The sequence below is a fragment of the Apium graveolens genome, chromosome 8, assembly GCF_009905375.1.
Source record: "Apium graveolens cultivar Ventura chromosome 8, ASM990537v1, whole genome shotgun sequence".
NCBI classification, from domain to species: domain Eukaryota; kingdom Viridiplantae; phylum Streptophyta; class Magnoliopsida; order Apiales; family Apiaceae; genus Apium; species Apium graveolens.
Genome location: NC_133654.1, coordinates 22,130,313 through 22,202,143, shown reverse-complemented (window position 1 = coordinate 22,202,143; position 71,831 = coordinate 22,130,313). Strand labels below are relative to the sequence as shown.

General features: G+C 37.0%; 5 protein-coding genes and 2 non-coding genes across 12 annotated transcripts; 4 read left to right on the top strand and 3 right to left on the bottom strand.

Moving 5' to 3' along the window:
* The first annotated feature begins 15,949 nt into the window (after nt 1-15,949).
* On the top strand, nt 15,950-23,818 carry LOC141676532 (pumilio homolog 2-like). The gene is made up of 9 exons (XM_074482199.1): nt 15,950-16,869; nt 17,786-19,293; nt 19,386-19,527; nt 19,687-19,794; nt 20,464-20,676; nt 20,798-20,908; nt 21,764-21,958; nt 22,643-22,817; nt 23,303-23,818. Exons 1-9 carry the CDS (start codon nt 16,369-16,371, stop codon nt 23,368-23,370), a joined length of 3,021 nt encoding a protein of 1,006 aa, XP_074338300.1. The 5' UTR covers nt 15,950-16,368; the 3' UTR covers nt 23,371-23,818.
* A 742-nt stretch (nt 23,819-24,560) lies between these two features.
* On the bottom strand, nt 24,561-26,219 carry LOC141677010 (protein LATERAL BRANCHING OXIDOREDUCTASE 1-like). Its single transcript, XM_074482741.1, has 4 exons — nt 25,787-26,219; nt 25,476-25,723; nt 25,064-25,388; nt 24,561-24,925 (listed from the first exon to the last, which is right to left on the bottom strand). The coding sequence occupies exons 1-4, from the start codon at nt 26,060-26,062 to the stop codon at nt 24,671-24,673; spliced, it is 1,104 nt and encodes a 367-aa protein (XP_074338842.1). The 5' UTR covers nt 26,063-26,219; the 3' UTR covers nt 24,561-24,670.
* A 99-nt stretch (nt 26,220-26,318) lies between these two features.
* On the bottom strand, nt 26,319-30,610 carry LOC141677011 (thaumatin-like protein). 6 transcript variants are annotated; one of them, XM_074482743.1, is made up of 4 exons: nt 30,416-30,485; nt 29,000-29,503; nt 27,383-28,487; nt 26,319-27,288 (listed from the first exon to the last, which is right to left on the bottom strand). In XM_074482743.1, exons 3-4 carry the CDS (start codon nt 27,438-27,440, stop codon nt 26,615-26,617), a joined length of 732 nt encoding a protein of 243 aa, XP_074338844.1. In that variant the 5' UTR covers nt 27,441-28,487; nt 29,000-29,503; nt 30,416-30,485; the 3' UTR covers nt 26,319-26,614. The 6 variants fall into 6 exon arrangements, 5 of the variants coding, with proteins under 5 accessions (XP_074338844.1, XP_074338843.1, XP_074338846.1 ...); XM_074482742.1 differs by having other exon boundaries at nt 30,403-30,482; XM_074482745.1 differs by lacking the exon at nt 29,000-29,503 and having other exon boundaries at nt 30,416-30,500.
* A 224-nt stretch (nt 30,611-30,834) lies between these two features.
* On the top strand, nt 30,835-34,592 carry LOC141677009 (uncharacterized). Its single transcript, XM_074482740.1, has 4 exons — nt 30,835-32,816; nt 33,674-33,875; nt 33,959-34,155; nt 34,231-34,592. The coding sequence occupies exons 1-4, from the start codon at nt 31,046-31,048 to the stop codon at nt 34,302-34,304; spliced, it is 2,244 nt and encodes a 747-aa protein (XP_074338841.1). The 5' UTR covers nt 30,835-31,045; the 3' UTR covers nt 34,305-34,592.
* Nucleotides 34,593-45,584: 10,992 nt separating this feature from the next.
* TRNAK-CUU (transfer RNA lysine (anticodon CUU)) lies at nt 45,585-45,657 on the top strand. The gene has a single exon. It is a non-coding gene; the product is annotated as a tRNA-Lys (tRNA).
* Nucleotides 45,658-48,011: 2,354 nt separating this feature from the next.
* On the top strand, nt 48,012-48,972 carry LOC141676559 (LOB domain-containing protein 29-like). The gene is made up of 2 exons (XM_074482230.1): nt 48,012-48,298; nt 48,397-48,972. Exons 1-2 carry the CDS (start codon nt 48,020-48,022, stop codon nt 48,781-48,783), a joined length of 666 nt encoding a protein of 221 aa, XP_074338331.1. The 5' UTR covers nt 48,012-48,019; the 3' UTR covers nt 48,784-48,972.
* Nucleotides 48,973-55,944: 6,972 nt separating this feature from the next.
* On the bottom strand, nt 55,945-56,051 carry LOC141682283 (small nucleolar RNA R71). Its single transcript, XR_012559684.1, has one exon. It is a non-coding gene; the product is annotated as a small nucleolar RNA R71 (small nucleolar RNA).
* Between the last annotated feature and the right edge of the window lie 15,780 nt (nt 56,052-71,831).

Genomic DNA, 71,831 nt, shown 5'->3' with positions numbered 1-71,831 from the left:
TAGAGATACCGACAAGCCAAATTGAAGACATGAAATTTGGAGATATCGACAAGTCATTTCTTCACTGGAGAATTCAGAGTTATCAACAAGTCAAATATCATTAGAGAACTCTGAGATATCGACAAGTCAAATATCATTAGAGAACTCTGAGATATTGATAAGTCAACTATCACTAGAGAACTCTGAGATATCGACAAGTCAAATATCACTAGAGAACTCTGAGTTATCGACAAGTCAATTAGTCACTAGAGAACTCAGAGATGTCTATAAGCCAAAGTGAAGACATGAAGTGGAGAGATCTCGACAAGCTAAATTCTCTTATAGGGAACTCAGAGACCTCTACAAGTCAAATCAACTATAGAGTAATAAGATATCTCGATAATCCAATATACTTATCGAGATGTCAAGTTCTATATATACCAAACTGGAGATCTTGGGGTAAAACTCAAAGTACAAAGTTCAGACCAGTTCAATATCCAAGATTAACAATCAACAAACAATCCAACCTGTTGGATTGACAAGTCTACAAAAAGCAGTTTGAAGAGTGTGCAAGATCAAGGGTGAAGATTAACTGACAAAGGAAGATCAAAGTTAACACAGTAAACAAAGATATGCTAAGCCAGAAATGGAAGATATACTTTTCCTAAAATGGAATGATAAGTGACAGTTTACTAAAGTGAATAACATCTCTTATTGTACACTGTGTAAATCAGTAGTTAACTATCGTATAAAGTTAACACTAGTCCTTTGTTAGTAGTAACAATTTAGATAAGAAAAATCTTGTATTCTCTCAAGGAAGAAGTTAAGCTCTTTATCAACAAAGAGCCTAGAAATTTTGTAGCAAAACATTCTTAATTTTAATATAAAATTAAGTGAGTTGTGAAAGATCTGTGTTCTTTACTGTTATTGTTTAATTTTAGTCTTAACATATTTCACTATAAGATTTGATTTACTTTGTTCACAACCTTAAACACTTCAAGACAAGCAAAAAAACACAAAAACACATTCACCCCCCCTCTGTGTAATTCATTACTAACAACTAGCAACATGTTATGAGAAAGTTCAGAAATATTTGCAATATATCTCGAAGAAGGTTCAGATGTACTTGCCTTATCACAAATGATTTCCAACTTTACTTGCACTCATCTAACAGTTCTATTCATCATTCACTTTCCTTTTTTTCCAATGCTTCGCTTCTACTCACTTATCACTTGCTTTCTTTTTCTATGCTTTGATTCTATTCACTGATCACTTGCTTTTCTTTCATATACCTTGCTTTTCTCTGTTTGTTATCACGAGTATATATCAATACTCAATCTCATATTATTTTAATCGTCACATAGACGTCAAAAGCTTTTATCTACACTTCATTTTACCCAAATCCGATTAACGGATTGAAAGTTACAGTAAAAACAGTAAAACAACGCACATAAAGTCATATTATACATCAATCAGATCATATATAGCATGTAGCACGTAAGATATTCGATCAAAATAATTATTTAAAGAAGATTTGGGGTTAAACTGATTTTTCATGTATTTAATACGAATTTTTGAACATTTTTCGGAATTAAAACAGGTCTCCGACTCATTTTATAATTAAATAACAGGGTTCGAACACCCGGATCTGACTTTAAAATCATTTAATTATCGAGCCTTGAAAATAATTGAAAATAATATTTTTAAGCTCGAAACTATTTTTCAGAATTTTTAAATCCAAATAAATAATTAAATCGAATTAAATAATCAATTAAAATTATTTAATAATTAATTAAATCAATTAATTAATTAATATATAAATTAATTGACTAATTAAATAATTAATTATCAACTAAAATCAATTTATTAAATAATTTAGATTTAATTTCGAATTAATTTTTTTTAAGAATTATAAAATATTGATTTTTGGAATTGAAAATAATTAAAAATAACTTCTGAAAATAATTATAAAAAGAATATCATTTTTATAACTTTTATAAACAGAAATCCATTTTTTATAAGTTTTTAAAACAACAGTACAATTTTTGCAGACTTTGGAAACGAGGGGGTGCAAACGATAATTTTACCGTCTTCCCCGTTGTCCCGCCGTCACCGCCGGCCCGTCGCCATTAACGGCGACTGGAGCTTTCCGTCCAGCTCGAAAACAACCCATAAAGGCAGAAACGAGCCAAAATAACAACAATCATTCCCCACGCTTCCAGAAACACAAATATGTTATTAATTAGAGCAAACGATCTTTGAGTCTCCAGGAAAATTCGATCAATATCTCGACGCAGGTGTGCGACATTTTACTGGCGAGTACGAATCCTCCGTCCAATCCATTTATACCATTCGATTTGTTTTTAAACGATCTACAACATGGTGTAATCAATTTCAACCAATAACCCACGAATTAAAAACACCAAATTTCAATTAAGAACATTCATACCCCTTATAAACTCTAATTCTAATAATTCGAGAATCAAACCCCTTTTTCTATATGAAGTGCAGCTCAAAATCCAACATATGATATACCAAAATGATCAGAATAAAATTATCTACAAGATGCAATCATCAAAACACATAAACAACTTCAAAATCAAAAAGCCTTAATTTAATCATAATTAAATTCGAATTTAATAAAATAAATTGGAAAATAACCTTGATTTCTGCACTGAAATTGATGGTGGATTCTGAAAGAACTTTTTGAGAGCTTCGATTCGGTATATAGCACGTTTGATTCCGAGTTCGATAACGCTTTCGTTTTTTGTTTTGATCCTCAATAATGCGACGATTTTACGGGTTTTTCTCTGTAAATTATCGATTTTAACTAGTTGATTATGATTATACAAATAAAATGAAATAAGAAAGAGGCTATTTATATATATAGAATATTAATACCCATTGGATCGTATTGGATCGAAAAATAAGTTATTTAGCCGCTAAGTAAATGCAAAAACGATCCGATTTGATACATGTTTTGGATAATTATCAAAATCGGACTTCTTATAAAACACTTAATACGGAAATATTGTAATAATATCCCGTCTTTCGAGAATACGGGTTTTATTAATCTATAAAAATGATTATTATATCGGAAATTTTGCGCCGGAACGTGTACGGGTCAAACCGTACTCCAGATCGGAAAAGGCAAAACACGGAAAATGTCCGAAATAATCAGATTGGGTTAGGAAGGAGTTTTCTGAAGAGTTTCGGGTTATAAAAACGTAAAAACGGTTGAACTTGGACGATGCTCGGTTTTATAAAATAGTTTTGTATTTATAAAGAAAATAATTAATAAATTAATAAATCTTTTTAAAATGATATAACGATCTAAAAATTATGAGAAAAATATCACAATTATCTATATTTTATTATGGACGTATTAAAATTAACATACTATCATTTTATTATGGACGTATTAAAATTAACATACTCTCATTCTATCACATATAAAATCTAAATTTTAATACCAACCATCAGATAATTCACCAAAATTCACATAATAATCATTTATTGATAAAAATAATTACACGCTATATCCCGGATATTACATTGATCATTACTTGAAAAGCATTATATACAAATTATTATAAATAATTGTAATGAACACCATAATAGAGAAATGAATAATATTTTATATAAAACCACAAAAATTCATTACATGCCTAGAAGGAGCGTTAGTTCAACATCACAACCAAACGAGATATACACAATGAATACATGGTATCAAGGTTATAATGAAGAAAATTAAGAAAAAGAAGATAAAACTCTATATTTTGATCTTGCTCCCCGAATTTTGTTCTTGAATGTTTTCATGTGTTCTTCACCCATTATTTCTCTCTGTGTTTTTCTTTGTAACTATCGTCCACCTAGACATGTACGTGTCTAATGTTCTTAGAATATATTAATATCAAATAATTGCCTTATATATAAATATTATTGTATTCTAACTAGTTACTAACAATAAAAACAAGTATCGTACATAAAGTATAATTTTTAAGTAAGAAATTCGAACTGTTTGTTTCTGACCTTTTTCTGAGCGGTTTGGAATGTCAATAAAATATGAAATCATACTTGAATTAAAGGTATTCTCGTAAGTTTTCTAACGGCGCTCGAATCGCCTCAGTTCGACACCCGAAACTCCCATAATAGTCAAAATAGTGAATATTGAGCAAACCGTCTCGAGAATCCAAATTTTGCTAAAATTTACTTCAAATTTTGTAATTCCAGCTATAAAAATTCACTTTTTTCCTACTATAAGACATGAAAACAAATTAAATAACAATCTGATTTCTAAACTCAAAATACATAGAAAATATAAGTATAAAGATCATACAGTAAAAATCCCTATACTTGAGTTTTTAATAATTTTTTTAATAAAATCGAATTAATTTTTTTTATACAATCGATCTATTATTAATTAAACCAACCAAACATATATACAAACCGATGGTACCTCCATTAACATTTAGGTTTATATATTTCAACATTGGGTTGTTCACGAACCGAGCTGTTCGTGAACAAACTCGAGCTCGACTAGTTAAGAGCTCGTTCGGCTCGGCTCGTTAACGAACTCGAGCTCGATCTCGAACATACAAATGTGTTCGTTAAGCAAAACGAGCTCGAGCCGAGCTTTGGGTTGTTCAGCTCGAACTCGCTCGTTAAAACTCGAAAAAATTATAAACTATCCTGAATATTTTTATATAAGTATGTTTTTTTTAAATCCGACTTCACTATATTTATTTTCATCTACATATGCGCGATATTTTGACATGATTTAGAAATTTTTATTTTTTAGTTTCTAAATTTAAAATTTGGCTTCATAATTATATTTTAGTTAAGAATTTTTAAAAAAATATTTTTCAACGATTCAACCGTATGAATTTCATAAAATATATATTCTAATGATATAACCAAAGTTTCAAATTAAAACAATTTTATTTGATTTTCTATTTTAACAATCAAGCATTAGTTTGACTAGTAACGCTAACTAGTGTTTAGTCCGAATTTGTTGTTTCGATTATTTTAAAAATACTTTATATTGATCCAACCGTATGGATGTCATAAAATATATATTTTCTTGATATAATCAAAGTTTCAGATCAAAATAATTTTATTTAATTTGCTATTTTAACAGTCAAACATTAATTTGACTAATACTAATAACTAGTGTCTAGTCCTGTATTGGTGTCTCGACTTATTTAAAATTATTTCTAATTGATCCAACCACATGGATGTCAAAATAAATATTTTAATGATATAATCAAAGTTTTAAATCAAGATAATTTTATTTGATTTTTTATTTTAAGAGTCAAGCAATAGTTTGACTATTACCGTTAACTAGTGTTTAAAAATACTTTATATCGATCCAACCGTATGGATGTCATAAAATATATATTTTATTGATATAACCAAAGTTTGAGATCGAAATAATTTTATTTGGTTTCCTATTTCAATAGTCAAAGATTAGTTTGACTAGTACTCGTAACCAGTGTTTAGTCCTGTATTTGTGTCTCGACTTATTTAAAATTATTTCTAATTGATCTAACTGTATGGATGTCAAAATAAATATATTTTAATGATACAAACGAAGTTTTAAATCAAGATAATATTATTTGGTTTGTTATTTTAGCAGTCAAACATTAGTTTGACTATTACCGCTAACTAGTGTTTAGTTTAGATTTGTTATTTTTATTATTTAAAAATACTTTATATCAATCCAACCGTATGGATGTCATAATATATCTATTTAATTGATATAACCAAAGTTACATACCAAAATAATTTTATTTGATTTGTTATTTTAACAGTCAAACATTATTTTGACATGTACTAGTAACTAGTGTTTAGTCCTTTATTGGTGTCTCGACTTATTTAAAATTATTTCTAATTGATCCAAGCGTATGGATGTCAAAATAAATATATTTTAATGATATAACCAAAGTTTCAAATCAAGATAATTTTATTTAGTTTATTATTTTAACAGTCAAGCATTAATTTGACTATTATCGCTGACTAATGTTTAATCATGAATTGGTGTTTTGATTTTTTTAAAAATATTTTTCATCGATTCAACCGTATGAATGTCAAGATATATATATATATATATATATTAGTGATATAACTAAAGTTTCAAAAAAATATAATTATTTGATAAGTTATTTTCACAGTCAAATAGCGGTTGACCTGAATTTTTTCTGACTCGGCTCGGATCGGCTCGTTTATGTTCCTGAACAAGCTTGTGTTCGGCTTGTTAGTTAACGAGCTCGAGCTCGAACACGATTTTTGTTCGATAAGAAAGCTCTGTTTGACTCGGTTCGTTAGAAAAAAGTTAAAGTCCGGCTCTGTTCGGTCAAAACTCGGTTCGGCTCGGTTCGTGACAACCCTATTTCACAAGGCTCATCTATCTATCTGACTTAAAATACTTGAATTCAAATTGAGTTACAAAGTTTGATTTTTTTTTTGTAAATTCGGCAAGAAAACTACAAATTCTAAATATTTTATAATTATAAAAAATATTTGAATCTAGTTACCAAAAGTTATGTTTGATACATTTCTATCCAATATTAAAGTATCTTTTATTTATAATAATTAATTACGCAATTCCTAACCATATGATAATAAACTAAACAAAAATATTTTAATAATTTAAAATCTGTAATCACAAAATTGATGAAACAATGTAGATCATAATAAATGACCAAAAATTTATTTTGAAAATATAATTTTAAAACCGTAATCTATAAAAAAAGACTTAATTACACGAATATGGCATGAGTTTTAATTATTTTGCACAAAAATAACCAACATATAATAATAGGTACCCGTATGACTCATGTATAATTCTTCTGCCACCCGATTGCATTTCGTTAGTTATATTTAACGGACGTTAGGATTTTTTTAAATTAAAGATGTAATTACACAAAGATGGTCTGAATTATAATTTTTTTGCACAAAAATGATCTATCAAAGAATTAAAAATCAAAGAGTATTTACAAATTAAATCAATCACAGAATTAAAAAATAAAGAGCAACTATAAATCTTCCTATAGTTCTGTCCAGGCCCTGTTAAAAAGAACGGTTTTGCCGATTTCTTATGTGAAGTCGAGTGCAAGACTTTGTGTGTATTTCTTGGTTTTTTCTGTATAACCTGAAGGTCTCACTTTAGTTTATTCTATCTGTGTTGGTTTTATACTGAAATATTTTGGTGTTTCTTTACATCATGCTCATTAGCTTATAGTGCTTATTGAAAATGTACTAATTTTGTATGATTTGTCTCGTTCCTAAGATGTAAAACTTTAATGTTCTCTAACTATCACTTATAGATGTTGCCTATCATAAAATTTTGAATCCTACATTTCGATATGAAGTTTGGATTCATGATATGTTGGTACATGAGTATTCTTTATTGGTATCCTTAATTATTTTTTCCATGTTTTCAGACTGTACATGAAAATAAGAAATTACATTATTCGAAGTAAGACAAGGTTGATATGCATGTTTTTAACACCTATTTTATGTGGATACTATAGTTTTGAAAGGTAGGTGATGAATGTTCCCTCGTCTCGTTCACGGTGAAAGTATATTACCATAAGCATATTGACTTCTCACATACGAATCCCTTTGCTGCGGGTCGACCTGGTAGAGTTAAGCGAATAAACCATAAAGTTGCTTTAAAAAAAACTAATGGTGGAGATGGAGACGATAAAGATGAAGATTAAGGCGTTAAGGTTAATATACTTCTGAATGCTTATGTTTGAAATACGGTTTACTATTTTCCGTTTTGGCTCTGGCCCAAAAATATAGATTAAGGTGTTGGAAAATATGGGTATAAGTCCCATATTGGTAAGTCATATTTTTGAGCATTATGACTAAAAGATGTGTGAGATATGATGATATTCTCTTAATAATGGAAATTATTATTTTCCATTAGAATTTGGCTCAAATATTATGGCATAAATTAATTTGATTTTGTTTCAGATTAATTGATATGGTGTATGTCTTGATATATTCAATCTGATTCCGTTTCAGATTATTTATGGAATAGAGTAGCTTGCAAGTATTACACCGATTCCATAATTAATGATATTTAATTATGGAAAAGAGTAGCGCACAAGTCTATCTACACCTATATAAACACCTCTAAGGCGTTAGGGTTAGACACACCAAAAACATATTCGTCTCTAAACACAAATCTCTCTCTCTCGGTGATAGTTTCGTGCCCGTTCAAGCTCGCTGAAGGTGCTCGTTATCCGTAACGCCGCCGCTACCTCGTTTTATCCTGGGAGGCTATCGACTCGCACATACGGTGAGAGGCGAAATAGCTTTAAGGAGACAGTTTCAACTGGACTCGAGGATCTCTCTTCTGTTTATATCTTTTCTTCCTCCGTTTGATTTCGTTTACTCACGCACACACTTGTTTGATTATTTGTATTAATCGCAGATTGTTTTCACAATCTTAAAGCTATTTATTTTATATACATCTGTGACTGATACATCTGTATCTGCTTATTTTGTTGAGTAACAGATCGATGGAGAACCAAACTATGAATGATTCGATGAACATGACGGCTGATCCCAACGCACAGATCACTGGATCTGATGGGGTTCACCAGCAACCGATTAACCCTAACGCACGGATCGTACGATCTGATGGGGGTCAAACGCCTGTTGGACATGTGCCTTCGGGACATGTGCCTTCGGGACATGTGCCTGTGGGACACACTGTCATTGGACAGTTTAGTGTTCCTCTTGGACAGATATCGGCAGGATTCACTCCTCCGATCATACCTGCGGTGCCTACTGGTGTGCATACACCTGTAGTACAGACGCACGTACCATCTGTTCCACCCGTGGTGCCTGCTGCACCTGTTATGCCAACTGTGCCTGCTGCACATGCTGAAAAACCTGAGAAGTTCAACGGAACGAACTTCAAACGTTGGCAACAAAAGATGCACTTTTATTTGACCACGTTGCATATGAATCGCTTCCTTAAGGAAGAACCACCATTGCTCACTGCTGAGAGTAACATGCAGACTGTGTATGCTGCTGATGCTTGGAAGCACTCCGACTACATCTGTCGGAACTATGTGTTAAATTGTTTGTCTGACTCGTTGTATAACGTATACAGCGCAAAGCCAACAGCTAAGGTCTTATGGGAGTCACTTGACCATAAGTATAAAACCGAGGACGCTGGGGCAAAGAAGTGGATTGTTGGCCGCTTTCTTGATTATAAGATGGCAGACTCTAAGACTGTGGTCAGTCAGGTGCAGGAACTGCAGGTGATCATTCATGACATTCATGCTGAGGGAATGGTCATAAGTGAGTCTTTCCAAGTTGCTGCTGTTATTGAAAAGCTTCCACCTGGATGGAAAGATTTCAAGAACTACCTTAAGCACAAGCGAAAGGAGATGTCTATGGAGGATCTTATTGTTAGACTTCGTATTGAAGAAGACAACAGAGGGTCCGAGAAGAAAGTTAACGTTGCCACTGAGAAGGCAAACATGGTGGAGCATGCTCAAAGCTCCAAGCCCAAGAAGGCTAATTCTGGTAAAGGGGCAAAGCTGGCACCCAAGGGAGGGATTTCGAAGTCGAAATTTCAAGGGAAGTGCTACAACTGTGATAAAGTTGGTCATAGGTCTTCTGACTGCAAGAAGCCCAAGAAGCCCAACAAGAAGAAAGAAGCAAACATGGTAGAGAATATCTCCAAGGAGATGGGTGACATAGACCTCTGTGCTACGGTCTCTGAAGTGAACCTGGTCGGTTCTAATCCACGTGAATGGTGGATTGATACTGGTGCTACTAGGCATGTTTGCTCAGACAAGGCGGTTTTCTCTAGCCTCAAAGCTTCCGATGCTGGTGAGAAACTCTACATGGGGAATTCAGCAACTTCTACCATTGAGGGTGAAGGCACGGTGATCCTGAAGATGACCTCTGGGAAGAATCTGACTTTGAAGAATGTACTTTATGTGCCTGATATTCGCAAGAACCTTGTGTCTGGTTCTCTGTTGAATAAGCATGGCTTTCGCATTGTAATAGAGTCAGATAAAGTTATTTTGTCTAAGAGTGGTATGTTTGTAGGCAAGGGTTATTTAACTGATGGGCTTTTTAAGCTCAATGTAATGTCCGTTAAGGACGATAATGAAATGAAGAATTCTTCTGCTTACTTGCTTGAGTCTCCTAATTTATGGCATGCTAGATTAGGACATGTAAATTATGACACTTTACGACGTTTAAGTGCAAAAGAATACATACCTAAACTTACTATCGATCCAAAACATAAGTGTGAGACTTGTGTTGAGGCAAAATTAACGAGATCATCATTTAAACGTGTGGAAAGGAACACCAAAGTGCTAGACCTAATACATAGCGACATATGTGATTTAAAATTCGCTCCAACAAGAGGAGGAAACAAGTATTTTATTACATTCATTGATGATTGTACAAAATACTGCTATGTATATTTGTTGAAAAGCAAAGACGAAGCTATAGATAAATTTAAAATCTATAAGGAAGAAGTTGAGACACAACAAACTGAGAAAATCAAAACGATACGAAGTGATCGTGGAGGTGAATATGTTGAACCGTTTGGGGAATTCTGTTCACAACATGGTATAATCCATGAGGTCACTGCACCATACTCCCCTCAGTCAAATGGTGTGGCTGAAAGGAAGAATCGCACTCTGAAAGAGATGATGAATGCGATGTTGTTAAGCTCTGGGCTCCCACAATCGATGTGGGGAGAAGCCACTTAAGCGCAAATAATATTTTAAATATTACGATGCGCAAGAATAAGGATGTAAGTCCTTATGAAATGTGGAAGAAAAAGAAACAAAGTTACCAACACCTGAAAGTGTGGGGGTGCCTTGCAAAGGTACTGATCCCTACACCGAAGAAGGTGAAGATAGGTCCTAAGACTGTGAATTGTGTCTTCATCGGATATCCTCCACACAGCACTGCATATCGGTTTCTTGTTCATGAATCCAAGATTCCTGATATTCAAAAGAATACCATTATGGAATCAAGAAATGCCTCATTTTTTGAGACGATGTTTCCCTGTAATCCAGGAAACCAACAACCTACGACGTCTAAACGATCTCATGAGTCTGTAGATGACGATAATGAGAGTGACGAAAGTGAAGACGAAAATGTGGGGGTAGTGAGAAGGAGCAAAAGACAACGAACGGAGAAATCCTATGGGTCTGATTTTATGACCTATTTGCTCGAAGAAGGTGACCCAAAAACTTATAAGGAGGCGGTTACCTCACCTGATGGACCTATGTGGAAAGAGGCCATCAAGAATGAAGTTGATTCAATTATGCAAAATCATACTTGGGAATTAGTGGACTTGCCAACTGGTTGCAAACCATTAGGTAGCAAGTGGGTTTTTAAGAAGAAGTTGAAAACTGATGGCACTATTGATAAGTATAAGGCCAGACTTATAATTAAAGGATACAAGCAACAAAAAGGCCTTGATTACTTTGATACATATTCTCCTGTAACGAGAATAACGTCCATAAGGATGATGTTTGCTATTGCTGCAATGCGTAATCTAACTGTACATCAAATGGATGTGAAAACAGCTTTCCTAAATGGAGACATAGATGAAGAAATCTATATGGAACAACCTGAAGGGTTTGTTGTCCCAGGACAAGAAAGGAAAGTGTGTAGATTGGTGAAATCATTGTATGGTTTGAAACAAGTGCCTATGAAATGGCATGAAAAATTTGATGAGGTCGTGCTGGCCAATGGTTTCAAAATCAATGAATGTGATAGCTGTGCCTATTACAAGGATAACGAGAACAGCTATGTCAAGGAGAATGACAATGGCTATGTCATGATGACACTATATGTAGATGATCTACTTATTGCTGGAAGCAATGATAAAGTTATCAAATCTACAAAGGACATGTTGAAATCAAGGTTCGACATGAAAGATATGGGACTAGCAAATGTAATTATGGGAATTCAAATTTCTAGAACATCAGAGGGTCTCGCATTAAGTCAACCACATTATGTTGACAAGATCCTTGAGAAGTTTCTTAAGGATGACTTTGAGAAAGCTAGGACACCTGTAGATATGACTTTGCACCTATCCAAGAACAAAGGTGTAGCTGTTTCCCAATTGGAATACTCGAGGATAATTGGTAGTCTGATGTACCTCATGAGTTGTATAAGACCAGACATTGCATACTCAATTAGCAAGTTGAGTAGGTTTACGAGTAATCCGGGAGCTGATCACTGGAAAGCGATTATAAGGGTACTAAGGTACTTGAGGGGAACTCGAGACTATGGACTGCACTATGGCAGATACCCAGCAGTATTAGAAGGATATACTGACGCAAATTAGATATCTAGCAAGAAAGCACTTAAGTCTACGAGTGGCTATGTGTTTACATTAGCTGGAGCGGCAATATCATGGAAATCCTCAAAACAAACGGTGATAACTCATTCCACGATGGAAGCTGAGTTTGTGGCACTAGATAAATGCGCCGAAGAGGCTGAATATCTACGTCAATTTCTGGAGGATATTCCAAGATGGCCAAAGCCTGTAACTGCAATAGGGATTCACTGTGATAGTCAATCCGCTATTGGCAGAGCACAGAGCACGATGTATAATGGAAAGTCTCGTCATATATGACGACGACACAGTTCCATTAGACAATTGATCTCAACCGGAATTATCACTATTGACTATATACCGTCAAAGGATAATATCGCGGATCCACTAACCAAAGGGTTATCAAGAGAAGTGGTTGAGAAATCATCGAGAGGGATGAGCCTTAAGCCTATTGCTTAACGGCATCATGGTGGACACCCAACCATTGCTGACTGGAGATCCCAAGAACTTGGTTCAATGGGACAACTAAATCATGATGACCAAATCACTGTGGGGGTAACCCCTGGCCTGTTCCTATGATGAGGAAACAGTGAGACCCGTAAGGTACGAGGTTAAGCTTTGAGCCTTTAATGATCTTTGATGAATACGTGGAGCTCAGGAGTGAACGCATGGAATTCAGTTGAGTAAACGCGGGTTACTCTATAAGATAAAGATCACCTATGTGGGAGAGAAGTGGGGCCGCTTCAAAGGAGAATTGCGAGGCACAATTCTTTAGAAACTTCTGCAGAACCAGGACGATGTTCCATGGCCAAAATGGACATACTCATGAGAGCTGAACGAGTCAGAAACGATATAGTGATAAGTATATCATCGTTTACATAAACGGTCGAACAGTTCAAGGACAAGCACGTCTACTGTCTACCAGTAAATTCGGTATGCTTACTCGAGCGAAGGTTCAAGGAGCATTCTCTACCTATCGTATGCTATATCTGATCGAAGAAACTATCACCAAGTCAAACTCCGTGTCTGTCTGTCTGTCTGTCTGGTGTGTGCTACTAAGATTACCAATCTCACCCATGTGGGGGATTGTTGGAAAATATGGGTATAAGTCCCATATTGGTAAGTCATATTTTTGAGCATTATGACTAAAAGATGTGTGAGATATGATGATATTCTCTTAATAATGGAAATTATTATTTTCCATTAGAATTTGGCTCAAATATTATGGCATAAATTAATTTGATTTTGTTTCAGATTAATTGATATGGTGTATGTCTTGATATATTCAATCTGATTCTGTTTCAGATTATTTATGGAATAGAGTAGCTTGCAAGTATTACACCGATTCCATAATTAATGATATTTAATTATGGAAAAGAGTAGCGCACAAGTCTATCTACACCTATATAAACACCTCTAAGGCGTTAGGGTTAGACACACCAAAAATATATTCGTCTCTAAACACAAATCTCTCTCTCTCGGTGATAGTTTCGTGCCCGTTCAAGCTCGCTGAAGGTGCTCGTTATCCGTAACGCCGCCGCTACCTCGTTTTATCCTGGGAGGCTATCGACTCGCACATACGGTGAGAGGCGAAATAGCTTTAAGGAGACAGTTTCAACTGGACTCGAGGATCTCTCTTCTGTTTATATCTTTTCTTCCTCCGTTTGATTTCATTTACTCACTATAAATCTTCCTATAGTTCTGTCCAGGCCCTGTTAAAAAGAACGGTTTTGCCGATTTCTTATGTGAAGTCGAGTGCAAGACTTTGTGTGTATTTCTTGGTTTTTTCTGTATAACCTGAAGGTCTCACTTTAGTTTATTCTATCTGTGTTGGTTTTATACTGAAATATTTTGGTGTTTCTTTACATCATGCTCATTAGCTTATAGTGCTTATTGAAAATGTACTAATTTTGTATGATTTGTCTCGTTCCTAAGATGTAAAACTTTAATGTTCTCTAACTATCACTTATAGATGTTGCCTATCATAAAATTTTGAATCCTACATTTCGATATGAAGTTTGGATTCATGATATGTTGGTACATGAGTATTCTTTATTGGTATCCTTAATTATTTTTTCCATGTTTTCAGACTGTACATGAAAATAAGAAATTACATTATTCGAAGTAAGACAAGGTTGATATGCATGTTTTTAACACCTATTTTATGTGGATACTATAGTTTTGAAAGGTAGGTGATGAATGTTCCCTCGTCTCGTTCACGGTGAAAGTATATTACCATAAGCATATTGACTTCTCACATACGAATCCCTTTGCTGCGGGTCGACCTGGTAGAGTTAAGCGAATAAACCATAAAGTTGCTTTAAAAAAAATTAATGGTGGAGATGGAGACGATAAAGATGAAGATTAAGGCGTTAAGGTTAATATACTTCTGAATGCTTATGTTTGAAATACGGTTTACTATTTTCCGTTTTGGCTCTGGCCCAAAAATATAGATTAAGGTACTGTTTTTTTGTCTTGGCAATATCCCGGAAATGTAGATTAAGGTGTGATTCTGTAGTCTTACAAAAGGAAAGTCGTTTACCTATATAAAAAACAAGTTTTTTCTGCTAATATGTAGCCGCTTTTTGGTTTTTAATTCCGTGATTGATTTATTTTATAAATGCTCTTTAATTTTTAATTCTTCGATTGATATTTTTGTGCAAAAAATATTATAACTTAGGCCATCTTCGTGCAATTACATATTTAATTTATGAAAACCCCATAACTAACGGAATGCAATCGGATGGAAAAAAAAATATACATGAATCATACGAGTGTCTGTTATTATATATTAGTCATTTTTATGCAAAAAAATTATAACTCATACCATGCTCATGCAATTAAGTCTAAAAAAATAAAACAGAAAGTGGGGGCTCCCGCCCGGTGAGCAAAGCAAGAAACTGCATAATAATATGCTTCCACGCTTGACAGGTGACGCAGCTCTCGGCGCCCACACTCCCACTTCGACTCGTACTAGCTTTACTTCTTCAGTTCTGCTCGTTTATTATTTTTATTTTTATGAATAAAAACTTCCTTAATACTTTTTTTTTTATTTCCAAATAACTAAAATGTGACGTATTAAAAGTCAAAAATTTAGTTTTGAACGAACAACTTTGATTAGTTTTAATTCAAAAAGTATACAGCTGACCAACAATGTATTTGCACATTGTTTAACACTTGCTGCCCTTCAAAATTTCGACCACTAACATGTAACATGTATGTGTATTATAATTTAAATCTATTAATTTATATAATTTGTATATATATTTGCTGGTTTATGATGTAATATTAATATTCAATTTTTTTTTGAACTTTTAGTGTCTATTTAATAAAATTAATTTATAATTGTGACTTCAACAAGCATAAACTAAACCACCTTTACTTTATAAAATGGCATTTTCTTATAATATTAGCAAGAAAGGTTATGAATTTAAACAATCCCATTTTAGCAAACCACAAAAAAAACACGAGTTAATTGTAAAATCAGTTGTAAATAAAAATAGGAAAAGAAAAAGGATAATTAATTAAGGATAAAATTAATTAAAAGAATCTAAAAAGGGAACGATATCCAAACCCATTAAAACAGCGTATCTTGAAACAAAACCCTAACACAGTCCCTGTAAGAACAATCACTTCTAACTCAATCTCCACCGTCCATCTTTCTCATCCAACGGATGAGATCTCTTCTCAAATAATACTTATCAGTCTCTGTCCTTGAGCTCACTCCTCTTTTTCACACACTTAACTTTCTTCCTCCCTATAAAATGTCATCAATCTATACATACACACACTTGTATCTATACATTTAACAAAAGAAACACATTGTAATGAAATGATGGATTTGAGTGATTGATTCTTGTGTTTTGATCGGTAAATTGACTAATTTGAGCTTAAAGTTTCGATCTTTGATTGAATTGAGGTGTTAATTTAGTGTTTTTATTGTAAAGTTTCGATCTTTGATTGAATTGAGGTGTTAATTGAGTGGTTTGAGTGTAAAGTTTGGATCTTTGATTGAATTGAGGTGTGAATTGAGGGGTTTAATTGAAATGATTACGGATAGTTATTCGAGAATGCGATCGATGATTCAGAATGAGGAGTTGGGGTTTATGTTAAGGAATCAAGATGTAGGTGAGAGAGATAGTGAATTAGGAATGTATCGAAGCGGTTCAGCTCCGCCGACGATTGAAGGATCGTTGAATGCTGTAGGTGGATTAGTGTCTAATGGGGGTGTTAGTGAAGAGGAAATTAGGTCTGATCCGGCTTACATTTCGTATTATTATGCGAATGTGAATATGAACCCGAGATTGCCCCCGCCTTTGTTATCGAAAGAGGATGGTCGGTTTGCGCAACGTATGAATGGGACTGGAGCTGCTATAGGTGATAGGAGGAAAATTGGGAGAGAGGAGGGAGGTGATGGGAGTCGGTCATTGTTTGCGGTGCAGATGGAGAAAGGACAGAGTAATGGAGAGTGGAGCAGCGATGGATTGATTGGATTGCCTGGTTTAGGATTAGGTGGTAGACAGAAGAGTATTGCTGAGCTTATTCAGGTGAAGTTAGTCGGGTTTAATGAATTTGTTCATTTTTGTTTTGTTCTGTGCATCGTGCTGATTGTTTATATCCGTTGTATATGTTTTTGATCTTTAATGTTATTTGTTGATTTTGTGTAAATTCTTCTTGTTTGTTAGGATGAATTTATTGCCTAGCGAGTTATTGTTGTTCATACTTTTGGTAGATATTACGTATATTTGATCGGTGATACGTTAAGTATTGGTTTTGTTTGTTCAGCAGCAAAGTGTGGTTTTTTTGAGTTCACTCTCCTTCAGTTTATTACTTGAATGTTAATTTAACTTATTAATGAATGTAGTAGTATGATCGAGAAAAAAATATATTTTTCTGCTAAAAATCTGATCTTTCAATTTTTTCTGCTAAAAATCTGATCTTTTAATTTTTTCTAGTTATCTATTATAAAAGTTTTTGATTTATGAGGTTGATTGTTGATTTTGTGTATCTTAATTGTTGCTTGTTTCTTCGAATTTAGTACTCGGCTCTACTTTTGCTAGATATGGAGTATATCGAATCCGTTATGTGCTGGTTTTGTTTGCTCAGCGGAACAGTGCTGTTTTATTTAGTACCATTGCCTTCATTTAGTTCCCTATTTCCTAACTTACATATTTACTTGTGTATATAGATATGTATTAGTATCATTGAAATCAAAAATAATACTTTTACTGCTATAAATGTGATCTTGCTGATTTTTCTCAAGTTATTAGTATGTTATTGGTATTATTTTACTGCTAAAAATTTGATCTTGCTGACTTTCCCAAGTCATCAGTATGTTATTGTTTTTTTTTACTGCAAAAAATGAATAAGTATGTTCTTCACTTTAAAAGTTTACAAGTGCTACAGTTTGCATAAAAATATTTTTATGCGATCCTTTAATCAGTAGGTTAAACCTTCATGCAGGATGATACGACTCATCAGACATCTGCTTCAGGACACCCTTCTCGTCCAACAAGCCGTAATGCTTTTGACAATGGTGTTGAGCCTTCTGAATCTCACTATACGCAGTTTAAGCAGGACTTGGCGTCACTGGATTCTGTGCATGTCTCTGCACACATACAAGGCGTGTCTTCTACTCAGAATGTCAATTCCTCAGCTTCACATACTTATGCTGCTGCACTAGGGGCTTCCTTGTCAAGAAGTACAACTCCAGATCCTCAGCTTTTAGCTAGAGCTCCTAGTCCTCGAATCCCTTCTGCCAGAGGAGGCAGAAGCTCTCTGGATTTACAAAATGTTAATGGGTCAATCACATACAATGGTTCCGCTGGGCGTGCGAGTCAACAATCAGATCTGGCTGCTGCTTTGTCAGAAATAACTCTATCAAACAATCTTCTGGATGAAGAGAATCATGCAAGGTCTAGAATTCAGCAAGAGATCGATGATCACCAGAACTTATTCAGTTTGCAGGGCGATCTGTACAATAATAAACAGCATCAATACTTGAACAGGTCTGAACCTGGGAATTTGCAATCTATATCCCAGTCAGCCAAAGGATCTTATGGTTATGGGATAAGGGCGGAACTGAATAACTCTTCTTTATTATCTGATGTTCATGTCAATCTTCACAAGCCTTCCCTGGCCTCTGCTAACTCGTACTTGAAAGGCTCATCCACACCCACACACAATAGTGGAGGAAATTCACCTTCTCAATATCGTAATGTTGGTAGTCCAAATCCATCATTTTCAAACTATGGTTTAAATGGACACACCATAAATCCCGCGTCACCATCAATGCTTGGGAATCAGTTTGCAAGCGGTAGTTTACCACCTTTATTCGAAAATGTTGCCGCTGCAACAGCTATGGGAGTATCTGGCATGGACTCCAGAAGAATGGGAGGCTTGACTCTAGGGCCCAATTTAATAGCTGCAGCAGCAGAGTTGCAGAACCTTAGCAGGGCTGGAAATCAAAATGCAGTGAATGGTCTTCAGGTTCCCTTAGTAGACCCATTATATCTTCAGTACTTGCAATCAAATGAGTTTGCTGCTGGCGAGAGCTTGAATAATTACATGGATCTAGCTGGAATCCAGAAAGCCTACTTAGGGGGTGTGCTTTCACCCCAAAAATCACAATATGGTCTTCCCTACCTTGGAAGTCCATCCAGTTTGACTAATGGTTACTATGGAAACCAACCATTTAATCTTGGCATGTCCTATCCAGGCAGCCCATTGGGTGGCTCCCTTCTACCAAACTCTCCTTTTGGACCTGGTAGTCCTATCAGGCATGGTGATAGGAGCCTTCGTTTTCCTTCAGGGATGAGGAACTTTGGCGGGGGTGTAATGGGACCATGGCACCCCGAAACTGGTGGTATGTTGGATGAAAGTTTTGGATCCTCTCTCCTCGATGAGTTCAAAAACAACAAGGCTAGGTGTTTTGAGCTTTCGGAAATTGCAGGACATGTAGTTGAGTTCAGGTATATCTTTTTGTATGATTTGAAGGTGATGCTTGTGTATATATGTATGCTTTCTATAGAGGTTCATTTGTTCTTAAACACTGTCCAAGCAGTGCGGATCAGTATGGGAGTCGCTTCATACAACAGAAACTTGAAACTGCCACAACCGAGGAGAAAAACATGGTTTTTAATGAAATCACACCTCAAGCGCTTTCTCTGATGACTGACGTGTTTGGCAATTATGTCATTCAGAAGGTAACGGCAGAGTAACATGCTTCAGTAACATGCTTGTGTGGTATCTTGCAAGTAAAAGACTTGTTTTCTGGTTCAGTTGTTTTTTTTCCCTCGATAAATTGCGTATATCAATTATAATATATATCAGCCTCAGTTGTAATTTTCTTCTTTTTGATCTAGTTTTTCGAACATGGAAGTGCATCACAAATAAGAGAACTGGCTGACCAACTCAATGGGCATGTTTTGAACCTTAGCCTTCAAATGTATGGTTGCCGAGTGATACAGAAGGTAAAGACATTTTGCAACTTCATTGACATCAGTATAAGATATAATTTCATTTCTGAGACGAAAAGAAAAGAAAGCAAGTGAGGGACGCTCTCTTAATTGCTTCTGTTTAAGTGCAACTTTTCTTGACAAAGTCTTGGTGGCTCTTGGTTTTCCTATTATTCTTTGCTAGCCTAATAATTTATTATACACTTAACATTGAGATTGCATAGTGATTCTGAAATATAGTAGTGATGATAATCCTAGCAGAGATTTCTATACTCTTAATTTATTAATATATTGGGTTTATATATTGTATTGAGATTATCACGATACTATATCTCAAGTTCACTGTAGATTATCTTCTCCACTACTTTATATGTGTTGAAGTCTGGCTTGGCATAGCAAGCAGAGGAGAGTGCTTCTAGCATATATAAGCTTAGTGGAAAGGGGCGGACTTTGATATACTTTCAGGAGGTTTTTTTTTTCAGAAAGAAACTAATGAATAACTTCTATGTAAAAGATATATGATTATATCTACCACTAGCACTAATTGGATTATCATCACTCACGTTTAAGGTTTTGACTCTTCTATATTTTGTGAAAAACATTGATTATGCTTAAACTTCTGCTTCTGTTTTATTTCGTCAACAGTTTTCTGTTTTGTTTGTAACGCTTCTTGTTCATATCCAGGCCATTGAAGTTGTTGATCTGGACCAGCAAACTAAAATGGTTGCTGAACTTGATGGCCACATTATGCGTTGTGTAAGAGATCAGAATGGCAATCATGTTATTCAGAAGTGTATTGAATGCATCCCTGAAGATACAATTCAATTTATCGTGTCCATATTTTATGATCAAGTAGTGACATTGTCCACCCATCCGTACGGTTGTCGTGTCATACAGGTGGAAATTACGCATTATTAAGCAAAACTTATCATAGCTACCTTTTTCGTGAACTCTGAAATGGTCGGAACTTGCAAGTATGTAAATTTGATTGTATAGCTGTTCAATTTTTATGTTACAGAGAGTTCTAGAGCATTGCAGTGACCCCAAAACTCAACAAGTAGTGATGGACGAAATTATGCGGTCTGTCTGCATGCTGGCTCAAGATCAGTATGGAAATTACGTTGTTCAGGTTTATAAGCTTTTCATGAATCGTTCCTTCTTTGTTTTCTCAATGATATTGTATGCTTCAGATTTTAAGTGTCAATTTGGTTTTATTGAGTAATTTCAGAAAGAAAAGATGAGTAAGCAGAGATGCTCGTTCGTTCTACTAGATGTTAATATCTATATTCAGTAGAGTTCTGGCTCTCATTTATGTAGTGCATATGCAAACCTCTATAGTTTGTTCTATTGCTGCAAAATATATAAGATTTAGGAAACAGTATTCTACCAAGTGATCGTGTTGACTAGGAGTAATTATTCCTGTGTTTCTTTTTTCTTTTCTTGTGGTTACCCTTTGAAGTGGTTATCTTTATCTGTGTTATCTGCATATCTTTACTTTGATATTTTGGTGGTTTTCATTGTTTTATCTTGTTGATTAAAATTTCTTTTGACAAGTATTTGTTGGTATTCTTATTACATGGAAATTACACATATGATTTAAAATAAAAATCTAATTAAAATTTTAACAGCATCTTTCTTTGATAGTTGAGACAGTAGAAGGCATAACTGAGCACCGTTACAAATTTGAAGGCTCGTTATTTTGCAGTATATGGTTACTTGGTTAGTGATGTATATTTGTTTCCCAGGGTAGTGAGCCTTAAAGATTTCTATACCATAAGTTGCATATGATTCTGGTTCAATATTATTCTGGTGTTTAGCAGCATGAATGTTTATCTTTGGCTGCCACTATATGGGTGCTAGATATTGCCACTATATTAGGATTTAGGTTGTGTATGTTTCAATGTTGTTTATATTTTAAGCTGCGAAGCAACCCGTCCCATTATTAAACCTATATGCTGATTAGTTTTTGTGATGCCCTTTGTAGCACGTGCTGGAGCATGGGAAGCCTCATGAACGTACTTGTATAATTGATAAATTGATAGGCCAGATAGTTCAGATGAGCCAACAGAAATTTGCCTCCAATGTTGTGGAGAAGTGTCTTACTTTTGGTACTCCGGAAGAGCGCCAATCACTAGTTGATGAGATGCTGGGCACCACTGATGAAAATGAGCCTCTCCAGGTTTGTTTTGTTTCTCATTTCACTTATTTAATTAAAGAAGCATGCTCAAATATGGATCCAAGACCCATTTTTGATCTAGTTTCATGTAATGTTCCTAGTGACCCTTTTCTACTTCTGCAGTTGTCTTTAATAACATGTCTATGTTTATTGAGTTAATCTATTAGTTTCCAAAATCTTTCCCATGTACGGTAGAACATCTGTTGCATGTTTTTATTGTAATATATTATCCCTGGTTCACTTTATCACTCAACTTAACCAACCGAATCCGAATTATCGAGCTATGACACAATTAAACCTAAACCTAAATGAACAAATTATTAAATTGAATTGTATTGGGTCATTTATAAAAATATACAGAAATTATGTCAACTAAACGATCTTTAGGGTGAACAATATCAAGCTGCTGCATGTTCTATCCTTTCTTCATCTGTGTAAAATTATATGTAAACTATACTAAATTGGAAAAGGGACTTACCTAAGAGGTTAAATTGTCAATTTACATTATTTGGGTTTTATTTACATTTCTGACATATTTTTATGGTAAGGTTTCATTACATTATTAAGTTTTCCTTTTTCTTGAAGTGAAACTATAGTAGTGCCAAACTTTCTCACAGCTTCTGTTACATATTAAATTCAACCTTCATATATTTTGAGATCTAATATGTTTACCCTCTCTGGCACCAGGCAATGATGAAAGATCAATTTGCAAACTACGTTGTGCAGAAAGTGTTGGAGACTTGTGATGACCAGCAACTTGAGCTTATACTTAACCGTATAAAGGTTCATCTTAATGCACTGAAGAAATATACATATGGAAAGCATATTGTTGCCCGTGTAGAGAAACTTGTTGCTGCTGGAGGTATTTTCTAGCTTCCCTTGATTTTTTTTGTTTTACCCCATACTAAGTATCACTTTAGACCTATTTCTTGTAAATTTTTATGAGTTCATCTCAATGAGTTGAAATTGCTTAACTTGTTAAATTTACATGTAGACTTCAAAAAAGTAAACTGTACCTCTTATCTTGATCGATTATGTAATCTTGTGATCCTAATTGCTTGCAAGCTGTATCTACAGACATGTCATTTACAAAATTAAAAAGTTTGATATAATTTTCTACTATGTGTTTACAATTCGTCATGCATACTGGCGTCATAATATTATTTGAAGGCTAAATTGTAGGCATTGTGTTTGTTTATTGCATAATCAGTATAGGATACAGATATTTTTAGGGCGAACTAGTATCCAGATATTTTTTTCTTTGGCAAACATGAGTGAGTTTTTTTTTACATTTTTCATATTCATTGAAATCCTTTTGACCTGGTTTAATACTCTAATACCATGCAGAAAGGAGAATTGGCGTGCTGGCTTCATATTCTGCTGCTGCTGCTGCCGCTGCCGCCGCAGCTACCTAGCCAACAAAAGAGCTGTACAGCTAACTGGGTTTAATATAATCGCCTTCTTAGTCTTTGTTTTCATGTTTAGTTATGTATTGGCTCGATCCATCTGTTTATAAAGATGAATAAGAGCTGATTGCAAATAATGTAAACTGTACATTGTTAGTTTTGAGGATATACCTAGAATCAGGGTGGCTTAGCTGAGGCTAAGATGGTGATACACACCCAATGCCCCTGCAGAGGAGATTTAAAAAAGAGTCACTGTACACGGTGGTGTAAAAAAGGAGGATGTAGAAGTTTGTCATCGTGACTGTACAAATGTTGTTGGGTGCATAGCATAGCCTTTGATGTTTAGAAGTGGCCAGAAATTTTCATTAATGTGTACGGATTTGTTTAAGTTTTCTTTAATTGTAAAACTTTTTCCCCAAATTATTTCTAAGAATTGCTTGCTTTGTTATTTACTGCATATGGCTTGTTCAGGAACTCGAGTTATATTTTGGATCCAGGGAATGACTCAAATAGCATGTTTGGATGTTAAACTAAATTGGATTCGGAATTGATTCTATTCAAGTATAAGCCTTACAGGAAGTTCGAAAAATGAAAACATCTGAATTTAGTTAGAGGGCGAGTCAGGCTAGGTAAAACAACCTTGGACATAATAGATTAGAGTTGTTCAAATCTCCATTATACTAAAATAAAGTACAGCAAACTCTCATTTAGGAGCTTATATCATCAAATCTACGTGTCAAATTCTCCTTAAAAGTTTACATCATCAAATTTATGTGTCAATCACTCATCAATTTTGCTATGTCATTTAATTACTTTGAACTTCTTTCTTTCATTTATTATCTCCACTAATTCTCTCTATTACCCATTTTTCATTTCTCTCTTACCTTTAATTTTATTTACACCAGTATTCATTATTATATTTTATTATTTAATAAAAAGTTGATAATCAATATTTGTAGTTTGGGTAATATTATTTTTTGAGTTTCCGTGTTTATAATTTTATTCTACTTTCATTATTATGTATTAAAAATATTATATATATTAATATATATAATTCAAATTAATTTATTTCAAAATATTTTTTTAAAAAATAATTATAATATAACCTGACATCGCCGGGGAACTAATCTAGTCTTATACTAATCATAATTCCAAGAAATTCATAAGCAGAGGCTGCAAGTTATGTATGCTAGTATGAAGTATCTCCTGTGAAGCTAAAAACGATATATTTTCATTGCAAGTGCACTGACAAAGGTAAATGTCAAGTTTCAGATTGTATCAACTGGTTACAACAATACAAGTTACACATTCACGCATTGTCCAACTTGAGGATGTCAATGTGACTCTTCCCTTCCATTTTTCTTCCCAAAGTGTATCGAAGGTAATCAAGGTACTTAACATTTTTGAACATCCTGGGCAGATGATTTTCATCCACCATTGAATCTAACGGTCCAATTTCCATTTCGTCTTCTGGAATGAAAAAAGCAGCTATCGACATTCTTGGATTCTTTTGGTTTGTAACAGCTCTGTGCTCTATACTTTTATACACCCCATTACTCAATACCTGCAATATCATGAATGCATAAGAGTATTGCATGAAGTTTTGCATATAAAGAAGATCCATTGCTAGTTATATTAACCCTAATTTGTGTTCTTGTGATCTTGTGGACAATATTGGTAAGGTTGTTTGTTGAGCAATTACCTCTACAGCATCACCTATGTTCACAACCAATGCATTTGGAATTGGCTTTACAGGTACCCAGATTCCCTTGTGCTTAATTTGAAGGCCAGTAATCTCATCATCTTGCAAGAGTAAAGTTAAGGAGCTGGCATCTGAATGTGGACTAACACCAAGAACTAGATCAGGCTTTGCACAACTAGGGTAATAATTCATTCTAATGCCGAGTTTCATCACACCATGAATATCTTTTAGACTCTCTCTTCCCATTCCCATTAGCACTGACATATTTGCAAAAATTTCATCACCCACTTTCTGTAATTCTGTCGAGTACAATTCAACTGCTTCCCTGTCAAAAAACAAAAGAAGGTCTGATCATTTTGTAGAATTGTAAATATTACAGATGTTACTGTTTGATATGTCTTGATTTGCATACCTGAAGCCTGTTAGAGTGGTCGGCCACTGCTTCATATTCTTGTATTTAGGCGGTGATGTGATCAAGAACATTAGGTCATTCCAATCAAGTTTTTGCTCATCCGAGACAACATAACCTTGACCATATCCTTGAAAATCATTAGATGCCATGGCATACACCTTCTTCTCTACCAGGGGGAGTTCAAAAAATGCTGCTACAACAGCTTTCATTGACTGCAAGACTTTGTCTGGTACCCCATGATCTATTACCTGATAAACACAATATTGTTTTTATTGAAGTCTTTAAAAGTATATGCATACACAGAATTATACCTGAAAAAAGCCCCATTCCTTGCAAGCCAAATCAAGGTTTCGTCTTTCATCTTCATCACCATTTGCAAGCTTAGTTAAATTTATGACAGGTATTTCGCTTGAAACTTGACTGGTCTCAAAGTGCAACGGTCTGTCCTCGAGTTTCTGTATATACCTTTCAGGAACACACTGAGAATCATTTCTAGCTAATTCTTGAACACTTGGTACTGCCAATGAACTTCCCCAACCTAAGCCTTCACTGTTCTCCACCATATTACTTCTAGCCTCTGAACTCATTTCAAGTTGTGGCCTTACTTACCTAGGATCAGAAGAATTTAAAGCAACCAATGCTATAAGTTAACAAAATTACTATTGGAATCTTCCCCTTACTATTCTTCGATATACCTTTAGAAGCAGTTGGAGCATTCCTTTTGTTTGACTTGCAAAATTGCAATTTTAAATTCAGCAAGTAGTCATAGAATATTGTTATGTACTTCCATTTGGCAAAAAATAAAAAATATCCAAGGGCGCCAAATATATTAGATATGTCCGTCGGAAGCAAGATGCCAAACCAATCCAAAGTCCACACATACAGGATATATCCCGCTTGTGGCCGGGTTAGGCCTCGTTCCCAAGAATAAATAGATTGTTTCCAGAAAATAACCCTATTTATGTGTGTACATGTACAATCATAAAAAGAGTGAAAAGTAAAGAAATATACAAAAAGAAGCAATAACAATTTCACACATAAAATTTTTGCTCATATAATTTGGAAGATGCCAATAATACAAAATGTATTTAAGCATAAGAGTTGCCAGTAAAACAAATTACAAATATTCTTAACATCAGTTAAAGGGGACAAAATGTAATAACATACCGAGAAGCCCTACAAGTCTTAAGTGCAGATGAATCATCAAAAGCATAACTATAAGCCTTAGGACACATAGCCTTAAAAAGATGACCAAAAACACTAGGCTTACAAATTTGCGGATTGGCAAACTCCCCTGTACAACAATACCTATCTGATCTTGCAGCCATACAAGCACTCTTACAAGCCACAACTCTCCCATCTTTCTTCACAACCAAATTCGATGGACAAAAAACATTCAAATCCTTCTCGCACGACACCACATCACAACCTTCAGCAACACCTTCTGGTGTCATGGCCACTGGAACATTAAATCCATCAACCAACGAGACATCGTAGTAATGCAAAGCGGATTTACAAGTACCAAATGTCATTTCCACCAGAGTGGTTGGTGGATTTCCCCCTGTTCCATTGCATTGTAAAAAACCTCCACAATCTCCTGACTCACAGTAGCCTTTACCCGAGTTTTGGTCAAAGCAACAGCCTTGCCTTGCCCATATTCTTCCTGACCATTTTCCGGGGACATTAATGGACACTTGCTCGTTGCTGTAGAGGCGGAAACCGCCATGGTTAGGCGTTGGATGGCCCGTTGTGGCGAGGATTCCAGGCCAAATGGTGTCCTTGCAGTTGTTTACTATCTTGAGTTGAACCCCATCTGTTAAAAACATAAAACACATCAATGAGAAATTAGTTTGCATGTAAATATTAGTAAATGATCATTAAAAGAACGTACTGGATGTAGAAATTACCAGTGAAATAGCGGAGAGTAATGAAGAAGCGGAGAAAGAAAAGAGTGGGGGAAGACATAGCTTTGAAATTGGAGAATGTGGAAACAGAGAAAATGAGTTCATGATAGTTTTATAACTGCTCATAACTGCATGAGTAGGAGGATTAGCGGTTTGAGAAATGGTGCATGGTTAGGCTCATGACTTCGCTTATTCTTCCACTCTCTTCAAGTGCTTTTTCTTACAAATTTGGTTATTGTACTCTGTTATGGTTGTGGACCACATGAATATTAAAAATTTTAACTTTCAATATTAAAAATAACCGACTACTCTGATTTTTGATGATATATTTGACTTCTTTTTATAAAAAAAATAATCAAGTCAGTGATTAATCGCCAATTTTAAATTATCGTGTATAATCTCTTTAACTTTGGAGTTGGATCCGCCACCAGATATTGAACTCAATTAGCGGAGTCGAGTTCGAATCTTGACAAATCCTGCAACTCTAAAAGATTATAGATATCCATGAGCAAATCCAGTACTCAGCTCTACAACTACACTCTAGTACACGATTTTCAAGTGAGGAACCAAGCGAGTGTATCAACACAAGTATGTTAAAGAGGTGAACCTAAATGCCTAATCCAGCTACTGTCCTCATCCATTATCTGGAGCAACTAGTAGAATATTCCAGTGTGTTACTATGAAATAGAGTTGGATCTCAACTGGAGAGATGCTACCAAGTTCCACGGAGATTTACAGAACGTACATCATTGACGTGAAGCAAAACTAATGAACAAGTACTACTCAGTGTATTCTAACGAATAGCTAGAAATTGGTGATTTAAAGCTTGTATCTTCACAGGAAGAAAGGAAAGAACAATTCCTAGAGAACCCGCAAGAAAAAAAAAGGATCGAAATCATATCCAAACTCGCTACTCTTCAATTACACGACCAAAAATATCTAGATATTAAGATCCAACAGCACACCGCAGGTAACTCCTTAGTTTTGCATGCTAAATTCTTGATGCTGATATTCATAAATCGAAACGTCAGCAAGTGCATCTTCTGCTAATAGATATACTCAGAAAAGAAATTTCACACGAGAATTGCAGTCCGGTCATATGAAGAACCTGTAATTCATTTAAGAATTGCAGTAGTAAATATAATTATCACGATGAGAAGTGAAACCAAAACTATTTCTACATATCTGAGACTAAAAAAATCAATTTCTAATCACAAAAACTCTTGGTTGTAAATAAATTCAGCTTATGTGGTGGATATAAAGCTACCAAAAACTTAATGTTATCATTAGGTAAGGGACCACAGATTCAGCATCTAGTGTATGTTTATGTGGACATATACAGATCATTAAATTTCAAGAAAATCAAGTAATAAGCTATCTATCCATCTAATTATCTATGCCTTCCAATAACAACACTAACAGAAGAAAACTTGTGTACTGTTTATACAGTTGGGAATTGGATTTATACATGAGATTTTAGAAAAGAAGTGAAGAAGAACATTACCAAGGGATATGATGGTAAATAGTTGCTGGCAAATTAAGAAATAGCAAGAAGAAAGAATGTTGGTATTTGGCGGATCATCATGCAATCTTAGCAGATGTTCAATGCTATGTTCTTACCATGGAGTAAACAGTGTCAAGTGTGGCTTGGATAACAACACTAGCAAGAAAAAAGTAGTAGCAAATGCGGTGGGAACCAGCAAACGAGCAATGACAATTGGCTTAGTAGCGACAGCAGCTGCAGCTTCAATGCTAATATCGGTCATGGGATCAAATGCGATAAACATTCAAAGCCAACTAGATGATGAGACTCTGTCAAACATACCACAAACTCTTTCCGGTGCGTGTGTGGAGGGTAAAGACTGCAGAAAGGCTAGGATTCAAAAACCCAAGTCAAGAAAAGCAGAGTCCTGTACTATAAAGTGTGTTACTACTTGCATCCGTGGTGGCGAGGGGTCTCCTGGTGAAGGCCCTTTAAATGTAAGGAAACCACTAGTGGTTTTCAGGCAAGGATTTCGGAGTCGCCAATATTGTTTGGTGGAATGCTCTGATATATGTAACTTGATCAAAGATGGGGAAGATGGTCCGTGACTCATCTTCATTCAAAAAACTTTCATCAAATTCCTGAGATTTTTTCCCCATTTTAGAGTTGCTTATTCAATATTCTTCATACAGTTAAAATTGTACAATGAGATAATCAAGTTTTACTAAACTGAATGACAATACAATAACCATTTAAATTTCTAAGAATTATGCAACAAACTGCTTCTTTTTTGTTGAGAAAGTTATATATTTTTCCAATACAAATTAGACATTTAATTTTACTGAGGTAACAAGGATTCGATCTGGACCAGTCTGCCTATATAGTATTTGATTACCTTGACGACACTAGCCACTAGGTATGAAGTTACTTCACTAATGTATTCGACTTTCTCAAACTCGGTCAAGGCTCAGGACTGGGAGACAATCTACTTGTTAAGGCTTATGTCCCATGTTAAAATGTAATCTATATCCAAATTATAGGTAGCAAGGATTTGCTTGGGACCAATGTGCTATATAGTCTCTGGAAATCTTGAAAACACTAGGTACAAATTTGCCACCTGAAATGTTGCCACTATGCCTGGCGCAACCAATCTAAGTTTCGCAAACTATCAAACCTCACAACTGCAAGACAACCTAGTTGTAAAGCATAGGTCCGATGTTACAATGTATTATGTACCGGGAATCCACTGTTTAAAGAAGAAAAACCCTATCGAGCCTTATTCAAGCTCACTAAACTGAACAAGACTACACATAACACCATACAACAACAATTTTAATGCATCAACTGTTACGCAAGAAAAAAACTTAACAAAAAACTGTTACACAAGAAAAAACTTAACAAAAGGACTGTTACACAAGAAAACGGGCAATTTCAATATTTTTATATCCTGAATACATATGAAGATCAATTTCATACTCATACAACACCAAAATAAATAATAAAAAAATAAAAATAAGCAAGGTTCATGTTCAAAACTTACCAGATGTACATACCTAGTTGAGCAGAAAACATAACTCCTTTTTCATCTCTATCCATATATCTGTAAATTCATCCACACATAAATCTAGATCTCATATTTTATTTACAAAAATTAAAAAAACCGGTTTAATTTGCTATACCAAGCGGTCCATCTGGGTCAAAACCGGATCCCAAAACAGACAACCGAAACTCCCGGTTCTCCATCCCTAAAAACCGGCCCAACATAAAAATTGACCACAAATAAACCGGAATATCAGGTAAACCCGGATCTATTTTAGCTATTCACCCCTTGCCCCAACCGGTTTATCCGGTAATCCACCCGATTCTTCCTTCATCTCTAAAAACAATCCCCAACTCGGGTCATTTATATCTATACAACTATACATACAATTTTTTCTCAAAAAATCACACATACAAGAAAACCCACAAAAATCAATTCAACCCCAGGTAACAATTTTACCTCTTGATTGTGAAGTTACTGTCTTTATTTCTGTTAAAGTTAGATTCTTGATTTTCTTGAAATTCATGTTAGTTTTCTTGATTCTTGATAAAGTTTGCATTTTTATTTCAAGAAACAATATGAATTGTTGTGTGTAGATGTTATAAATGATGGGGTTGTGAAAAAGATTGTAAATTTGTGAGAAATGTCATCTAATATGGAACTAGTGCCAGTTACTTCACAAAAACATGACCCAGCATGGAAGCATTGTCAAATGTTTAAAAATGGGGATAGGGTTCAACTTAAGTGTGTGTATTGTACTAAAATGTTTAAGGGTGGTGGGATTCATAGAATTAAGGAACATCTTGCGGGGCATAAGGGTAATGCGTCGACGTGTCTTAGAGTTCCCCCTGATGTTCAACAAATTATGGAAGAGAGTTTGAGAGGTGTTGTTGCGAAAAAGAGGAAGAAACAGAAACTTGCGGAAGTTATTTCCGGGTTTGACCCTTCTGCGAGTGAGGTTGATGGTTTAACGAGTCGGTGTGATTTGAGTGGCGGGGTTGGTTTGTTGCCTGTCGGGAATACGATTGATCAGAGTGTAAGTGTTTTAGAGGATGGTTCGAGGAAGAGAGGTAGGAAGAAGAGGGGAGGTAAGAAAGGTGCAGGTAATACGAGTTTGGATGTAATTCCGTTGGATGTAATGGGTGGAAAGAGGGTGAATGAGCAGGTTCATTTGGCGATAGGGCGGTTTTTTTATGATGTTGGGGTGCCTTTAGATGCTGTAAACTCGGTTTATTTTCAACCGATGCTTGATGCGATTGCTTCACATGGATCAATGTCTGTAGCTCCGAGTTATCATGATCTTAGAAGCGGAATTTTAAAGAATTCAGTTCAAGAAGTAAGAAATGATATAAATTTATGCATGAATCATTGGGGACATAGTGGGTGTTCTGTTTTAGTTGACGAGTATGTGTCAGAGAAGGGTAAAATATTGATAAACTTTATGGTGTATTGTTCTGAGGGAACAATATTTTTGAGGTTTGTTGATGTAACTGACATAGTGAATTCGGAAGATGCTCTCTATGAATTGCTCAAGGAGGTGGTTGAGGAAGTTGGAGTGAGAAACGTCTTGCAAGTGATTACTAATACTGAAGATCGTTATGTTGTTGCAGGAAAAAGGCTAAGTGATACTTTTCCTACTGTTTTCTGGACTCCTTGTGCAGCTCGCTGCATAGACCTGATGCTCGAGGATTTCGGAAAACTCAAGTGGATAAATTCAATACTTGAAAAATCTAAATATATATCAAGATTTATCTACAATAATAGTGTAGTTTTAAATATGATGCGGAAGTATACATATGGAATTGATCTAGTTGAACTTGGGGTTAGTAGCTCTGTTACAGACTTTGCAACACTGAAGAGATTAGTGACAATTAAGTCCAACTTGCAATCCATGGTTACATCAGAGGAGTGGATGGAATGCCCATACTCAAAGAAAGCCGAGGGAATAACTATGTTGGACCTGATCAGTAATCAGTCATTTTGGTCAACATGTTCATTTGTCACCCGAATTACAGATCCATTATTGCGACTCCTGAGAATAGTAAGCAGTGAGAAGAGGCCGGCGATGGGATACGTTAATGCTGGAATATACCGGGCAAAAGAAACTATTAAAAAGGAATTTGAAGATAAGAAGGAATATGAAGATTATTGGAATATTATAGATTGCAGGTGGGAACAGCTTCAACATCATCCACTTCATGCTGCAGGTTTTTACCTTAACCCCAAGTTCTTCTATGGTACCGAAGGGTCTATACATCGCCACATCCCGTCCTCAGTGTTTGATTGTGTAGAGAAGATGGTTCCTGATCCAAAAATCCAAGATAAGATAATGAAAGAAACAACATCGTACCATAATGCTGCGGGAGATTTTGGCCGGAGTATGGCGATGAGAGCTAGAGAAACATTATTTCCTGGTAAATCATTATGTTATATGTAACTTTGCTCTTTTCTATCTTTTAGTAACTGACCTTTACCTTTACCTTTTCTTTGTCAATACTCCCTCCATCTGGTCCCAGAAAGGAGTCACTTAGAACGAAGAAGTCAATATACGTAACCTTTACGATTCAAAATTAAATGTTTTTTGCCCAATCATCACACAACTGTGAAGTAGGTAAGAAGGTTTGTAAATTACAAGTTGCAGGAAGTACTATGTATAAAATCTAAAATTATAAGGATCATATAAATTCATAAATTAGCATTTTGTAGGTTAATTCTTAAGAAGTTATAAATATGTATTAGGTACCTTTTCTGGGTGAGTGGAAAGAAGGAAGTGCTTTACACAATAAGTGGCCAAGGAAATTTGGTGTTCGAGTTGGCGGCCTAGTATGCTAACCACGTCCTTTGTCCATAGATATGCTATATAGTAGATATCTGAGGTTGCTTGGCATGAACTTCTTTTACATTAACGTTTAGCCATTAATAAGTACTTAAAGCACAACTCACACAAATGGCATTCTCATAAATTTCATTTGACCAGCGTGGCATTGGCCTTGGTTTGCAATTATAATAGCATTTTAAGTAGTGTTTTTTTTACCATTAAGGAACTTGCCGGCTCGGTATAATTCAAGAGGTGATTTAAATTTTTATGTAGGCAGTGAGGTTTTTCTGGACTTTATATAGGTTTGCTGTGTGTTCAGTTATGCTTATTGGAAACTTTTGTATAATAGTTGCTTTCTTCTTGTAATGTCTGCTCAGGAGTTTTTGTTTAGATCTTAACACATGAAGTCATTTCATCATCATCTTCTAAATGTTTTAAGCTTGCTTGCTTCAGCTGAGTGGTGGTCAACATATGGAGGGGCTTGCCCACATTTATCGCGCTTGGCTCTCCGTGTGCTCAGTCAAACTTGCAGTTTGATGAGTTGTAAGCCAAACCGACATTATTTTGAACAGATAGACAGAACAAAGAATTGCTTGGAGCATCAGAGGCTCACTGACCTCGTTTTTGTGCAGTACAATTTGCGACTGAGGCAAATGTAAGTATATGAAAATTTGTAATGGTTTAAAGGTTTTTTCTTCTGTAAGGTTGAAAACTATGTTTGATGCCTTTCCCTTGCAGGGCTGTAAAGAATAGAGAACAGGATGCTGCAGATCCCATTTCATGTGATATTGTTAATTCAAGCGAGGACTGGGTTACAGAGAATGAAGTAGGTTTGGAAGACACTGGCAGCGCAGATTGGATGAATGTTGCCCCACCTTTTGGCAACATGACACTCTTAGGATCAGAAATTGAGGATATAGAGGCCTTAGGTGCAGGTAACATCATAGTTGCACACCGTAAACTATTTAAAAATACTACGACCTTCTTTAACTTGACATTTCCTCATTCAGGATTTGATGATTACGAAGAAGTATTTAATGGAATTAAAGATAGTGAAGGCGAAAATGGCGAGGACAGGGAATAAGACAGTACAGTGTAGTCAATATATTTGTCTATCATTCTATTTGTGAAAAATTTGTAGATGGTCTGTGATAGGGATAAATAAATCATGATTATGTAATTAAATATTATAGTAATTATACATGATTTGGGCTTCTAGGCCCAATAAGAAGATGTATGACATTCAGACCAAAAATGTCAACACATTGATCTGGCCTGATGGACCAGATCAGGTCTAATGAAACAAAGAAGGCCCAAAAATCCTGAATATTAATTAATTTCGTAATTAATTAATAAGGGAAAAATCAGCTATTGAGAAGAGTCCCGATAATGACATAAATTCTTGCAGATTAATCTCAAAGGGACCTAGAAGAATAAGTAATCAGTTTCCTACTATTTAGGACTCCAAAGTCCATTCTAATTCTGAGACTTGGCTATCAAGTCTTCTATATCAAGTCCAATTCAAGGACCACCAAAGTCTATATAAAGGGTCTCACCCCTCCAATCAGAACTACGTTTTTTGGCTTGATTCTCTAATTCACAGAGATACGTAGGCATCTCGTAAAGCCAGAGTTAAGCTATGAAACACGAGAGCAGTCATTAAAGGCCTTGAGCTCCCGAACCTTAGCAGTAAATATAACAAATAATAACCTTAGTTTTTTTATCCATAACATTTGGCGCCATCTGTGGGATAGCACAACAAAAACCATGGCGAGAACACGGAGAACAGTTAGAGTCCTTGGAGGAGGAACACCAACGGGGACAACCTAAGTGATTTCTTCAACTGTGGAGGTGCCTCCTCACTCAACCTATGCAACCACGCAAGGAGAAGCCCAAATAGGGGCAACTGAACCTTACCCACAAGGAACGGTTCCCTCGATTACTCAAGGTACGAATCCTCAAGTTCAACAAGTACATGCACCTATGAATTCTCGACCCATTGGGTACGAATATTCGACTGTTGTTACTACTTACCCCCTTATGTGATGCCCCTTTACCCCGAGGCTGGAAGAAGTGGACATGCTGGACGTAGTGAAGCACGAGGGCGTTCGCCCCCATACATACGAGGTTTGGCTCCTATCCCTGAGGATCAAGAATTTTCTGGTCCTTACATTGAAAGAGACTCCGAATCTTCGGATGATGAAGTAGCCCCAAAAAGGAGACGTGCTGGCAAAGAGCCGATGGTTGATGGTAGCCAACGCCCTCAAAGCACCCAAGGGACGAATCCCCAAGAAGTGCAGGAAATAATCAGGGCTCACGAAGCTGAAATTCAAAGGCTGAGGCACGACTTGGAGGCGCACCAAACCACCAGACCCCCAGTACCTCCTAGGGGGAGAAATCCTCCTCCTATCATAGACCTGGATGGTCCAGTGTAGAGAAGGGCTGTTGTCCCAAGGGCTGATCCAAACAATCTTCTTCCCCTTGGAGATCCCGATGATCCCACTCCACCTTTCACTGAAGACATAATGAATGCCCATATCTCAAGAAAGTTCAAGATGCCAACTATAAAAGCTTATGACGGCACGGGAGATCCCGCTAATCATGTTTAACATTCTCTAATGCGCTGCTGTTGCAGCCCGTGAATGATGCTATTAAGTGTCGAACCTTTCCTCAAACCCTGTCGGGTATGGCTCAAAGGTGGTATAGTCGTCTGCCCCCGAACTCTATTGGGTCGTTCAGAGAATTAAGTCAGGCTTTTATTAAGCAATTTATTAGCGGGAGAGTACATGAGAAAAGTTCAGCATCTCTTATTAGCATTGTGCAGGGAGCAAAGGAATCTTTGAGAGACTACCTGAATCGTTTCACCAAGGAGGCTTTAAAAGTCCCAGACCTTGATAATAAGGTAGCCATGATAGCACTGCAACAAGGAACTAGGGATGAGTTTTTCAAGATGTCCTTAGCCAAACGCCCCCCTGAAAGCATGTTGCAGCTCCAGGATAGGGCAGGGAAGTACATCAAGGTGGAAGAAAGCATGAGGAAGACCGTAGTGAGTAATGAGCCCACTGGAGGCAAGAAGCGGAAAACTGATATGGAGTATATTGCTAAGGATAAATATCCTAGAACCGAGCAAAACCCTGATTCAACCCCCAAGAAGGGAGGACCTGGGCAAAAGTTCAGTGAATATGCTAAGCTGAATACTCCTATAATCCAGATCTTGATGGAAATCGAGAAAGATCGAGATATTCGTTGGCCTAAGCCCTTGAAGGCTGATCCTGCCAAGCTAGATAAGAACAAGTATTGTAGATTTCACAAAGATGTCGAGCATGATACCGATGAGTGTAGACAACTGAAAGATGAAATTGAGTTCCTCATTCGAAAAGGAAGACTGAATAAATACACTGGAGATGGAGGGGATAGGAATAACAATGGAAGAAAGAACTTTGAAGATCGTAGGAGGGACTAAGATGATCAGGAGCGGAATCCCCATCCTAGGGGACCTGTGATAAATACGATCTTCGGAGGACCACGACCCCGAGGGCATGTGATAAACACAATCTTTGGAGGACCAACTGCTGCTGGGTTATCCAAGAACTCCAGGAAAGCGTACGCCCGAGAAGTTATACATATTGTTGGGGAAGCCCCGAAGAGGGCCAGGACAGGAGTAACAATGTCTTTTGATGATTCTGATCTGGAGGGTGTGAAATTTCCCCATGACGATCCGTTGGTTATAACCCCGATAATAGGGAACAGCCCAGTGAGAAGGGTCCTTGTGGATAATGGTGCTTCAGTGGATATCTTGCTCCATGACACCTTTTTGAGGATGGGATATAATGACTCCCAATTGACCCCTACCGACATGCCAATATATGGGTTCGCGGGAGTGGAGTGCCCCGTAGAGGGGATAATCAAGTTGCCAACAACCATAGGACATGAACCAAGGCAAGCCACTCAGATGTTGGACTTCGTGGTGGTAAAGGCTAGTTCGACTTACAACGCTATTATGGGAAGAACATGGATACACGCCTTTAAGTCAGTCCCTTCTTCCTACCATTCAGTTATGAAGTTTCCAACTCGGGATGAGATCGGAGAAGAGAGAGGAGACCAAAAAATGGCTAGAAGCTGTTATGTAGCCTCTTTGAGGGCAGATGGAGTTGGGGGGCAGGTTCTTCCTATTGAAGATCTGGATATCCGAGAGAATGATGAGAAAAGAGGAATGCCAGCAGAAGACTTGGTTTCAATTCCTTTAGCTCCCGAAGATCCTGAGAAGGTGACTTTTATTGGAGCAACGCTCGAGGAGCCCCTTAGAGGGAAGTTGGTGAATTTTTTGCAAGAAAATAGTGACGTATTTGCATGGTCAACAGCTGATATGCCAGGCATAGACCCGGAACTGATTACTCACAAGCTAAATATGGACCCTAATGGGAAGACAGTAAAATAAAAGAAAAGAAGTTTTGCTCCAGAAAGGCAAGAAGCTATAAAATAGGAAGTGGAGAAGCTCTTGGAGGCTGGTTTCGTTGAGGAGATTCAATTTCCAGAGTGGTTAACAAACCCTATAATGGTGAAGAAGGCCAATGGAAAATGAAGGATGTGTGTGGACTTTACTGATCTAAAAGATGCCTGTCCTAAGGACTGTTTCCCGTTACCAAGGATCGATACTTTGATAGATGCCACTGCTGGGCATGAAATGCTGAGCTTCGTGGATGGATTCAGTGGATATAATCAAATTAAGATGCACAAGGATGACATTCCAAAGGTATCATTCATCACTGACTTTGGTGTTTATTGTTATCTAGTTATGACATTTGGTCTTAAGAATGCAGGAGCCACCTATCAAAGGTTGGTAAATAAAATTTTTAAGAATCTTATTGGCAAGACTATGGAAGTTTACGTCAATGACATGTTAGTCAAGAGTCTGGTAAAGACTGACCATATAACCCATTTGAGGGAAGTTTTTGAGGTCCTGAGGTACCACAAGATGATGTTAAATCCTACAAAGTGTGCTTTCGGAGTAGGGTCTGGATATTTTTTGGGATTAATGGTCTCCAAGAGAGGGATCGAGGCTAACCCCGATAAAATAAAGGCAATCCTGGACATGGAACCACCAAAAACTGTCAAGGATGTTCAGAAGCTCACAGGAAGGGTTGCTGCGCTGGGACGATTCATCTCCAAGTCAGGAGACAAATGCTTGTCATTCTTCAAGTCACTAAAAAACATTAAGGACTTTGTATGGAGTGAGGAAAACCAGAAGGTTTTCGTGGAATTCAAGAAATATATGGCCCAAGCCCCGTTGTTGGCCAAACCAGCTTTAAATGAAGTTTTATACTTGTACTTGGCCGTTTCAGAGAGTGCTTTGAGCGCTATGTTGGTTAAGAAGGAACTGAAAATCCAGAAACCCGTATACTATGTCAGCAAAATTCTGCATGGTGCTGAGTTGAATTATTCAACTATTGAGAAATTTGCTCTAGCCTTGGTAATGGCTTCAAGAAAATTACGTCCTTACTTTCAAGCTCATCAAATTGAGGTACTAACAAATCAGCCCCTGAGAAATATCATTCATAGTCCTAAGACTAGTGGGAGGTTGATCAAATGGGAAATAGAGCTGGTAGAGTTTGACATCAAGTCTAAGCCACATACGGCTATAAAAGCCCAGGAATTAGCTGACTTCGTGGTGGAATGTACCATACCCAACTTAGAATTCTGGGGGCAGGAAGATTACATACCTCAGGATAAGGAAGATAAGGGGGATAAAGAGACGGTTAATAAGGAAAAAGAATACCGGGTTCTCTATTTTGATGGAGCATCAAAAACGAATTCAAGTGGAGCAGGTTTGGTTCTACAAAGCCCTGATGGGTTCTTAATTGAGTATGCCATGAAGTTAGACTTCCCAACCACAAACAATGAGGCAGAATATGAAGCTCTGATAGCTGGTCTTGGCTTATCAGGGACACTTAGAGTCAAGAACTTAAAAGTCTGTGGAGACTCGAAGTTGGTCATATCCCAGGTAAAGGGAGAGTTTGAGGTAAGGGATGATACGATGGCTAAGTATGTCTGCCTAGTAAGGGTCGTGATGACCCAATTTAATGAATGCCATGTTGAGCACTTTCCAAGGAAGGAAAATGCTAAGGCAGATGCATTGTCAAAATTTGCTTCATCTGAGATGGAAGAAAGTCCTGGAAGTGTATACTATCGCGTTTTGAAAACACGGAGCATTGATATTAAGCTTGTGGCTCCTATAGGCCCGGGGACATCATGGATTCATCCCATTAAGGCTCACATTCAAACCGGCTGGTTACCAAACGATGCTACAGAAGCACGAAAATTGGTTGTCCGAGCACTAAGATACTCTTTGATAGATGAAATTCTGTATAAAAGATCCTTCGTGGTTCCCTACTTAAGATGTCTCAGGCCCGATGAGGCTCGCTTGGCTCTTGAAGAAGTACATGAAGGCATATGCGGGCAACACTTGGGGGGCAGGGCCTTGGCTCATAAGATAACCCGTTTAGGCTTCTATTGGCCAGAAATGATGGCCGATGCCAAAAAATATGTGAAAAAATGTGACCATTGTCAGAAGCACGCACCAGTTGTTAGAAAACCCCCCGAGATGCTGACCTCTATCAACTCGCCCATCCCCTTTGCTATGTGGGGAATGGATATACTAGGGCCTTTCCCCATGGCCACGGCACAAAAGAAATTTCTGATTGTAGCCATTGATTATTTCACCAAGTGGATTGAAGCCAAACCCTTGGCCAAGATCACAACTAAGCAGGTTGCACAATTCCTGTGGGAAAGTATTATGTGTCGGTATGGAATTCCCTGCATCCTAGTCACTGACAATGGAACACAATTCAACAACGAGGAATTCAAGAAGTATTGTGAGGAAAATGAAATTGAGTTACGATTCACATCTGTGGCTCACCCGCAAGCCAATGGGCAAGCGGAAGTGGCAAATCGAATAATCCTGGATGGACTAAAGAAGAGGATCGAGAAGTCAAGGAATAACTGAGTGGATGAAATTCTCCCCATACTATGGGCCTATAGGACTACCTGTAGAGTCACAACTGGAGCAACTCCCTTCATGTTAGCATATGGTGCAGAAGCAGTTGTTCCTGTAGAGATATCACATTCCTCCCCCAGGATTCAAGCTTTCAATATTGAGGAAAATGAAGAAGGGCAAAGGTTAGCCCTGGATCTAATTGATGAAGTATGAGATGATGCACATGCGAAGATAGTGGAATATTAGAAAAAAGCTTCGTTCTACTACAACCTAAGGGTTAAAGAAAGGTTCTTCAAATAAGGTGACTTAGTCTTGAGGAAAGTGGAAGCTTCTGGTGTAGGACAGAAAGGGGAACTTGCCCCAAATTGGGAAGGGCCGTACAAAGTCAAGAGCGTTCAGGGTAGAGGAACCTACAAGCTGGAGACTATGGATGGTTCTGAAGTCCCGAGGACTTGGCATGCGCAAAACCTGAAGGTTTACTATGTGTAAAACAGTTGAAGCACGATTCTCACTTGTTAGAGTGACAAGTAGGTTTAAAAGCACCTTGAAGCTTTGCTTGCTTAGGATTTTTTTTATATAGAAGATATGTTTAGATTTTATCAGGGTTGAACCCATTTCATGTAAGGTATCAAGAATACCAAGTTATAATATAAAGCCTTCGACTTAATTTTAGCCTATTAGATTGATGCATTGTGAAAGATAAAACCAAGTTATAAACTTGAGTTTGAAAAATCGAAATAAAAATACGACGATACTTGTGCAAAATACGACTGAAAATAATAAAATTCAATTACAAAGTTCAATATTGTTTAAAAAAGAAGAAATACATAAAAAACTTAGGTCTTGGAAGGCTGGGATTCTTCGGAACCACTATCCGAAGTCTCCTCAGATGTCTCTTCATTCGGTCCCTCAGAAGTCCCCTCGGAAGTCTCCGCAGAGGTTCCCTCGGAACTATCTTCGGACGCTTTGGATGTTGCAGGAGACACTGGTTTAGGAGACGCTGCCTTTGGAGGCTCTTCTACCCTGGCCTTCTTTATAAAAGGCTCAGGCTCCTCCTCAGAAGAAGATTCCTCCTCTTCAAAGCTGGACTCGAGCTCCTTCCTCTTTTGGCCTTGGCCTTGACTCCCCGATGGGCCGTCTTTGATCAAATCGGCAAGCTTGTCTGCAACGCCCCAAGTGCTGGAACCCGCACAGGACAAGGGAAGGAAGACTGTTCAAGGACTTCTGGAAACTCGTCCTGAATAGCCTCCACCGCGGCGTCCCAGCCTTCCTTATAGCTGACTGGATGAAGGAGGGCATCATGCTCCACCATTAAATCCTTGAACTCCCGAGTGTCCATCCAGCCGTCAAAAGCTTTATCCTTTTGAGCCTTGAGGATAACATTTTCAGCCCGGGCCATATCCAAATCAGAAGTAGATGAGGCAAGTTGGGCTTCAAGGGCCTCTATTCTTTGGTTGGCCTCCTCCAGCTTCTTGTTTGCATCCTCGAGGCCAACCTTCCAAGCATTGGCTTGATGAATCGCCCCTTGAAAATGGGCGTTCGCCTACAAGAAGCACAACAAAAGTAAGAAATGGGAAAAATAAAAAAGGCAACTATGAACGGCTAAGGAAAAAGACGTACCGTCGCCAAAGCCTGAGCTCCGAAAAGCTCGTTACCCTCCAAGTCCTGTTGAAGGACAAAGTCTTGATAGTCGACCGGGGAAATGGAATGCTTAGACCATTCCTTGGCAAGCGCTGTGTTGCCGACAATCGAATCCTTCCCCCGAATTTCCCAAGCAGGTTGGAAGTAAGACTTTGGTTTTTGCTTGGTACGTAAAACTTGGCTGGGCCTTCTTTGCCTGGTTCCATTGCCTGGAGTAGGAACTCCGGAAAACGATCCCCAAGGCGCGGGTCTTTAAAGACCTTTCCAGCACGCTTCATCCTGGTCGTTTCCAGGTCTTTAGGCTTTGTAGCCTCTTCAATTTTCTCAGCCACTGCAACAAATAAGATAAGTGAGTTGAGAAGTTAGCAAAGTAGAAGATAGAAGGAATGAAAACAACTAGACAAGGAAGGAAATGTACTCTTCTTAGGGATGGGAGAAAGGCCGCGTTCTACAAGAACGGTCTCCCTAATAAGATCCCAAGAATGGGAAGTCCCATTATCTTGCGTAAGGAGGTTGAAAGCTTTGGTCTCCTTCTCAGGCAAAATTATATCGTTTGGACTCCCATCTACGGCTAGCCCAAAAGATGAGCGAAATAGGGTGCCCCAATCGCCACCCTCCCAGACGACGAACATAAAATCTTTCTTCCACCCCAAGTTGTTGTCAGGGATGGACTTCCCGTTCACTATGTGGGGAATGGTTGGGCGCTGGTTTAAAGAAACCCACCCCAGATTCTTGTCAGGGTTGTTCTTGAAATGGAAAATCTTTCTAAAAACAGCAACAGAGGTAGATACATTGTGCTTGGCGCATTGCGACAGATAGCACAAAATCAACCTCCAAGAGTTAGGAGGGAGTTGGCAAGGGCTGATGCCCACATCAGCTAGCAGAACAGGGATGAATGGGTGAAAGGGGAGTCTAATACATGCCCTTAAAGTATCCCTGTAGACGCATAGTGCGTCTTTTCTCCACTGACAGGCCCTGTCGGCCGGACCTGCAAGAGCTAGCTTGAAAGGATCCTTGATTCTGAAACAACCGCTCAACTTGTCCAGCTCCTTTGGATCCCAGAAGGCGTTAATATGGTCGTGCGGGTACTCGTCCCCTCGGGTGTTGATTATATCAATCAAGGAAGTGTACCTTGACCGAATAGGGAATTCATTGGACTTTCTGGTCACATTCATCTTGGCCAAACGGGTCATTTTCTTATCAGCCATCTGAAAAAAAAGGGGCACATAAGGAGACGATTTTAAAAAACGCAAACTATGCAAAAACAAAACACAAAAGGAAAATGGAGAAATCTTACCTGAAGTAATGCTCCTAAAAAAGGCTTTGAGGCTTAAGATACTCCGACTTACTGTTATTGCTCTGAGATTCTTAACAGAAGAAAAAAGAAGAAGAATTTATAAGTGAGAAAGTGAGGAGCAGTAGAACTATACTCACTCCTTTATATAGGAGAAAAAGTGAAGTCGAAAGGACAAAAAGCCCAGTAAGGATAAAGGCCCAAAGAAAAAAGCCTAGAAAATGGAACATTCCAGAATATTCCAAGGAATTCCAAAGAAATTAAATAAAAATTCCCGAGAATTCTAGAAAATTCTAAAGAGGGTGTTTTAATATATTAAGCCCAGATTAATAAGAGGCCCAATATGAGCTAAAAAGCCCAAATCCAATTAAGATTTGGAAAAATAAAAAGCCCAAGTCCAATTAAGATTTGGAAAAATAAAAAGCCCAAGTCCAATTAAGATTTGGAAAATAAAAGGCCCAAATCCAGTTAGGATTTGGAAAAATAGAAGGCCCAATTCAAAGGCTTAAAAAAAGATAAGGTCCAATCCAAATTGGATAAGAAAGAAGCCAAATAAGACCAGGATTGAGGTCGAGTTCCAAGTCGTGAATTCTGCTCGAATTCTTTCGAACAGACACCCGAAAATTACGGGTATAAGAGACCAGGATTCAGGTCGAATTTCAGCTCGTGAATTCTGTTCGAATTCTTTCGAACAGACACCCGAAAATTACGGGTATAATAGAACTGGATTGAGGTCGAAAGCCAGACCAGGATCGAGGTCGAATTCCTGAATCAAGCACTATATTTTTCAAGAATGGGATGCAGAAACCTGGTCGAAGAATCGATTAGGATCCTGGTCGAAAACCAGATCGAGAATCCTAGTCGAAATCTAACGACCAGGAAGCAAATGAGCACAAGAGTCTCGACTAAGATCTAGGTCGAAGAATCGACTAGGATCCTGGTCGAAAATCAGGTCGAGAATCCTAGTCGAAACCAAACAACCAGGAAGCAAAGAAAGACACTAGATTTCGACCAAAATCTAGGTCGAAGGTTCGACTAGGATTCTGGTCGAAATCCAGGTCGGGGATCCTAGTCGAAGTCCTTCGACCAGGATTGGAAAGCTGGCCCAAAATTCGACTAGGATCCAGGTCGAAATTTCGACTAGGATCCTGGTCGAAAAAGGGTTGAAAATTTGAGAATATTTGTAAAAAAGTGCAAAAAATGTGAAAAAATCTCGGGAAAAAGGGAAAATTCTTGAAAAATACCAGAAATTCCTAAAAATAGGGAGAAGGTAAGAAAATAGAAGGGGAAGTTTTTAAACGACCCTGAAGCCACGTACAAGGCAAATTGTTGTAAGCGTGTAGGTCGCTCCACACTTTACGCAAAACGATACCCTGAAAGGGAATGAACGAACTTAACTTTTGCGAAATCTTATACAGTTTCCCAAAAGTTGGGGGGCAAATGATAGGGTTAAATAAATCCTGATTATGTAGTTAAATATTACAGTAATTATACATGATTTGGGCTGCTAGGCCCAATAAGAAGATGTATGACATTCAGACCAAAAAGGTCAACAAATTGATCAGGCCTGATGGACCAGATCAGACCTGATGAATCAAAGAAGGCCCAAAAACTCTGAATATTAGTGAATTTCGTAATTAATTAATAAGGAAAAAATCAGCTATTGAGAAGAGTCCCGATAAGGATATAAATCCTTGCAGATTAACCTCAAAGGGACCTAGAAGGATAAAAAATCAGTTTCCAACTATTTAGGACTCCAAAGTCTATTCTAATTCTGAGACTTGGCTACCAAGTCTCTTATACCAAGTCCAATTCAAGGACCACCAACGTCTATATAAAGGGTCTCACCCCTCCAATTAGAACTACGTTTATTGCCTTGATTCTCTAATTCACAGAGATACGTAGATTCACAGAGATACGTAGACATCTCGTAAAGGCAGAGTTAAGTTACGAAACACGAGAACAACCATTAAAGACCTTGAGCTCCCGAACCTTAGCAGTAAATACAACAAATAATAACCTTAATTTTTTTTATCCGTAACGGTCTGTTTAAAGAGATAGGTTTTTTTAAAGCACTAGTCAGTTAGCTTAAACCAGTGAAGACCAGCTGTGATATTGCCAAACATAGTGTTTTTGTTCTTTTCTTGTTGCAAATTATATGTAGCAACTAGCAAGTAAAGATTAGATTAATGGACAAGTACATTTAAAAAGATGATTTTTTTTTCAAATATAAAGACGAGGCATATCTGCACTAATATTTGTCATCTGTTGAGATCGCTCAGTTATTTGCTTCATTTTTTTAATAATTCTAGTAATAGCTTTTTTGGATATTAATGCGTACGGAAACATGATAGAAAATGACTTGCACGTAAAACGAAGCGATGTATGCTTTTATGTCAAGAATATTAAAATATTTGTGGACACATGTAACATTAGCCCGTCTAGCTCAGTTGGTAGAGCGCAAGGCTCTTAACCTTGTGGTCGTGGGTTCGAGCCCCACGGTGGGCGAATGTATTTTTGTTGATTGCTCCTTTTTTTTCCCCTAAAAACCATGTTAAAACTAATAAATTCCTGCAGGAACAATTTGTTAGCTTAACATAACAGCGCTCCAAGCCTAAACGATCAAGCTTTATGTTCTGATACGGAGAGTTTCCATGACATCCTTGTAGTACTAGGCCAATTGCATTGTATCGTCAATAAACTCAACAACAACCCTTACATTTTCAGTTATACAATTACATCAAGCCTAAGCCATTATAACAAAGAACCATGTCATTTGATTCAAACTGATATGTTGCTTGTCTTGTGTTGCCTAAAATTGTCTTTAACAGCATCCAAATGGCTTCCTCAATTTAATAAATCGTAAATAAGATAATAACTGCTAGCCCTCCAGTTACAACATACAAGCTGGAATCGCACCTCAGCATTTGTTTTTTTTTTTTTATAAACTCCGTAGGTGTTTTGCTGCCTGCCATGTTTTGGAAACTTCTCTCATAGAATGCTCAATAATTTTACGAGTTAGTCGGTGATTGTGTTGATTCTACAAAAAATATTTTAATTCATACACATTTAGACACATTTAACCTGAATTAAAACTGTACATCAATTCTTTCGAGCTTTCCTTAGAACTAAAACCGTTTTCAAACAAGACATTTAATCGTGTGTTTATATATGAAATCGAAGAAATGTTTGAGTCAAGGATGAATCAAGAATATAAAATCTTAGAAGGGTCCTGTAGTATAAAACGTTCACGCCCTTTCGCCTTAGAGTGAGCACTTTGCTGCAAACAGTCTTGTTAAAAAGTCTATCGCTATAGTTGGTGTGTACTTCCAGGAGTATTGTTGTGGTTGCATAATTGCAAAGTCTAGGGAAATTTATCAACTTCCTCTATATCTGGCCTTCTTCAGGCCAAACTATCATTGATTAGATGAGCCTTCTTTCTTGTTTAGCTGCTCCAACCAAATAAGCTGCAGAAAACATGCATGCTCTCAAGGGAGTTTCTGCAGAGATACAAAGGGTATTTAATTAATGCAATATATCAATAAGAATAGTAGTTAGATGCAAATTATTGACATGGTAAAATCTGTGAGTACTTTTAAAACAGCTAGGAAGATGAATCACAAATCCTAATTAGAGAAGCCTAATAATCTAACAGATTACTTTAACATAATATTAGGTTAGTCCAGGGACTACTCTACATAATAGGGCCATAGGCTAGCTAGCATCCCCTACCACAGCACACCAAAGAAGACATGCATCACCAATACAATGTGATAGAGAAATCCATCTTCATCATTTTACTCGAAAGTGAAAGACTGCTGCTCCACCATCCAATAACTTTCTTCTATTCTCGTGCATGTACTTTACGTGAAATCCAAATTCATTAACCACTGAAAGACAGAAAGGAAGCGTTTCTGCTACTGAAAATGTTGTCCAATAGACGTAAATTTGGAGCATTAAAGAACGATAGTTCAAACACTTACAACTGAAATCTGTAAGGATGGCCCAGATTCTTCCTTCGGGATGAGCACCCGATTAAGCTGTTTTGGGCTTTTTGATTTGTAAGGCAGACAACAGAGGGCCATGTTGTCGACATCCCCACCCATCCACCACCTACACTTACTCAGTATATATACATAAGAAACAAAAAAATCGCAGTCATACAATAGAATTATTGGAACAAAGTGCACGCATAGCCATTCACTCTACATCTATACCTATCACCAAAGCTAAAAAGCTTGCATACAAAGCCCGCGAAGTTCTCCAGCCGCGTGATTAAATAGTATGGACCTGGATATGCGATTTCAAACAAGTATAAATTAAGATAAAACTGCAGTCGCAAAGTAAAATATGTTTCCTCAATGAACAAAACAAACTAAACTTTCATAAAATATGATTTAGAGGCTTATGAACAATATGAACAGTTTGGTTACTTGTCTTCAATTTTAGCAAAGAAGAACAGAAAGAACTACACCACTTGGCTCCAAAACAATGATATGATGATCAAGGATTATTAAATAGGCTATTAGCCATCACTACCTTGTTTCTAGGACCCAACTTGTATAATAACACTAAATTTTCTATCGAAAACCACAACTAAAAGTACTTGAAATAGAATAAAACCTTTTAGAGGCACAAATGAGGAAAGCTAACCGAATTTAGGAATACAAATGTTAGCCATAAAGGAGACCTAAAAGAGATCCGCTTTAGCTAAAGTGAGAATGTCTCTTGGCTACAGAAAAACAAAAACCTACTGACCTCCGAAGAGGTCAGTATAAAAGCGCAACCTCAATCTAAAGCTAATCAGAAAACAAACACAAGATAGAATTAGTGGAGAACTATTGAGACAAACAAGTAAAAGGTTAAGACAATGACAGGTCCTGGTTCTTCGTGTGGAGCATGCAAGTTTCTAAGGCGAAAGTGTACGAGTGAATGTGTTTTTGCTCCTTACTTCTGTTATGATCAGGCAGCAAATCACTTTGGAAAAGTTCACAGGGTTTTTGGAGCAAGCAATTTCTCCAAGTTATTGCTACACCTTCCGGTGCACAAAAGAAGTGATGCAGCCACCACCATAGCTTATGAAGCACTTGCTCGGATGCATGATCCCGTTTATGGTTGTGTCTCTCATATCTATGCACTGCAACAGCAGGTTCCATGTTATGACTCGTCTCTGATTTGTGAAATTCCTGTTGTCTTATTCTAGAATTACATTGCATAATAATGAATTCTCATTTACCTATTCTGCAGGTGGCATGTCTGCAAGAGGAGATAGACATTCTTAATAATCAGATGGCATATCAAGCATTTCATGCACACAATTATGGAGCTTTTGGGGCAACTAACAACCCAAGTGTTGGACTCCATTTCAATTCACAGACTAGTGATATAAACATATATAATCATCTAAATCAAAGTCAGATGCTTTTTAATGGAGAGGTCACATCAGATAACCAAGAAATCTATAGCCAGATGAACATCACTGTTCCTACTTCGTATGAATGTAAGGAAGAGCTGTACAATGTTCCTTCCGATATAGACCTTCCCGAGTCATTCTTTGGAGGAATGAACCAAGAGAATTTTGTGCCAGATCTATGGACTGACAGTAGCCACAACAGCTTAAGACAATGCGAGTAGAAAATATAAGCTAAGGCTGACGGTTACAAGCAAGAACCACTTGAGCAGCTATATCTATTTATATATTTTGCAAAAACCAATTTCATGATAGTCGGTACTTGCAGGCTATGTAAGAATTAAGACCAAGACCATCTCCAACCCAACTTCAAATTTGTACTTTAACACCATTTTAATGTAAAATTCTTCTCCAACCCAACTCTAAATATTACACCAATTTGGTGTAGCACCCAAAATTACACCAAATTTGGTGTAACACCAAATTTTTAGAGTTTTTCTTAATGTCAATATTACTCTTGTTTTCGTTAACTAAAACAAAATTATTCCTTTTGTATCCTACTAACTTTATTACTTTTATACTTTATTTTGTATTCTAGTAATAAAATAATCTATATAGTACAGAAATGGGGTAAGAATTAGTGTATGTGGATTGAAGATAAATAAGAAAATAGTGTAACTTTTACATCATTTTGGTGTAAATTTAACATCAAAATAGTGTAATGCATTGGAGATACTTTAATGAACAATATCTTTTTCGTCCAACATCACCTATGTCCAGTACAGTAAAAAAACAAGGGAGAGTGGACTTGCCCAAGAAAGTGGAAAACGAAGACCTAACTTAAGAGCAAGTGATGTCTTGTCCTGTTAAGTTTATTTAATTAAGCCTCGAAACAAAAGGTAAAAAAAAAAGAGTTTATGATTGTCCATATTTGAATTTTGTATAAGTGATTCATTTGACCTTCAACAATGAACAGTCTTACACAGTTACACTACTTCGGCAATAAACGATGATTTAGACACCCATTATTTCTCGTCCTTAACATAAGAGAAGACACTGGCAACAAACTTTAGCAAGATCCATAAAGTCAAGATGGCCACAGTCCACCATCAGAGCTTTAACTCTTAAAGATGAGCCAGCACCGTGTCAGTTTTTTGTTTTTACAATTAAAAAGTTATTTTTCATGAATTCATTGATAGCCTAGTGAAAGATCATGGGTACCAATCCTCCCCCAACATTCCGCCACAAATATCTGATGCGTCCAAAAGTCTGCAACATACAACACAGAAACACAGAACTGCTATATATGATCTATTACCATGAGCATGAGGCAATCTTTAAACTTGCTAATTATAACCCATTTACTTGTGATAAACAATTTGATTAATTATACTGTTTTTTGTTTCGAAGCCTGAGAAACATCTTGAAATATCATTGTGATATTTCTGAGAGTGCCTTCGTACACTAAAATGAGAACTAACATACACATTTAAATGAATAAATCTTTCAGAAACAGAACAAGACTTCAGATTTCAAACAGATTCTCATCAAAAAGTAGTCATGTGCTACCAATGGAAACAAATGAAAAGTTCAGCATCTAAATTCTTAACACATACACTGGCCATAGGCTGTAAAACTTGAAAATGCCAATGTCATGTTTCTCGCTACGGGCCATTCAATCTTTTTGAAACAGTGGACGAAGAAATTTTAAAGTGCCCAAGCTGCCTCCACCTGTAATTTAGCGCCTTCAATCCAAAGATTCCGTACGGACTATCATGCATGGTCTATATATATTCTCCTCTCTGATTTTAGCAATCAATGTTTCTAATTATCCAGCAAGCATCCCTCTGCACCATCGTACATCCTTTAAAGAGATACAAAGACCTTGAAGTATACTGAGAGCCGGTCCTGAGCACAAGGGCGGAGCCAGGAAAAAGTTTTAACCTGGGCTATGAGTCATACAACTAATAATAACATAAAAAATGGGCTAATTCTCCTGGGCTGATTCTTAGATATTTGAGCTGGACTATTGAAAAAATTTGAATATAAAAAAATATTTTTTTGAAACAAAATGATATCTCATCGGAAAATATGGGTAGATCATAAAAAAATAAAATATTATAAATATATAATTTATTTTCGTTATTAGGATATATCAAACTTGTTGACCAACTATTGTAAATCCATATAAACGAAATTATTATAAATCAGAATATATAACTTCAGAGTATATTTTAATACCGGCGGACAAATTTCATTTTTTAAGTTCAGGACACGTCAAAGTTAAAAAGACTACTGACATGATCAATTTGTTGAGAACCCTAGAAGAATGCTATTCCCAACGCCATAATTTTTATAAATTCGTGTTAATTATTACATGTTACAAAAAAAATCGCTCGGGGCTTCGATTTTTTTAAGGACGGCCTTGAAGTACTGTTGATACTATATCGGGATTTTAGATATTTAGTGTTGGATCGGCAGCAACTCATGTTATTGGGCTTCTAAACATTTACATCAAGTATACCTCCAATGACTTTATAACCCAAGAACTCATTGGCAAATACAAACCAACATAAGAGACTATTTATTGATGATGGTTCGGTCTTTTATTGGGTCTACAGTATAGTCTCGATAAATGAATAACCTCGTCTAATGAATAAATTTCTTCGGTCCCAACTTGGTCCAATGAGCTTAACGAATAATTTCGCTTAATGCATTAACGAATAAATACAAATGAAGTCTTTATAGACCTTATGTAAATATAAATGAATAATCATTATATTTCAAATAATATATTTTTATTTATATAATATATCATGAATACATTTCATTCAATGATTAATTTTCAAACACATTAATAAGTCATATTTTTTCGAAAAATGCCTCCAAAGTTGATTGTTTCTTTCCTCCCCAAAATGCATCTGATCCTTGATTTTGTGTAAAGCATGCACCACTTCTGGAATATTTTGATCATGTTGCAACAAGTAGTTTTTTATAGTGACAATAGCTTGAAAAACTTCTCTTGAGGATACTTGTGGTATAGTGATGCTATCATCGAGTTCGAGATCATTTGCCTCATCATTTAGTACAGCTTCAATGATTTCTTCGTCCGTAGGAGAATCCATAACCGCATTATTCTCTTCAGGATAGTTCAGAAGATGTTCAACATTCATCACATTTCTATAGTTCAATTTAGAAAGGAGTTTAGTAGACATCTTAATTCTAACTATCAAGCATGTACACAGTAGTCTCAATACATGGTACGGTGCACTTTATCTACTCCATGCATGCATATACAACTAATCTTTTTTTTTTATCGTAGGTAACCCGCAGCCGCTACCCTTCGGGTGCGCACTGGGTAAACCCTATGGGTTCACGTAATAGCCTACAAACCATGTGAACCAAAGTAAACCGCATTTAAGCGACAGACTCTGGCTCAGGAGGCATAATCATAAATTCTCCTCCCGTGGGATTCGAACCTGTGACCAAGAGGTTAGTTTTCCTCTCTTTAACCAACTGAGCCAACCCTTGTGGGCATATATACAACTAATTTAGAATTCTAAAAATATGAATGTAATTAAAGTTTGCATAAAAGTTATAACTACCAGGTACATTTGAACTTAATATATACAAAATGATATAATTATAAAAAAAAGTCTAAAAATATCATCTAAATGAATTATTATTATTTATCGATAAATAAATATTATATTCATTAATCGATAAATAAATAATCTCGCCAAATGAAATTTTTTTTTGGTCCCAAAGGTATTCATTTATCGAGGTTCTACTGTACTTCAAAAGAGTATAATGGGCTCAATAACTTTATATCAAGGCAATGACAGTCTAATGTCGAAGACGGTGGAAGGATATAGAATTCCAATAATATTATATTGATGACTTGCCACTAAATATTGTCACTTCCATAATAAAGATTACTTGCTGCCAAAATATAGTAATGGGTTGACCCTAACGTTAATCATAACCAATATTGAATAGAACTACGTGGACTTGATTCATATATACAAGGGTACGTATGCACCTTGAGAGGGATCTGAAAATCATTATTGATTAATCTACCCTTAAAAGTAGTCCCAAATATCTTAAAACCCTAGTTGTGTTCTTATTATTTATACCTTTTCTTTTACAATCTCTATCCGAATACCCGATATAAATTTAATATTGGAGCTTAGTCCTTGACAAAAATTGGATTCAACATTTGGCGCCTCGGTGGGTATCGTTTAGAAAAAAGAGAAAAAAAATAATTAATGGCTCGACGAACCACCTATCAAACTACTCATGGAACCTACAATCCATTCATCAACTTCGTCATTGGCGACACCTCTCAACATGGCAGATCCACTATCAACAGTGTCATCGTCGACAACAATGGCCACAAGATTCATCTAGCATAAATTTCCATGAGGGTCATCGTCATGAATGTAAACAATAACCAAATATTAGGGATGCCATAAGTATTATCATGGTGTGAAGAGGCAGATCCAATACTCACAATGAAAGAGAAAGAAAACCCATAAGAGGAAGAAGTCTAAAAGAAGATATTGATAGTGCGTCTAGCAACGCAGATGATCGTAAATGGTTATTTGCAAGAAGGAACGAGGCCACTAGGATTCATGATGAAGAGATCTGAAGAAGGATTAGAGAGCTTGATGGTCATGAAAAGTAACTTGTTGATACACGTCATCATCTTAATCAAAATCTTGGTCGAGGAACATCTCGACACGGCCGATCACCCCATTGTCAATCACCTTCAAGGGATCGATCTCTAAGAAGAAAAAGATCTAGATCAAGGAATGGTCATAATCATAGAGCACCGGCAGACCATATGGCGAATCACCACTCGAAAGATATAGTTCACCTCATGATGTTGGACTTGGAAATAATGATGGAAGAAAAATAATGGAGGGAATTGTAGTATACGAGGTAATAATGATGAAGGTCGTGGAAGCAACAATAATGGTGTATATAAGGGAAATGACGACGGTTATCATCGTCGGCATGATGATTATAATAGGAAGAACAATGATGATTATCGAATGAGGGATGGTGATGATGGAAGATGTTACAATAATAATCAACTTGATGAAACAACCCTTCTACAAGAGAAATTGATAAAGCCAGAATGAAAGGTCCAATAAACTTATGCCTAACTAGGAAGGACCATACATGCCACATTTAGGGATTTGCATACTCGAGAGAATGGAGGCTATGCCAATCAGAAGCACTTTGATTACTTCTAAGCAGGTGAACTTGTTGAGTGGCATTTATGACACTTTATTATGCTCTAATAAGCTTTGGATTGATGCATTTGTACTCAAATTTGTAAGTGTTTTAATGTATTTTCTAGTGTTTTTGCATTTCAGGCATTAATCTGTGAATCAGGTGAATTAGCATTATTTTGGTGCTAATATAGTGTCTAGGTGGTGTTGTAATAAAAGCTCGTCGAAGCTGCAAGATAAAGAAAAAGAAAATAAGTTAATTCTGGCAGAAGCCCAGCGCGCCCGCGCTGAACAAGCGTGCGGCCGTGCCGAAGTACAGAAAGTCAGCGTGCCCGCGCTGATGAAGCGCGCGGTCGCGCCGTGTCGGGACAATAAAATCCTGTTCTATTAAAATTTTATTTTCTGGACTCCTGGGTTGATTGGACTGCTATAAATTGATAACTCAAGATCGTTTTTTAATAAGGAGACTTACCAGAGCACGAGGAAAAGACGACAAGAGACCTATAACACAATTCAGCAAAGGCGAAGACGATCTAGTTTATTCTTGTGAATCTTTGTTTTGAGTTGTAGTCTTGGATGCTCGTTTCTTGTTTTGTTGAACCTATAATCTTGTTTGTACTTGATTTTAATTATTCGTTATAAAGACTACATTTTATATACCATACTTTCATCGGAACCCACGTTGATGATGAGTCCGATTATGGGCTAATCGTTATCGTGGGGTTTTAACGGATTTATTTATGGATTTTTTTAGTTAAATTGTTTGATGCCTTAGTATGTGGTGATTGTATGATATCCTAGTGTTGGTTGTGCGTATTTGTCTTATGAGCGTCGCGAACTTATAAGATAATGTGTTAATTCTTAATGAATTGAAAGTGAATTTAAGGATTTAGAACTTGCCATGCTAGCATAGGTTCATGTATTTGTTATGCATGATTCGTAGGTAATTTTAACCATCTTACTTGCCTGTGTAATCAAAATAGACAACTTGTGCTTAAACCGTTATGTTGTCAAATTCTATAGAAATATAGGGTCTCAATATAATTGGTGTCTATTCAGTTTCTATCTCTTTTATGGATGTCTGGTAGTATGGCATTCGTGCAACAAAAGTTGGCGTTTATCAGTTTCGTGTTATCTGATTAGTGTCATTACCATTGCATGCTAAGGTTAAGAACAATAAGGCTATTGAATGAAGTATTTAATGAAGTTAGAATCCCATATTTGTCATACTTATTAATTCAATCAATCTTATTCTCGTAGTTATAATTATTAGTTTAATTTTTAGTTATAAACAACCTCAATTAGTTATCATCTTAGCATTGAATAATAACCATACATTGTTGCTTAAGTGCGTGAGTTAATTAGTTAACCAATACAATATCTGTGGGAACGAACTAGAAAAGATTCTATACTACTTGCGAACTCGTATACTTGCGTGTATTATTAGCGCGTGTTTAGAGACTAATAAGTTTTTTGCGCCGCTGTCGGGGACTGCAGTGTTAATTGATAGTTTATGTGCTTTCTATCGGTGGTCGTTAAAGTTCATTGACTCGGACATTATTACTTATATGTTTCCTTATCTTATTCCAGGTACTCTAGCGAGGGTGTATGCATACGCGTCCGCGTACTCGTAAGAGAACACTGGATAAAGCCAAGGAAGAAGTTGTGGTAGTTCGTAAGGAAGTTTTTGAGGAAGAAAAGAAGGTAGAAGAAGAAGAAGAAGAAGAGAAAGTCGAAGAACCAGTTGTAGTAGCGATGGGAGATCAAGAAGAAAATCCGAAGGCTTTGATGGACTATTCTCAGCCTAAGATTAATGACATTCAGTCAAGCATCATCAGACTAGCCATCAGGGCTAATACTTTTGAGATCAAGTCAAGCACGATTCAGATGATACAGAACTCAGTTCAGTTTGGGGGTTCTCCTACTGAAGACCCCAACATGCACATCAGGGATTTCATCGAGATCTGCGATACTTTCAAATTCAATGATGTGACTGAAGATGCTATCAAGCTATGACTTTTCCCATTTTCTCTGAGGGACAAGGCTAAGTGTTGGTTACACTATCTACCAACAGGATCTATCACCACTTGGGAGGAACTCGCGCAAAAGTTTCTCACTAAATTCTTCCCCATGGCGAAGACTGCTGCAATCAGGAATGCTCTTACCCAGTTTGCTCAGCAAACAGGGGAATCTTTGTGTGAAGCTTGTGATCGATATAAGGAGATGCTAAGGAAGTGCCCACACCATGGCATGCCTGATTGGATGATTATTAATTTCTTCTACAATGGATTGGGTGCTACCTCTAGACTCATGCTTGATGCAGCATCAGGAGGAGCCTTGTGGGCTAAGAGATATGATGAAGCTTATGAACTTATTGAACTGATGGCTGCTAATGAGTACCAGAATCCTTCCCAGAGACTGACTCAGGGGAAAGTCGCAGGAATTCTGGAGTTGGACACAGCTACTGCTATCGCTGCCCAATTTAAGGATTTGACGATGAAGGTGGACACTTTGGCTAATTATGGAGAAAATCAAATCGCTAGTGTCTGTGAGCTTTGTGCTGGTGCCCATGAGACTGATCAATGCGCAATTTCTAGTGAATCAGCTCAGTTTGTGAGCAACTTTCAGCGATCGCAGCAACCAGTGCCAACCACCTATCATCCCAACAACCGCAATCATCCTAATTTCAGTTGGAGCAATGCTCAGAATGCGGTTCAACAGCCTTATCAGTAGTACCCAGCTAAACAGTACAAGCCCCCTGGTTTTCAACAACCACAGTATGCACCTAGACAGCAACTCCAGCTGCAACAAGCCAATGAAAAATATGAATTAGAGGAGTTGAAGCTTATGTGCAAGAGTCAAGCTGTTTCTATCAAGACCTTGGAAAATCAAATTGGGCAAATTGCCAATGCATTGCTAAATCGTCAGCCTGGTACATTACCTAGTGATTCTGAAGTGCCAGGAAAGAGGGAAGTTAAGGAGCAGGTAAAGGCAATCACTTTAAAGTCTGGAAAGGTTGTGAATCCCGAACAAACTCAAGAGTTTACTGAAGAAGTTGGGGCTGAGAAAGAAGTAGTGCAGCAGGACGAAGAAGTGGGAGTCCTCACTGAGTGGAGGGGTCATGTATTCAGTAGACCTAGTTTTGAGCACACTCCGCCTGAGGGTAATACAGGACCCCTCCACAGTGGGACCAAGGAAGACTACTGTTGAGCACACTTCGCCTGAGGGTAATACAAGGGAGAAATAAATCTATCCTCCACCGCCTTTTTCCAAGCGGCTAGACAAGCAATTTGAGAAGTTTCTGGAGGTGTTCAAGAAACTTTATATCAACATACCTTTCGCCGAGGCTTTCGAGCAGATGCCTAGTTATGCAAGGTTTATGAAAGGTATTCTCTCTCGGAAGGTGAAGCTAGATGTTTTAGAGACAGTCGCCCTCACGGAGGAATGCAGTGTTGTGCTGTAACAGAAGTTCCCTCCGAAGCTTAAAGATCCAGGAAGCTTCACTATTCCATGTACTATTGGAAAAGTGTCTTTTTACAGATGCTTATGTGACTTGGGAGCTAGCATCAATCTGATGCCCTTGTCAATCTTCAAGCAGTTGGACTTACCTAATCCCAAACTGACTTATATGACCTTGTAATTGGCCGACCGTTCTATTACATATCCGCGGGGTATTGTGGATGATGTCTTGGTCAAGGTTGATAAACTCATCTTCCATGCTGATTTCGTTATTCTTGATTTCGAGGAGGACAAAAAGATTCCCATAATATTGGGGAGACCTTTCTTGACGATTGGCCTTACCTTGATAGATGTGCAGAAGGGTGAGCTTACAATGCGAGTTCTAGATCAGGATGTTACTTTTAATGTGTTCAATGTTATGAAATTTCCTACTGATAACGAGGAGTGCTTAAAGGTGGAGTTGGTCTATTCGGTGGTCACCTCGGAACTTGATCAATTGCTAAGTTCCGATGCCTTAGAGAAAGCCTTGTTGGGGAATTCAGATAGTGAAAATGACGAAGGGGAAGAACAATTGCAATATTTGAATGCTTCTCCCTGGAAAAGGAAAATTGATATGCATTTTGAATCTCTTGGAATGGAGGAATTGAACAAAGCTCCTAAACGCCTCAAGCTTCTATTGAGGAAGCTCCAACTCTTGAGCTTAAGCCTTTACCTGAATATTTGAGGTATGCATTTTTAGGTGATACATCTACTCTGCCTGTTATTATTGCATATGACCTTTTAGGTAGTGATGAGGAAAAGCTTTTGAGGATTCTGAGAGAGTTCAAATCAGTAATTGGATGGACTATAACATATATCAAGGGAATCAGCCCTTCTTACTGTATGCATAAAATTCTACTAGAGGAAGGTAGCAAACCTACGATCGAGCAGCAAAGAAGACTTAATCCTATAATGAAAGAAGTAGTGAAGAAAGAAATTCTTAAGTGGCTAGATGCAGGGATCATCTACCCTATCTCTGACAGTTCATGGGTAAGCCCGGTTCAATGTTTGCCAAAGAAAGGTGGAATTACTGTGGTAGCAAATGAGAAGAATGAGCTTATTCCTACAAAGATAGTCACGGGGTGGATAGTTTGCATGGACTACAGGAAGCTAAACAAAGCCACTAGGAAGGATCACTTCCCTTTGCCCTTCATTGATCAGATGCTTGACAGGTTGGCCGATCATGAGTACTATTGTCTTCTGGATGGCTATTCGGGTTATAATCAGATTTGTATCGCACCAGAAGATCAGGAGAAAACTACCTTCACTTGTCCATTTGGTACTTTGGCCTTCAGCCGAGTTTCTTTTGGTCTGTGTGGTGCGCCAGCCACATTTCAGAGATGTATAATGGCCATCTTTTCTGACATGATTGGCCATAATGTGGAGGTGTTCATGGATGACTTCTCAGTCTTTGGCGATTCTTTTGATGAATGCTTGCAAAATCTTGGACATGTTCTCAAGAGGTGTGTCGAGACCAATCTGGTTCTCAATTGGGAAAAATGTCACTTTATGGTGCGACAGGGCATCATTCTCGGGCACAAAATTTCTAGTAAAGGTCTAGAGGCGGACAAGGCCAAGGTGGGGGTCATTGAGAATCTTCGTCCACCTATTTCTGTTAAGAGAATTCACAGTTTTCTTGGTCATGCGGGTTTCTACAGGCGTTTCATCAAAGACTTCTCGAAAATTTCAAAGCCTTTGTGTAGTCTGTTAGAGAAAGATGTTCCTTTCAAGTTTGATGATGAGTGCCTTGCAGCTTTTGAGACATTGAAGAAGAGTTTAATCACGGCACTGGTCATAACTGCACCTGATTGGAATGAGCCTTTTGAGATGATGTGTGATGCAAGTGACTATGCAGTTGGAGCAGTTCTTGGGTAGGGGAAGAACAAATATTTCATGTGGTCTACTATGCTAGTAAGACCCTAAATGGTGCCCAACTGAATTATACTACTATAGAGAAAGAGCTTTTAGCTATTGTCTATGGTTTTAAGAAATTTCGATCTTATCTACTTGGGACTAAGATGATAGTTTTCACTGATCACGCTGCAATTTGATATCTCGTCTCAAAAAAGGACTCGAAACCTAGATTGATTAGATGGGTTCTTTTGCTCCAAGAATTTGAACTAGAGATCAAGGACAGAAAAGGAACTGAAAATCAAGTCGCTTATCATCTCTCGCTTTTAGAAAATCATAATGCTACTTCATTAGATAAGACGTTGATAAATAAGTCTTTTCCCGACAAGCAACTGTTTGGAGTGCAAGAAGAAGAACTGTGGTTTGCAGATATTGTGAACTACCTTGTGATTAATATCATACCTCCCGACTTATCTTATGCTCAAAGGAAGAAGTTTCTACATAAGGTGAAGTGGTATATGTGGGATGAGCCGGGTTTTTTTGCCAAGGAGCTGACCAAATTATCAGGAGATGTATTACTTACAACGAAATGGGGGGAATCTTGCAAGATTGCCACTCAACGGCTTATGGATGACATTATGGTGGAGAAAAGACAGCAACTCGTGTTCTTCAAGCATGTTTCTTTTGGACGACATTGTTTAAAGGTGCTCATCAGTTCGTTTTGAAATTTGATCGATGTCAATGTCTGGGTAATATGTCTAAGAGGGATGAGATGCCTCTTAATATGCTTCTCGAGGTTGAGGTCTTCGATGTTTGGGGAATTGACTTCATGGGGCCATTTGTCTCATCTTGTAACAATCAGTATATCTTGTTGGTGGTTGATTACATGTCAAAATGGGTTGAAGTTAAGGCGTTGCCAACGAACGATGTGAAAGTGGTTCTTAATTTTCTTCACAAGCAGATATTCACAAGGTTTGGAACTCCAAGAGTCATAATCAGTGATGAGGGGTCGCATTTTTTGAATCGCAAGTTCACTGTTATGATGAAAAGGTATAATGTGAATCATCGCATTGCTACGACTTATCATCCTCAGACGAATGGTCAAGCTGAGGTATCTAACAGAGAGATCAAGCGCATTTTGGAGAAAGTGGTGTGTCCATCAAGGAAGGATTGGTCTTTGAAGCTTGATGAAGCTGTTTGGGTGTATAGAATAGCATATAACAGTTGGTTTATGGTAAGGGGTGTCATTTGCCTGTAGAGCTCGAGCATAAGGCATATTGGGCTTTAAAGAAGTTGAATTTGGACTTGCATGCGGCTGAAAAGAAGAGGATGCTTCAATTGAATGAACTTGACAAGTTTCAACTTCAAACTTATGAGAACAACAAAATGTATAAGGAGAAAGTCAAGAGGTGGCACGATAGGGGTCTAGTGCTCAAGTCATTTTTTCCGGGATAACAAGTTCTTTTATTCAACTCTCGTCTCCGTCTTTTTCTTGGAAAGTTGAAGTCAAGATGGCCAGGTCCGTTTATTATCAAAACTGTGTTTCCACATGGAGCGGTGGAAATTTTTAAGAATGATATGGGCCAAACATTCAAGGTAAATGGTCAAAGGTTAAAGCATTACTATGGTGACACGACAAACCGCGAAGTGGTTAGTGCTGTTTTATTGTCCATTTAATCACAAGATTCTACGTCAAGCTAGCGACGTAAAAGAAGCGCTTCTTGGGAGGCAACCCAAGTATGTTGTACATTAGTAGGTAGAAGAAGCAAGAAGAAAAGAGAAAAACACAAAAAAAACAAAAAAAGGAAAAAATTCAGGGCCAACTATAGAAGCTGGGCGCGCCCACGCAGAACAAGCTCGCGGCCGCGCCGTTTTTCCAGTAGCCAAGCGCGCCCGCGCTGTTCTAGCACGCGGTCGCGCCGGTTTTCCAGAAAGTGAGCACGCCCGCGCTGTCTCAGCGCGCGGCCACGCCGGGTCCATGTTCGAAAAAAAAATAAAAACGGCAGTTTTAAGAGAAAATCAGGATTTTTAACTAAAAATCAATTCCAATCCGATTTTTACTCTTCCACATCCCATAATTCTCTCTCCTAATCAATTCCATTATTCCCACGATTCCCATAATCAATTCCCACTTCTATTTCTTATAGAATTCATACCTCTCCACCTATAAATACATACACTTACACACAACTTCTCCACCAATTCACAACCTCTCAACACAAAAATACTTAAGCTTTTATTCTTTCTTCTTCAATCCCGATGGCACCCAAGAGACAAAGAACACAAGTTGGAAGCAGCACCGCCGAATCTTCATCTGTGTGTGGTGTGAGGCCCAGGTTTTCTACTCCTGAGGCTGCGGAGGAGTACACTAGGCTTCTCTCGAAGCCTATTGCTAAGGAGCGAGATTTTCTGCCATCAGGGAAGGATGGTAAGCTGTTAGAGATGATTTTCGAGATGGGCTGGGTTTCTTTTTGTGAGGCGCCCGCTGCTGTGCCCATGAGTGTTGTGCAGGGTTCTATGCGAACTCCAAGGCGGAGAATAATGGCTTAACGGTGGTGAGGGGGAGGACTGTAGAGTACAGTGCTGATGCTATCAGGGCGGTGATTGAGCAGCCCGCGAGGAAGGTGGGTCAGGACACTTGGAACGATAAGACTCCGGAGGACTTTGATTTGGATCTCAATGTTACTACTCTCTATGTGCCTGAGACTCATTGGAAGTTCAAGAGGGGTACTACTGATTACTCCACATTCCCTGCGTCGTGCATGAACAGGTTTGCACGGGCTTGGAACTCGTTTATTTGTGCTAACATCATGCCATCTTTGCATGTGCACGAGATTACTGTGGAGCGTGCTCGCCTGCTGTGGGGTATTCTGCAGGGTGATTACATTGACTTGGGGATGGTGATATATCAGGGGATTCTGAGATTCTTGAGGAGAGGTACTACAGGTGCTATTTCATACGCGTCAGTTGTGACGAAGTTATGCGTGGCGTTTGGAGTTCATTGGCAGCACATGAGCAGCTTCAGCTTCCCAGTGCTCCTATTGATAGTTCTACGCTGCAGAGCATGCAGGAGTGGTATGGAGGGAAGCCCGATCCTAAGGGGCTTGCTTATTCTTATGATCATATGCCAGGCGGTGTGCCCATGGAGGCTGCTACTGCATGAGGTTCTCAGCATGCCCACCGAGCAGCTTGCAGAGCTCAATATGGAGATGAGGCTGGTTCGTCGCAGTAGCAGCAGCAGGAGGCAGCAGGAGCAGAGATGGGAGCTGGTTTGAGTTTAATGCAGTATAGGCATCTCGCGAGGAGGATGGATGCGGTGCACGACATCCATAGTCGGTTTGCACATGATCTCACTCAGGCACTTGGGACAGCTTTCAGAGCCACCAGTGTTGACATCCAGTGGCCAGTTTTTGGTGAGGATTCAGTGTATCCGCCTCCAGATATGCCTGATACTCCACCCGTTGAGGGTGAGGATTCTGATTCACAGTAGGTATGCCTGATTCCTTACTATTACCTTCACTGAGGACAGTGAATATTTTAAGTTTGGGGGTAGTAGTTGAAGGAAGATAGTTTGTGTGAGTCTCATATAGTTTGCATGTTCATGATAGTTTTATTTCATATAGTTGCATATTTTTCCATATAGTTTTTTTATTTTTGGTAGTTTTATGATATTTTTTTCATGTAGTTTCATGCATTTGCATTATAACATGATCCCTTAGATAACTTTCCGATTGATTTATGATATTGATGTTAGTATAGTGATGTCGTATTTGGTGATGTTGAGTCTTATTGGATTGATTTGTATGCTAGAGACACTTGTATTTTACTAAGTCTTATAGGTTGCTAGAGTGTTTGATCATAGTCATGATTTCTTTGATTGTCGAGGTTTAATCGCTTGTTTATATTTGGAATTTAGGGTATTCTCTTAATAATAAAAGACATGGATATTTAACAATTGGAGAAATTGGATTTCATCGCTAGTTGTGTGGCTAGGTGTCAAATGGCTAGTAGCCGGCTCATATTTTTATGAGTAGTCTAGGGTTGAATGAGATGGAGCGAAACGCATTCATTCAAAAATTGTTGAAAAGAAGAGAAAAAAATAGGAAAGAAAAAAAAGAGAAGAATAAGTGTATTGCATAATTGATCACGAGTGGGCTCTTTAGTACTCGAGTTATTAAGTTCTTAGGAGACTTTGTGCCTAGTGACCTAAGGCTTTTATAGTCTGGGATCCGCTAGCCTAACGCTCGCTACATGGGTGCTATTGTATAAGTCTTTTGTGGACCTCACTCATTGCACGATCAAATAAGCATACTTGTGTTATTATGAATAAAAGCATGAATCCATAAAAACTCTGATATAAGAATTGAAGTATTATAAGTTATTTTGAGTCTAGTTTTTATTATATTGATAAACTTGCGATTGTTTTGATAAGTAGTGAGTCATGATTATCGATCTAGTAGCAATAGTATATCTATAAGTATTTGCACACACGCACGTCTCTGGTTTGTAGGTTGATTTGAGAGATTTGATTGATCTTTATGCGAATAATTGCATTTGCTGAGGTGTTGCTTATTGGTTGGTTTAGTTACTCTATGGGGATCATTGCATTCATATTAGTTGCATTCATGCATTTTTAATTCTTGTTCTTTGAGTCTGTTTATGCTTGAGGACAAGCATCGATTCAAGTTTGGGGTATGTTGAGTGGCATTTATGACACTTTATTATGCTCTAATAAGCTTTGGATTGATGCATGTGTACTCAAGTTTGTAAGTGTTTTAACGTGTTTTCTATTGTTTATGCATTTTAGGCATTAATCTGTGAATCAGGTAAATTAGCATTATTTTGGTGCTAATATGGTGTCTATGTGGTGTTATAATAAAAGCTCATTGAAGCCGGCTCGAAGCTGCAAGATAAAGAAAAAGAAAAGAAGTTATTTCTGGAAGAAGCCCAGCGCGCCCAGCGCGCGGCCGCGCCGAAGTACAGAAATCTTGCGCGCCCGAGCTGATGAAGGCGCGGCCGCGCCATGTCGGGATAATAAAATCCTGATTCTATTACAATTCTATTTTCTGGACTCCTAGTTTGATTGGACTGCTATATATTGATAACTCAAGATCGTTTTTTAATAAGGAGACTTACCAGAGCACGAGGAGAAGACGACAAGAGACCTATATCACAATTCAACAAAGGCGAAGACGATCTAGTTTATTCTTGTGAATCTTTGTTTTGAGTTGTAATATTGGATGCTCGTTTCTTATTTTATTGAACCTATACTCTTGTTTGTACTTGGTTTTAATTATTCGTTATAAAGACTATGTTTTATATACCATGCTTTCATCGGAACCCACGTTGATGATGAGTCCGATTATGAGCTAATCGTTATCGTGGGATTTTAACGGATTTATTTATGGATTTCTTTAGTTAAATTGTTTGATGCCTTAGTATGTGGTGATTGTATGATATCCTAGTATTTGTTGTGCGTATTCGTCTTATGAGTGTCGCGAACTTATAAGATAGTGTGTTAATTCTTAATGAAGCGAAAGTGAATTTAAGGATTTAGAACTTGCCATGCTAGCATAGGTTCATGTATTTTTTATGCATGATTCGTAGGTAATTTTAACCATCTTACTTGCCCTGTGTAATTAAGATAGATAACTTGTGCTTAAACCGTTATGTTGTCAAATTCTATAGACATATAGGGTCTCAATATAATTGGTGTCTATTCAGCTTCTATCTCTTTTGTGGATGTCCGGTAATATGGTACTCGTGCAACAAAAGTTGGCGTTTATCAGTTTCATGTTATCTGATTAGTGTCATCACCATTGCATGCTAAGGTTAAGAATAATAAGGCTATTGAATGAAGTATTTAATGAAGTTAGAATCCCATGTTTGTCATATCTATTAATTCAATCAATCTTATTCTCGCAGTTATAATTATTAGTTTAATTCTTAGTTATAAACAACCTCAATTAGTTATCGTCTTAGCATTGAATAATAGCCATACATTGTTGTTTAAGTGCGTGAGTTAATTAGTTAATCAATACAATATCTGTGGGAACGAACTAGAAAAGATTCTATACTACTTGCGAACTCGTATACTTGCATGTATTATTAGCGTGTGTTTAGCGACTAATACAACTACAATCAACAACTGTCATCGTTATTATCAAATGTGATAATAGACCTTGGTGGTTTAATTTCGTGATGAATGATAAGCCATTGTCGACTATAATATTATCACATCCAGACAATTGTTCAACAAGGGGCACTTGAAGGAAACGAATTCATTTCAATCCTGGACTAATGACCCATCGTCAAATACATAGGGCATCAAATATAAAGGAACTTGCATGAATCTTAAATGTTCATCATCAGTGATGACAAGAAACTAAGGACATAAATTTTTCTTGAATAATAATTTACACTTTAAAATATGTGTAAATTATGTGGGGTGAAAACTAAACAAACTAGTGTTCAACGAAAATCACTTAAAAGCAATAAATTTTTTAAAGACATGAAATAGTGATGCATAGATAAACAACTAAAAGAGGAAAATGATCAAAATACGAACTTGTGATTTCTTGACGATTACATGGAAATAAAGCAATCAAACCCGGGACTTGTGATATATTGACGATCACATGAAAGCAACAAATTGACTAATCCTGGACCGGTGATTCATAATTTATACTGAACAGTGAATCACTTGGGGGGACAAATATTAATCCATCCCAAACAAGTGTTCAAAGAAAGGTCACTTGGGGGCAACAAATTCGCTTCAGTCCTAGACTAGTGACTCATCGTCAAACACCTGGGGAAAAAATTAAACTTTTATCCTAGACATGTGATCGGTCGACGATCATTTGGGGACAAATGGATTAAGTCCTAGACTTTTGATCAATTGATGATCACCAGGGGGAAACCATTTATCCAATATCCAAGACTTATGATCATTCGACACTCACATGGGATAAAATATATGTCCGTCCTAGATTAGTGACGAACCACTTCTTTAATGAAGCATCAAGTCACTTGGGGCAGAGGATATATCAGTTCGGATATATGCTTCAGTGCGAAGCTATGCTGGTTCGACCAAGATGAGAAACTGGCGATCTACAGTTTTTTATGTTTAACAATTTATATATCACATAATATTTCTCATCAGTGCGTAATTCAGATCAAATCTACTTTTGTAAATTTTGAGGATTGGAAGCACAAATGAACCTTAAAACTGCTTTTAGTGCTATGATGGTTCGGCCAAACATGATAGCTCGATAAGATGTCTTGACAAAGACTAGAGTGTTCCCCAAGCTAGAGAACAACAACTTCATCATTGGTGGGAGGATAAACAAATATTTTTTATGCTAGTAGTGGAAAAGAATATTTCACTTTGACCTTAGTGATGATGAAGAAAAATATTGTAAAGCGTTGTATGCATCAGGTAAATACTATATTTTCGTGATTATCAAGAAAGGAACAAATATCTCTCCAAAGTACACAAATGCATTGAGACAATGGCTTATGTGAAAGTATGTCAGAAGGCTGCATCGTCGTACATCAAAAGATAAATAATAAATAGTAGAAGTTCTGAAGCTAGCTAGCAAAATTAGTTATGCTAAATGCTGCAAGATTTCAGAAATACAGTAGAACCTCTGTATAGAAATATTCTATATGGTAATAACCTCCTTATTGTAATAAATAATTACGATCCCAAGTTGGGCCAGTTATAATTAAGAATAAGTTCTAAATTGTAATAATCTATACTTTTTAGAAGTGCATCATTTATTAATTTCCTTCTATATAAGAATAAACATGTTTAAAATTACATATATATACATGTATATATATATACATATATACATATGTGGGTGATAAATATATATTAAATAATATATAGTCTTCTTACTTAAATAAACATGAAAGATGACTTAAAATATTTTATCAATGTTATATCGTGTTGATTAACACTACATCATTAATCTGCGCGCCCATAAAATCACCTTCTTGTCAATTTCTTTCAAAAAATTCATGTATTTGATATTATGTTTACATAATTTATTTAAAAAAGTTATGATATATCTTTTAAATTCATGTATGCAAGATACATTATAAATATTTTTTAATTAATTTTTGAAATTTGAAATTTATATATCAACCTCTACTAAAAATTAAACTCTCTATAATAATATTTTTGTCAGTCCCAAAGATATTATAGGTTTTACTGTATGTCACAAGTACATACTAATTGAGAAGTCAAGTATTAAGCCTCTACAAAAAGAATTCCTCGATCGGCATCATCACATCTAGGTTTCGTTATCAAGAGTGTCAATCTCTTTGTCACCATCATCAGCTTCCTCTAGTGCAAGTGCTTCTAACTCATATGAAAATATGCATTTCTTGAAGTCCAAAACTGCTACTTTAACCATTTTCAATCTCATGTTGAGGCCAATACTATGTCATTTAGCTTCGGCATTTACCTTGACGGTTTCGGCCTGATAGAGTTGTTCTTCCAAGGATGTAATCTTTTCCTTGAGATTTTCTTCATGAATAGAAACTGCATTGGCATCTTTCTCAAATTTATCACCTTCACTTCAACGAGAACAAAATTATCCATCTTTTTTTATGCATCGGAGAAATAACTTTTTCAGCATTTATATGCTTTGGTGAGAACAAGTTTTTCGCCAATTTGTATGCTTTGGCTACAATAACTTCTTCGACATTTTTATACTTCTGGGAAAACAACTTCGTCGCCATTTTTATACTTTGGAGACACAACATTTTTTCCATTTGTATGCTTTGTCGACAACAATTTTTTCGTCATTCGTATATTTTGGTCATTTGTTGCTTTGCCGATAATAACATTTTCGTCATTCGTATGCTTTGGCCATTCATAAAATTTGACGACTATAAGTTTTTCGTCAATTTTATGCTTCGACGAACAAATTTTTCTCCATTCGATGCTTTTGCGACAACAACTTTTTCATCGTTCGTATGTTTTAGCGACAACAACTTTCATCAATTGAAAGATACTTGTGATAGGTCACACACACTGTAGAAGGGAGTTGAATACAGTGTTTATCACAATCAAATCGAATTAAAGAACTCAAGTAACAGAAAATAGATTTTATTCAACAAAATAAACTCTGTTACAATATGGAACTGTCCTCTCTCAGTGATGAACAACTTATCACGAGAGCTGCTAGGGTTACAAAGAATAATAACTTCGATTATGATAACACATATAGTGTAATCCCTATGTCTGTGTTTATATACTACACAGTTACAAGATAATCTCTAATTGATATTGAATATGATTCTGTATCCTAAAATATATCAATTAGATATCTTATTTTCCAAGTATTCTATTCTTCATAGAATTCCTTCTTCATGCATATCTCTTCTTGCGTTTGTCTTGATCTTCTTTCCTTTCAATCAGCCGCCTTCCTTATCTGAAAGTCTCTTTAAGTCCTGATATTATCTCCTGATAAATATCTCCTGATAACTTAAGTTCTGACAACTTAAGTTCTGGCTTCAGTATAAGTACTGATTTGTTCTGTTAAGTAAGATCTGAAAACTAAACACAAATCACATTAGTCATGACATTATCAAATATATCTAACAATCTCCCCCAACTTGTAAATTAGCATAATATACAAGTTTAATAGATATTTGATGATGTCAAAAACATTAAGTACAAATGCATGAGAATTTGACTAGATAACTACAACTTACAGTCCTTAAAGCTTTACCATCTTTAACTTCTGATAACAGCTTCAGTCTGTATACACATCAGAATTTATGCAGTTGTAGATCTTTGACTTGGCTTCAATTACTGATCTCTTTGATATCAGGAGTTGTTCTGAGATAGTTCTTTAACAAACATCTCTCAACATATTTAAGTTCATCAATCATCCTCCTTTTAGCATTCTTCAATTCAACTGTATCTTCACCAATTTTAAAGATAGCAGCCCTGAGATCATTTATTTTAGCTTTTCTTATATCCTGATCTAGTCTGATCAAATATGCCTTGTCAGACTCAAGATTGAATTCCACAGCCTTATAACCCAGAAAGGTAGTTATAATCTTAGCAGAGTTAGGCTTCATCTTGACAATATCACCCTTTTGATCTTTGTACTTGGGACAGTATGTGCTGTCAGACTTTACAGAGTAAAGCTTCTTCTATCTCTGAATTTGAGTCTTCAAATAATTTGCAACACTATCTATTAATCTGTTCTTCACTTGAAGTAGGAATAGAACATGTTCTAGTTCCTCAAAATACTTCAGTGGTATAGCATTCTGCCTAATATGGTATAACCTTCCATCTGTCATAAAATATAACAAGATGTATTCTTTCAAAAATGTATGGTAAACCATCTGAATAGATTCAAGCTGATTCAATCTTTCAGGAGTTGCTCCAACACCTGGTTCACTTAAAGAAGTTGGATCATTGGTTTTGTTCAGTATTCTTCTTTCATCAGCACTACCCAATCCAGATTTATCTCTTGCTTTTTTTCCTATAACCACTCTTGCTTCAAAACCACTTGATGCAGTCTTCAAAGGTTGAGTCTGTTTAGCTTTGGTGAATCCTGGTAGGAGTAACTTTGAGGGTTCACTACAAGAATAATGTCAATAGACATCACACATTAGACATCGGTTAACTTTGCCACTGATGTTAAAAAAGTATTGACATCACCCCGTGTTTTTGTGATGTCTTTGTTCTTTGTAGACATCGGTTATAATTAAACCGATGTCTAAAATTCACCAAAAAAATAAAAATTTGCGCCCACCTTTTCTTTCCCCCGTTAGTGAAATTTTCATTCAGTTTTTAGTTCTACATTCCCCCCAATCCCAAAATTCTCCCCCCTTAACCAAATTTTGGTTCCCCCCAAATCAATCTTCAGACACAACAAAATCAAACCTCTCTCTCTCTCTCTCTCTCTCTCTCTCTCGATCGAACCTCTCTCCCCTCACAATCACTCTGAACTCCGACCATCATCTCACCATCACAATCTCTCTCTCTCTCTCTCTCTCTCTCTCTCTCTCTCTCTCTCTCTCTCTCTCTCTCTCTCTCTCTCTCTCTCTTTCTCTCTCTCTCTCTCTCGAACTGGAACCTTTCTCTCTCTCTCTGAACCTCTCTCCGCTCTCAATCTCTCCGTTAAGCCTCTTTCAGTTAACCTATCTACTTCGGTAAGTGTTGTATCTACTTGAATCGAACTGGTCTTCTCTGCGAACACCAGTTTTAAAAGTTGAGGATTTTAGAATTCAAAACCCTAATTTTGTAAATTGGGGTTTTTTCTAATTCGAAACCCTTATTTTTTTTTATTAATTTAGTGTCTAAACTTGTTGCTTATACTTTTCTTCTTGTTGTATACAGGACCTAATCTGAGAAAAAGATTTAAAACTTTAGGTAATTTGGGTGTTTTTGGTTGTCCATTTGTATTTTTGTTTGTTTTTTTAATTTTTGTAAATTGTGTAAAGTTAACGATCCTTTCATGTCTACTGATACATGGTATTGAATTCTTTCTTGTGATAATGAGCATGTTGGTAGCTAATTCCAGTATATATGTTTTTTTAAAAAAATAACTAATAGTTTACTAGTATTTTTTTATATCAGTGGTATATAGCTAATTATGTCAAGGGGAACTGTGTTGGATATCTAATTGTATGAATTTCCCTGTATGTTTTTGTTAACAAATTGTTGTCACTAATTTGTACATGTTCAGCATTTAATTATAGTTGATTATTGGTTTCGGGAAGGTCACAAGGTATGCTTGAACGTCTATGACTTGAGTCAAGGAATGGCAAGGCAGTTGTCAATGACTTTTTTGGGTAAAGTTATAGAAGGCATTTGGTAAGTTCCTGATTGTTTCATTTGTCTTCTCTTTGCATGTTATTTGCCTGTGTAAGCTAAGATTCTATTTTCATGAAAATTTAGCTTTTTATCTTTATGTTATGCATTTAGTTCTGGCATTTTAGTATCTTAACTATTTTAGTATCTCGAATCGGTGCAGTCCATTCGGTATGATAAAAAGACCCCTGTCCTTTGTTACTAGACTTCTGGTACTTACAATCTGTGATGTCTTTGAACAAGCATTTATCGAAGTACTGCAAGTTTGATTTTTTCCAGGTTATTTTTGCTGGATTCTCTGCTGAATCTGTTGCCCAAAGAATAAGTGATTGTAAACCAAAGGTACTGATAACTTGCAATGCTGTCATGCGAGGGTCTAAGCTGATACGTCTCAAACAGATTGTTGAGGCTGCACTCACAGAATCATCGAAGAATGGGTTCTCTTTAGGTATGTTTTCTTTTGTTAAAGAAAGACCGAGTACATGAAATAGTGTAACCTGTTCGAGTCACAATATGAAATATGTGACCACTGATTGATTTGCTGATATGATTCTTTCTAGTCAGGGACTTGTTAATTCTGATACCTTACCACTAAATGTCTCAAGAGAAATGCTTCAGTAGCACAGCAGTTTGAAGACGATAAAAAAGAAACTCAGAATATCGTTTTCATGAGTTTCTTGAAAATACTAATTACGTGAGTTTTATGTGCTAATTACTAATTACGATCTACCAAATACTCATGCATTCATTGAAATAACTTTTTACGGTTCTAAAAACTCTTATGAGAGCGGCCTAGTTACTGCTTCCTGTCTGTCTATGAGCAGTTCACCCAGTACTG

Coding starts and splice junctions, on each gene's coding strand:
- LOC141677010 (XM_074482741.1), bottom strand. CDS start 26,062: ATGAGTTCAGAGGCTAGAAGTAATATGGTGGAGAACAGTGAAGGCTTA. Junction 25,724..25,786: donor AGGAATGGGGCTTTTTTCAG/GTATAATTCTGT, acceptor TGTGTTTATCAG/GTAATAGATCATGGGGTACC. Junction 25,389..25,475: donor ACCACTCTAACAGGCTTCAG/GTATGCAAATCA, acceptor GTTTTTTGACAG/GGAAGCAGTTGAATTGTACT.
- LOC141676559 (XM_074482230.1), top strand. CDS start 48,020: ATGACAGGTCCTGGTTCTTCGTGTGGAGCATGCAAGTTTCTAAGGCGA. Junction 48,299..48,396: donor TCTATGCACTGCAACAGCAG/GTTCCATGTTAT, acceptor CCTATTCTGCAG/GTGGCATGTCTGCAAGAGGA.
- LOC141677011 (XM_074482745.1), bottom strand. CDS start 27,440: ATGTCTTCCCCCACTCTTTTCTTTCTCCGCTTCTTCATTACTCTCCGC. Junction 27,289..27,382: donor TACTCTCCGCTATTTCACTG/GTAATTTCTACA, acceptor TGTTTTTAACAG/ATGGGGTTCAACTCAAGATA.
- LOC141677009 (XM_074482740.1), top strand. CDS start 31,046: ATGTCATCTAATATGGAACTAGTGCCAGTTACTTCACAAAAACATGAC. Junction 32,817..33,673: donor TAGAGAAACATTATTTCCTG/GTAAATCATTAT, acceptor TGCTTGCTTCAG/CTGAGTGGTGGTCAACATAT. Junction 33,876..33,958: donor AATTTGCGACTGAGGCAAAT/GTAAGTATATGA, acceptor TTTCCCTTGCAG/GGCTGTAAAGAATAGAGAAC.
- LOC141676532 (XM_074482199.1), top strand. CDS start 16,369: ATGATTACGGATAGTTATTCGAGAATGCGATCGATGATTCAGAATGAG. Junction 19,528..19,686: donor GCAATTATGTCATTCAGAAG/GTAACGGCAGAG, acceptor TTTTTGATCTAG/TTTTTCGAACATGGAAGTGC. Junction 22,818..23,302: donor GAAACTTGTTGCTGCTGGAG/GTATTTTCTAGC, acceptor AATACCATGCAG/AAAGGAGAATTGGCGTGCTG.